Raw genomic sequence first — 72,089 nt, 5'->3', positions numbered from 1 at the left:
CACGACGCATAAGACGCGAGAGGAGATTGAAATTTTTCTTCGGTTTCCCGGCTTCCCCCTCTAGGGACAGGACAGCCAGGCAGGCAGGCAAGCATGAACATTACCCCCAGCAGGCTAGGCAGGCAGCAACAGAGCAGGCCATGATGGGGCCAGCCAACTAGTCGACATCCATTGCGACAGAGACTGCGGAAAATGTCGCGAAACGTGACACATGACGATGTCGCAACACTACCACTGCTGGCTGGCTGTTGGCTTGACTCACATCGCCGCGCCGCCGGTTGGCCACTCGGCATTCGCTCGTTTTTCATTGCATTTTCCATGACCCTCCGCGTCCGGCGCAGCGTCCCTCTTCTGGCGTCTTGCAGGTTAGGTACGCCGTAGGAAACATCCTATAGCCGTGTTCCTCCTTCGTCCGTGCTTCAGACACGTGATTACTTGAAGTTTTCCCTCGTTAGGCAGATATGTATGTAGGTTCGTCCTCGTTGCTTCCCCATCGATGTTCTGCGATGGCGTCCTCCAGACGACGAGCAGAACGGAAAATTCAGGTATAACACCACACCGGAAGTGCACTAATAATGCAAAACCGATGATGACGATGATGGGAGTGTGCCGTTCGCCTCGTAGCAAATAGTAGGCTGTGTATAATTTTGCCAGAAGAAGTTCTTGAACAATCGCAATCGTCGCGACAGTCACGAATTCAATAGCCTACTACGATGGTGGCTGCAACGAAAAAGAGGAAGCCTTTCGCTTTTCATCATTACCGGTTCGGATTGTTCTTCCTGTTTTCTTGGAACACGAAATAAGAGGCAGGAAAACAATGGCGAGTATCTACAATAAATAAATCTTGTTAGTTAGCGGAGCGCAAATTTGCATAAATCCAGGATGCTTGATTTGCGCTGGAAACCGGGTTTTTGGACGACGGGTCTGCGCAATTGGTTTGTAATTGTTGCGCTATTGTCGCCAATCAGAGCCCTTGTCTACACCATACCGGGGCCCTTGGAACAAGAACAAGTTTACGCGCTGTAATCCCCCAAATGTAGAACTAGGGATTTGTGCGGCAGGGGGTCGAAGAAACCTGCTTGCGACGACGACGATGACACCTTTTGTTTGGGATCATCTTCTAGACGACACACAGGAAGCGCGCAAGCTAGATATATGCTTTATTGTCTGCGTTTTCCCTCTTCTTTGGCGATTCGCGCCGTAAATCTTTGGAAATTGGAAAACGAAAAACGGAGATCCTGTTAGATCCAGTCCATTCCAGTTGCCGGATTGAATCGGATTGCAATTGCCAGGCCAGGATTGAAAGAAAGAGGAATATCTACTCGGGATCGCAGACCCTATCCAAGGTCAAGCGAGTTTTTTTTGTTCTTTCGATTAGTGGAAATTTTTGGAGGACCTATCACAATTAGGCACCGATGCCCACAATGAATTCATGCAAATGAATGTCTTTTGAATCAGGGGATCTTAATATTGTTTTCCGGGAATTACTTAAGCACTCTGGACATAAACTTAAGGTATGTTCCGAAGAATAAGATTTTCTTTGAATCATTTGATAGACTAATAATCGGGTTAGTTATATTTTTGTGTAGCAGTATTGATTTCATAATAAAACCATTAGGTGGGTACATCGCTTACCAATCCCTCAGTTTTTCCCTCGATGCTGTTGAAACTTTCATTCCAACGGGGAAACTTTTCCAATTGAACACACCAGAATATAGATTGAGTTACGGTAGATTATAACATAGATGCATTCTGTTTGAATAAATCCACTACTCTGAGTATTGAAATAATGTCCAAGGAAATTTCACATTTTTGCCTCTAAAAACACTGCTCTCCCATACCAAACCACTACATTTGTTTGCTCTCAATACGCGCCCCATCCTCAAGGGAGTCGTATTCCGAAAAAAAGGGTGCGGATCCTAATATCCAGTTTATTACACCAGTGTGCCGTCATTCGTCATATCCCCCCGCAGCCCGCAACTTGTTTCGACTGTTGCGTGCAGCTTGGTAACTGGTCCTGCTATAGCCATGTACGAATCTCTCCAAGTATTAAAATCCAATAACACACATTCGACTTGCAACAGGACCAGTGTTTTTCCAGTTCCGCATTTTTTGGTCGCACCACACATATTTAGTACGCTTTTCAAGCAGAAACATAAGAATTAAACATCGGCAGTAGCAACAGCGAAAAAAAACGAGTGACACACGCATAAATAAGGCCATTTATTGAAAAGTAATAAATAAATATTTGAAATTTCGCAGGGAGGCGAAATTTCGATAAATGCGTACGACGTGACAGGACTCTGAACGGGGCCTGTTTGTCGTCTTGCGCCGTGGTAGTCTTATCGAAAAATATCGGTTCTTAACGTTAGGATCATCTCGATATAACTCTTGTTTGCAGATTTTGTTTTCGTCCCTAGGAAGAGTGCGTCCGACCCACCAGCACTTTTGTTCCCGAATTTTTTTTTGCTAGGTAGATGGGAAAAACAAAAATATTATAGGTTTTGTAATGTAGTTACAATGATTTTTGTAACATCGTTTGTTATTAAACATGCACTGTAAGTAGTTAATTAAAACAACAAAAATTCTAACAAAATGTTTCCTGTTGAAACAAATTGAGATATAATTATAACAAGATTATATCAAACTTTGTTAGATTATAACACGTTCTTTTTTTCTTTCACAGCATAAATGTGTTAAAGGTTTTATCATAAACCCCTAGGGTCGAGTATCCGAGCAATTGTGTACCAAATGTTGTTATTTACTCTCGTTTGTCCGGTGATGATCACTGCGTCCAGATTTTAAAACCATTGTGATATACCGTTTTGCTGTGAGGTACGCAAGTTATATCAGTAACATTTTTGTCACTGAGATACCTTGATATCGACTGAACTCAAGACAACCTACAGGGGATACTCAAAATAACTGGGACAGGTAAAATATTCATTTAAAAAAAAAATGTTCAACTAGCTGTAACTTTTTGAGAAGGGCATCAAATATTCTCAAATTTTCACTGTGAGTTCATCAACTAGTTGTGTATCAGTGGTCCAATTTTGGGAAAGATCGGGCTTTTCTACATGAAGTTAGAAAGATTCTAGAAAAAGGTATAATTTTTCGATAGCCAACTTTGAGCTGTTATATCTCCAGAATCAATGAACCGAATGCAATGAAATTTTGATCACTTATGACTAATAAGGGCCCATATAGCCGAGGCGGTAAACGCACGGGTATTCAGCATGACCATGCTGAGGGTGACGGGTTCGATTCCCGGTCGGTCCAGGATCTTTTCGTAAAGGAAATTTCCTTGACTTCCTTGGGCATAGAGTATCTTCGTGCCTGCCACACGATATACACATGCAAAATGGTCATTGGCAGAGGAAGCTCTCAGTTAAAAACTGTGGAAGTGCTCATTGAACACTAAGCTGAGAAGCAGGCTTTGTCCCAGTGAGGACGTTACGCCAAGAAGAAGAAGAAGAAGATTCAGTATTTACAGTTTAGATCATCTAGAACATTCCAAGATATAGAAAACTTAATCGTATACAAAAAGAAGGTTTATCAAATACGTATGAATGTAAGCGCCATCAGCATTTAACGCCAGTGGTTACTGATACACCACTGGCGTTAAATGCTGATGGCGGATTTTGTTTTTTTTTTACTTTTTGCAATAGCTTTGCCGACAACAGAATTTATCTAGTGGGTGATTTAATACATCCATTTTTTATTTGGAGTCATGACCGCTCAACATGAGAAAATGCTTCCTCTCTCTTGAAGAGCCTCCAGGGATTCCTTCAGGAATGCTTACTGGAATTTCTCCAGGAAGAGATTTATGCTGTAGTTTTTTTTTTCGTTTCTAATTTCGTGTATTTGACTAATCCTAATTCTATACTTTGCTGTAGATGTCTTGCTCAAATTGCTTCAGAAATAGCTACCGGGATTCTTACAGTGATTTTCTTCTGGATATTTCTCCAGGAGTTTGTTACGGATTTAATTTTGTTTGTTTCAGTTTTGTTGTGATGTAAAGAAATGTACAAAAATATCTTCGTTTTATAGGTTGTAGTAAATTGTCCCTGTTCGTCATTTGAACATTTGTAGTGCTCCGAAATTAAATAGGTCTTGAGAAGTAGCCAATTTTGGGTTGCTATTCTGGGCAATGGTCATCTAAAAGTCAAGCAATCCATTCCCTAACAGAGACACCAAAATGTAGACGGCTTAAAGAAGATCTCAAATCAGGGGCCCGAATTTCCTAGACAAAAACAAACTATGAAAGCAGCAAACAATGGAGCGAACTAAAAGGCGAACTGCTGTGCAAATCACAAACTCCACGATAACTGATGAACCGAAATCAATAAATGAAACCTCGTCATCCTGTGATCGGAAGATGTTATCTATCTGGATAACAGGGTACATTTATGTTGTATACTATGTGTTGTATGTTGTTAATTTGTGTCCTATTGTACATTTGAAGTGTTCTGTTTAATTTTTCGTGCCTGGCGCCAAGCGAAAAATACATAGAGCGTTCTTAGGGATTCATATTCATATAACAGTTTTTTTTCAGAAATTTCATCATAAATTCCTCTTGGAATTTCTCAAAGAATTCCTTTCGGGGTCGGTCATAAACCACGAAGACCAAACATTGATTTCATTACAGGCTTCCCTCGTAGACTTTCCTGTATTGGTAGAACCTTTTCTCTCCCTAAAAGTCTACATGGTTTCTGAACAGCCCCATTGGCAACCCTTTAGGAATTCATGATGGGATTGCTCCAGCATTTCTTGCTGCACTTGTTCCTTTAATATCTGCTTCGATTCTTCTAGGAAAATCAGCTGGAGGAAGAGTAAACTCTACGGGTGTGTCTTGGAATTACTGTGGGGATTTCTCCAATAATTCCTCCTAGAATTATTCCGTGGATTTATCCAGGAATTTATCTGGTTTTTTTTTCCTAAGGATGCTTTCAGGAATTTCTGCTGGAATTCTTCCAGAAATTCGTAATATTAGAACTTTTCCGACATTTTATTTTCTCGAGAACTTCTGTAACAATATCCGAGCAAAGTACAATAACTGACCAGTAACAAATTGATAACTAGTGTTTGCTCCTGTAGTGTAGGTTAAAATATACAAAAATAAAAACTTTGAAAAAAATGTTCGCTCCTGAGCTCAATTAACAATATTGCGTTTTCAACTGGATAATTTATGTTACCATATCTGTCAAACTGGGGGCATCATCATCGACAACAACAGCGGAAGTTGATTATCAATAATCACTGCAAATATCTTTCGGATGACAAAATTTCAATTGAATAAAATTGGTTGATTTACAGAAGTTGTTATGAGGGTGCTTTTGATGATAAAATAATGAGGTATTTTAATGTTTTGACGGGTATACTTGACTGTTGTCATGTTGGTATGTTGCCTGATTACTCAGCCAAAATGAGAAAAAGTATAGTTAATAATTTTTGATATCAGATAACACAATATGTTATCGGGTTGTTATGAAACTTTATTCGGGATTGCATCAGAAATTTTGCTAGGATTCATTCCAGATTTTCTTGCTAGTACTCCTACAGGATTTCATCCAATATTTGCCACAGAAGCTCCTCTAGGGATGTATCCAGAGGATTCTGTAGGGATTTATCCAGGATTTTTTCTAGGGATTTTCCAATGGATTTCTTTAGGAATTCCTTCTGGAATTCTTCCAGAAATCCTACTGGGGTCCAGAGATTTTTTCGAGTATTTCTCCAGGAATAACTCAAACAATGTATTTAGGAATTCTGCTGTGAATTTTAACTTAAGCTAATTCTTCACAGTTTTCTTTTGATATTTCTCCAGGAATATTTTTTATCTCTTAGCTCGACTGGAATTCATGCTTCAATTCTCAAGAATTTTTTACGAGGATATTTCTCCCAGAATCGCCCCAGATATTCCCAAGAACTTATTTCATGGATTTCTCCACGAATTTAATTTGAAATCCTAACAGGGATTTATTTCTTCAGAGGTTTCAATAGGAAATTCTCCAATGATTTTTCTAGGAATTACTTATGGAATTTATCAAGGAATTTGAGAGATTGGAATAGACATTCCTTCTGAAATTACTCCTCTAGAGGTATCTACAGATATAACATAAGGGACTCCTACAGGAATTACCATTACTGTATAATTTTGTCGTGTAATTCCTCGAGCGATTTCTCCAGGTATCCCTTCAGAAATTTTACCTGATTCCTCTTGAGATTTCAGGTGTTTCTAGGGAACACTTCCACAGATATTAGTTCGAAGAATTGTCCAGGCATTCCTCTATGGAAATCGGCTGGGTCTCCTTTAGGGAGTGTGTTTACGGAGTGTGTCACGGTAAATAAGCTAGGTGTTATGATTCAAGAAAAAAAAAACAAAAAAAATAAAATAAAATAAAAATAAAAAAAAGCCGCGCTAACCGATTCCGCTTCCACTGTCGTCCACTGTCTTCTAGAGATCAAAATTACTATAATAAGCTGTGAGAAAGCTGTGCTCCAGCAGGAATGACATAATAATAGCAAGTAAAAAAACAAATGAATAGTTTTGCTGTAAAATGAAAAGGAATCATTTCTTTCGATAAGAAATCTAGTATATGAGTATGTGTTTGAAGTCCCTTTGAGGCAACAAAACTCACGAACGGCTGAGCCAATTAGTATGACTCTTGCACGGTTCTATTAGTATTCATGATGGCTGTGTTTATAAGTAGAACAAGTTATGAAAATCAACTAGAAACGTAAGGCATTTGATAAAGTGCTGATTAGTTATGAGCTGGGAAGAAAATCAAAACGACCGGAATGAAACCAATCTAGTGCCGTGCAGCAATGAACTCAATAGGACAGATCGGTGAAGTACTAGATTTGTAGTAATGAGCTAAATTTTAGTATGGTGAGAAGGTTAATTCTCCGTTTCTGCCGTGAAATGGTGCAAAAAGCGTGGGTATTATGATTACTTGCCTAATTTGATGCTGTTTGAGCAAAACTTTGGGCAACAGTGTTGTTGTTTTCTCCATTTCTTGCAACATAAACAACTAAGTTATCCAAAGTTTTGCTCAAATAGCATCAAATTAGGTAAAGAATCATAATACCCACGCTTTTTGCACCATTTCATTGCAGAAACGGAGAATTGACCTTCTCACCATACAAAAATTCAGCTCATTACTACAAATCTAGTACCGAACGTGCCCCATAGTTGTCAAACCAGCACATCTTGGCAAGATAAAGTTTGCCAGGTCAGATAGTTTTAAATATTTACTAGAAAAATATGATTCCATTATTCCATTAGACACTCGGTAAATCGATTTCCTATAGTAGTTACATGTCATCTTCGTTATACCTTAATTGTGTGATTTTTCTCTTCGATGACTTCAATGCGCCGGTGTTACGCTGTTGTTGTTAATTTGAGCTATTCTGTTACGTGACGTCTGTTTGATTTGAATTATTAGCATTTGTGATAGTTTGTTTGAATTGCTGGGCCACTGTTCTGTAGAATCCTGAGAGATTGATGAGCTGCCTAACGCTTACAATAATTTACTCCACGATATAAAACCTGGCATACGATCAGAAAGAGATTTGTCAATCTCTGGGCATAGCCAACCTGGGCATAGTGTATCATTGTACTTGCCTCACAATTTAGAAATTCATGCAATGGCAGGCAAAGAAAGCCCTTCAATTAATAACTGTGGAAGTGCTCAAAGAACACTAAGTTGAAGCGAGGCAGGCCAAGTCCCAGTGGGGACGTCGTGCCATAAAGAAGAAGAAGGTACATAGCTGCCGCGTGCAACATAGTTGTCCCATATTAATAGGGATTCCCATAGAGCATGGGACAGCTATGCTGCACACGGCAGATAGGTATATGCAACTTTCTTGCCCTCCACCGCAACACGATACGCACAGCGGAGAACCTTGTCACTCTCGCTCGGTATGACACTTCAAACGCATTCATTGATTTGTGTATCAAAAAATTTTCTTCGTCCGACTCCTTGCTCTCAAACTGCTCACTCCGGGGGGAATTGTGTCTTCCGTGAGTGCCATTATTGCAGGGGACAAGCTGCTGCTGCAGTCGGATACTTTTTGTCAGCCACCACTTGGACGACTGTCATCAAAGCAAGCCTGCCTGTCTGCCTGGTAGGTATCCGTCAATCCAGCTGCGTCGAGAAAATCGCAATCGAAGTATGCTGAAATGACTCATCAGATTGCGTTTTTCCATGGGCTACTTTGTTGAGCAGTTGCACAACTTGGCATGACAGCAGGATGTCTTACTTATTGAAAGGAGTCCCATATGCCACCTTGAGGTGGCGTGCATTCTGTGCGTGCGGTTGTGTTGACTTGGATGGCGTAGATATTCGAAAATGATGACTGTATATCGTACTTTATATGACAGAAATAAGTTGAAAGCACGACCGCTTCTATGGCGACCCGAAACGGATTCCCTTCGGAAAAATTGAGACCTTTGCGCCGAGCATATTCTCCCTCGAAGTAGGCTTTGTATGCACCGACAATGCAAGACAGCCAACTCATTAAAATTTCATTAATCTTTCCCTGGGAACCCAACCTGAACAAACATTCTCGAAGAAGTAGCAACTCGAGGAAGAAAGAAAAAAAAACAGCGATCTGAGAAGAAACACTTCGATTTACTTGAAGTAAGATTCAATTAACCATAATCTGGCCAAGCTGAGAAAGCTGCCGGAAAGGTGCCATGCCAGCGTTCGTTCGTCAAAGGAGAAACCTTTCTCCTCGAGTGGAACCTTTTCGGACTGATTATGTTTGTGCTCTGTCATAGAAGAAGAAAAAAACCCGAAATGTATAAATAGAAACTTCAGCTGTTGGGTTTGATTTTGCTTCGCAAATCTTTTCGCAACATGAAGGAAAAAATGGAAAAAAATATCCTTTCCATAGAAGGTTTGCATTTTGCCCATGCAAAGAAAACATCTGTTCTCTGAGGGAATTACGCATGTAACGTATTCTGCAATTACTCCATGCAGTGACTACCTGTACACTGCTGCAAAGGCCTGCTTTGATCCCTTGGTATGTGTACTTTTTTTGTTGGAATAGTAGGCCTTGGTACGTTCCTCAAATGCGACCGCTTCCTGAAGAAATGATGCCAACCACCAAACGAACTGTTTTAGATTGAGTGTTAGGGAAAGTCCCTACTGGTTGGATGAAAAATTAATTAACAGCGACAGCAATAAACGTCATCGTAAAAGTAGTCGTATTTCATCCTTAGCATGCCAGTTGTTGTTGTTCATGATGATGATGCGTGACACTGAGTTTTTAAATACGCATCGTCATCGCAGTAGTCTGGTCGACTTCTACAGTTACCATTTGTCATCAATGAACTCTTGAACTGAGTGCGACAAACTATAACTTTCTATTGTAATATCACAGCTTGCTGCGTTTAGGTTTTTAACTTGGAAGTATATCTTATACTACACTAAGCTGCAATTAAAGCTTAAAACCTAACCAAAATAATCAGATTCCACTTAATTTGCAATTCCTAACCAAGCTAATCAAACAATTGCCCGTCACCTGAACAAACGACGTCCTTCGAGTCCTTCCACAAAAAAAATAAACTGCACAAAACCAGAACCAGACATTCGGAGAAGATGTTAACGATCCGGTAACATCTCTTCTCTCGCTATTTCTTCGGTTCGGTTCTCAGTGTGGTCGTGCTGGGTTATATGGAGATTCACCCCAAGCGGTTCCTTCTTTTTTCCATCAACCAACCCTTGTGTTCCTGGAGGGAATCTTCCCATACCCCATCCGAAGAACAGCAAGCAACCCATCAGCAACAGACGGCGCAAAGGGCGAGGACGATTCTCCGCTTGTGCCATTGTCATAATGACGTTTGCATTGTTTGGCCATCTCATCCAAGGAACGAACGCTGGCTGCACTGCACTTTCTTCCTTACCATCCTTGCCTACTGCGCCTCTCTCTCTGCGATGACTGACGAAGGAAATGTACACACAGGAATAGACAGACAGGAAGCCCTGTTGTTGCGATTCACCGGAATTCGAGATCCGACCAAGCCGATATGGAAATATAATTATCATTATGCATAATCTTGATTTCCATAGGCCCCCAACCCAACTAGTCGTTTTCAAGTCAATCCTAGTAGGCTCTGAGGCAAGAAAACGAAAAAAGAAAAGGAGACGGTCGCGACCTTAGCGCGCGCACCCATGGCAACCCAACACACAATCGACGCAGAGCCATCTTCGATCACCGTCAACTGCTGCTTTGTTGGGCAGGATGATTGCTAATTTGTAATCTTATTCATATAAATGTGGGCAAATGAAACCGACTGACGGAAGGGGTGACTGATTGGCTGTCTATAAGTATAACGATGGGAAACACGGATCAGTCAGAGGAGAAGATATTGCAGATATTTGCGACGGTGATTTTGGCTTCGAAGGCATATGTATCTCTGTGACTGTCATCTTGGATCTTGGAAGGGTGGTGGATGAAGAAAGGAAAAGCTATAAATTTCTTTCCTTGACGAAAACTGGGATGTTTCTAATTTAGTGCTAAGTGGAAAGGTGTGTAATTAGTTTTTATGTGCTTTCTCTGGCTTTCTTTTTGGACTGTCTTTTACAAGAGCAAGATGTGTACTTCCCTGCTGTCTGCTGCATTAGATAGGGATGGAACAATTTGACACAAAACAAGGGGTTGGTACACCCCTGCTGTGCTGAACAGCGGCGTATTGAAGTCAACGAAGAAAAAAAATCACACAATTAAGGTATAACGAAGATGGCATGTAACTACTATTGGAAATCGATTTACTGAGCCTTTGCAGCGATTGCTTTGATCGTTCTGACTTGATGAAAGGATAGCTATAAAGCGTCATCAGGCATACGACAATCACTTCTAGTATACCTTAAGTATTTGAAGTTTCTCATCGAAATTTATCATGAAATCGTCATTTTTTCAAAAACGCAGATTTAAGCGCTATCGAACCGAAAAAGATAGTGTAGAATAGGATATTCTTTATTACTCCACCAAACCTAACCTTAAAATTCTAGACAATTATCAGGTCGTTTTGACAGATCACACACATTCACAAAAAATACAAATAATATCTTCTACTTTACCGACCTTGTTGCCATCCTTTACTTGCTCTTATTACGTCTGTCAAAATGACCTGAGAATTGTTAAACATTTTCAATGCTAAGTTGATTGGTGTAATGAAGAATAATGCCAAGAGTAAAAAAAACCTGAACGCAGTAAACTGGGATACAGTGAGGTCCAGATTTTGTCAGCTCTTGGTAGCATTTTTGACTGACAGAATCAGAACATTTCTCTCTCTCTTCTCTTCTTGGCGTAACGTCCTCACTGGGACAAAGCCTGCTTCTCAGCTTAGTGTTCAATGAGCACTTCCACAGTTTTTAACTGAGAGCTTCCTCTGCCAATGACCATTTTGCATGTGTATATCGTGTGGCAGGCACGAAGATACTCTATGCCCAAGGAAGTCAAGGAAATTTCCTTTACGAAAAGATCCTGGACCGACCGGGAATCGAACCCGTCACCCTCAGCATGGTCATGCTGAATACCCGTGCGTTTACCGCCTCGGCTATATGGGCCCTTCTAAAATTTTACTAAATCAGAACATTTAGTAAAATCAATTCTTTACTCAAAGAAATAGTTCTGTGCTCGTCAAACACAACAGTGCTCACAGCTTATAGTAATTGTGGTATACAGGAGACAGTAGACGGCAGCGGAATCGGTTTAATCAACAAATGAAAATGAACCACTATCGGATGGAAAAGTATGTCATAACTCATACTGACAAAGTTCTGTGGAAGTATCCCTAGAAACACCTAAAATTCTCAAGAGGAATCAGGTGAAATTTCTGGCGGAATCCCTGGAGAAATTGATCGAGGAATTACACGACGAAATCCTACAGGAATTCTCGAAGGAATCCCGTATGCAGGGCTGGTAGCAGGAACTGATGGTCAAAATAGTTATTTTAGTGACCAAAATCTCTGAAATAGTGACCAAATAGTGACTTTCAGATGGCAAAAAAGTGGCTAAATAGTGACTTTTGGCACAACAATTTGCTTAGTGAGGAAACATTGTAGAACGAATTTGATTCAGAAAACCCTGGAGTACCGCATAATGAAAATGTTCAAGAAAAACCTTCATCTTCCATTCCTAAAATTGTACAAAGCTGCATGTATTTACAATTTTATAGAATACATTGTGCAGAACTAGATGAGCATGGCATGAAAATTCTGTCAAGAAAAAATAAATAAATTATGAAACTCTTGGAAAACTTGTTGGATGTTTTCTGTCATGAATTTCACCTTGATGGAAACTTAGATAGACAAATGCTTAAAAATGTGCGACTGAATTTGAATAAGAATTTTTCAAATATGATTTCTTGAATATTTTTGCAAAAATTCTCTCAAAATGAAATAAAATGAAAACAGAAAGTAATTAAGTAATTTTGATGTAATACATACTTGAAATATTTCTCTACGTACCCCCTTGGAAATTTTCAGAAGAATTACAAGAAAAAAACAACGGTTTTTTTGAATAGCCTATGAAAATGTAATAGAACTTTTAATTTCTTCAAAATGTCCCATATTTACTAATTTATTTGAATTGTCTCATAGTTTCTGGTTGAATTTTCATAATATGTAGTTATGTACAAGCATTCTGGGAGAAGTTGTTAATTTTATTTGGGGACTTGAAATAATGACCAAGCCACTAAATAGCGACTTGCTATTAGGCCTGCACTCTCACCGACGCATCATGGGGCCGCCCCATACAAAATATGTTTGCGTTAGTTTATAAAACTCTCCAAACTTTATGGAACTCAGTCTTCCAATATATCGACACCAACATTTCAAAAGGGCGTAACTGCTTTTCGAGTCATCACCTTCTTTTAAAGCTGTGGATCATGTATTATGCTTTCCATGTATTTCACAACAAGTACCAGATGGGAAAAACTCTCCTCTTTCCGACAACCACGGTGGTTTGAGTGTAAGGGAGGCAGTACGACCTACAGCTTTGAAAGAAGGTATTACTTTCAAATGCAGTTACGCCCTTTTGAAATGTAGGTGCCGATATATATAAAAGTTATTTCGATACACACGTACAGTGATTCCATTGATGTTGTTTTTTAAGGCATATGTTTTGAAGATTTCTATAACAGTTTTACTACTTTTAGTTCTACAAATGATCTAGGTCGTCCCAAAACTCCATGAAATGTACGTGCAGGATCTACAAGCAAAACTAGTATTATACGAAAGACTATTCTATACGCTCCAGACCAATGACCCTTCTAACAAGTAAATGGAGTATTATATTGAACTGTATACATGGTATAGATCTTACAAGATCTCCATGGAATATAAGCCTTTGTGTCCAGTCCACAAAACAACCAGTGCTTGTGCAGGTCTGTGAAGGTCCGTAATGTAATAATGTCCGCGAAGGAATTTAGAGGTCCGCAAAGCGCTGTAATGCTCTTTAAAGATTATTCAAGGCCGTGCATGGTTCACTCTCATTATTTGAGGTGTTGTAAACATTTAACCCTCTAATACCCAACCCCGCCTTTAGACGGGGTATAGTTTGAACATTTTTGTAATTTTTGTTTCGTGGACAATCCAAATTTTTATATTTTTTGCTGATATTCAAGACTGTTTTGTATATCTTTAAGTGGTTTATGGTGTCTTTTAACGCGTTTTTACATTTTTTGAAAATCATTGAAAAATTGATGTTTTACTCACCTTTCAGAAGTAATCTCTTAATTTGTATTGAATCGCCACAATTACCGTATTTTAATTTTTTTCCAGATCATCCTATCATAGTACAATAGTTTAAGGGAGTCGAATACACTCTTAAATGATTTTCCTTAAAATTACACGGAAAATAAAATTTTCCATGAAAAAAAAAAATAAAAAATATTTATTTCAACAATTATTATAAAATCTCAAAATGTTTTCGTCTCAAAAAATCTGTATCCCGAATATGCTTCCAGGAAAAATATAAAAGTGTGGGGATGTTCAAAAATAAAAATTAGAAAAATAAAAAACCGAAATTCACAAAATCGAGAATTAAGAAGAATCATCTTCCAAAACATGCTTAAATCGATTTTAGATGACGAAAATTGATATTTAGATCAAAATCAAAAATTTGGGTATTAGAGGGTTAAATAAACAATTTTAACACAACAGTTTCAACACTATGAAATTACAAGGGCATTGCTTACTTTTGGGCGTTTATCTGTGCATGAAGATGGCTGTTCCAGTTTACAAAATAGATTCCAATTCGTAGAAACACGCTTCACTGAGAAATCTAATACCAGATTTCGATTCTGCAATGATTGATCTACCGAGAAAAGCGGTCATGACGACCAAATGTTTCCTCAGAGGTATTTAATGGCTAATATGGTAATTTTATGTTGGAATATTTCAATCATCGCCGACAACTTGATTGAAATTGCAGGATAGGAGCAAGTTGTTTCAGGGGCTCGCTCGGGGTCACACCGACAGGATGGGCTCACCTGGGAAACGGGAATCGATCCTCGCTGGGAACACTGGATCGTCCTTTGCCGGGAACACGGAATCAATCCTCGCGATTCTTCACTCACTACTTTCTCTATTACTACTCACTACTTTCTCTACTACTGCTACTTCTCGGAATAATACTTCGCAAAACTGTTTTTCACACAACTGTTTTATTGATCTCGCTATAACAATGGTTGTTAGGGGAATGAAAATTTCTTACGTGGGCCTGTGCCATGGCTTACTTGTCGGCAACACAAGTAGTAGCCAATTTTCTTTCAATGTCTCCCATAGATCCTAAAGAAGGACATAAAAGTAGTTGCTAAGCGATTTTTTTTTGTATGGAACGGTTTGTATAGGGAAAATTTGACTTTTTTAATGTGACATCATTTGATGGTTTAACATTTTTGAATATTTTTCAATCCGTATTTTATCAATTTCCCAAAAAAGTTGAAAAAAGTGACTTTTTACGTGAAAATAGTGACTTTAGTGACCTGACTTTGAAAAAAGAGACTTTTTAGTGACCCAAGGGGAAAGACAACTTTGCTCAGAGCAAGTTTTTCTTGATCGAGCAGCTGTGAGTTGCTCCCGTTGCTCCCATTTGCTCAAACATTTTCCTCTGATCCAAGTAGTCAGCTTTTGCGGGGCCCGGTTTGTCCCAGGCATAAAAACCCCAGCCAGTTGCAGGCTGGGTTCCGCATAAGCTTCGCTATTAGCATAAGCATACTGGAGACACTTTTTATCCCACACCACACAATATCCCACCAGTGGAAAGAAAACTTTCTTGTTGGTGAGCATGGGAAGAAAAATACTTTCTGAGAAAAAAAGTGCACCGGAATTCACGCACAGGTTTATCTTCCACAACATTTCAAATAACAAGAAAAAAAAAGGACGGATAGGGTATCCTGCAGGCGGTACATAAATGTTTCATTGCGTAAACAAATCAATCATATGGTTGCTATGTACGGCTAACGCTGTGCTGAGCAAAGCGAGTTGCTCCGAGTTACTCAAATTTTACTCAAGATCAGCACAGAGAGCAAAAGCTGTCCACCCCCTTGTAGTGACCAACCCAAAAAAGTGACTAAGTCACTAAAAAGTGACTTGCTACCAGCCCTGCGTATGTGATTATGTGGAAACCTGTAGAGGGGTTCTCTCTGATAAATCGCTTGAGCAATTTCTGAAGGAAGCTTTATTTCAATCTTCGAAGAAATCCCTAAAGGCATGCCTAGAAGAATGCCGATATTCCTGTAGAAATTGCGAGCGGAAATCCTAGAGAAATATCAAGAGGAAACCGCGGGAAATTCATGTAAGAAGCCTTGTAGGAAAATCTAAACATGAATCCTGGAGAAATTCCCAGCAGCATTTCTGAATAAATTGTTTGAGTAATTTCTAGACAAATACCTGAAGGTAAACATACAGATTTATTTAAGAAATCTCTAGCTAGATCCCCGTAAAAATCCCCGGATGAATCCCTGATCAATGCCAGTAAGAATTTGTGAAAAAATCATAGAAAAACTCCTAGAAAAATTCCTAGATCAATCCTTGGAGTGATTCTAGGAGAAATTTTTGAAGAAATCCCTTAAAACGCATCCCAAAAGAGAGCCGGAACATTCTAAATCATAACCAGGTTATCTTAATTCCTCATTGCATGTGTTTTTTTTTAATAATCTGTGATTGAATGGAAATTAGTCAACTCTAATCTGTACATACACAGCCTTTCATTGAAAGAACCCTGGAAAATGATAGAGTCGACTACTTTTATATTTTCTTTTCTTGTTTCGTGTCATTGCAGCATCGAAGATGTATTACAAGCATGAAAGCGGCCAGGCCTACTGTGCAGCGTTGTCATATACTCTGAAGACATCGATGCCCAATTTGATTCTACAAAGAAAATGGGGACCAACGTACTAACTGTTCTGGTTACGCAGTAAAAATAAGTAATACTAACGGTGGGAGTGACGTTGCTAAGAAGTTTAATGTCACTCCTTGGTCCTCAGTTTTCAGGCATGTGTTCAGGTCCTTATGCCTAGGCTAAAACGCCTTTACTCGCTCTCTGAAACGATGTAATATACGTATCGCTACATAAATATGTAAGGATGCCGTTATAGTTACGCGTGAGAGTGAGAAGGTGCGTGTGCGAAGCCGCAAAAAAGAATATCAACAACAGCAAATCAACGAAAATCCTTTGGACGCGCACTCCCACTCTCACTTTGAAGCGGCACTATATCGGCGCCGTAAATGTTAGCAAATTATGCAGCATATCTTGATTAACAGAATCCTCTATTGACGAAAAATGGGAAAATTTGAATTTAAGATTTTATCAAAAACCTAGAACATCCTGAACACCATGAAGTTTGAAGAAACGAAATAATTGACATACCAGTTGTTCTAACAGCTGAATTTGGATATGGGTTACGTTCATATGTATTCATTTAACCTTCGTCAAGAATATCAACAGGTGTTTTATATTCTGTGATGTTCTAGGTGTTCCCAACTGTCCTGTAGTGAAGTCTTTCAAATCTACAAGAATAATTTCATGTGTTTTCATCATAAATAACAGCATTGCATAATCAACTGGGATTTATGAAGCTCTTGAAGTCTATAATACCCGTTATTAGACACTATAGGGATATTCCAGGTCAGCCAAACCACCTTGGAGTTCAGAACTTCAGGTCCATACTAGTAACAGCAGCCATATCTGTTATACTGAGAAACCTTACATAATCAACCGAGGTTACTGGACCAATCTGAAGTACAGTCGATATTATTATAAACCTTTGGGACAATCAGAGTCGTCCAAACTGTTCTATAATGAAATTCTTCAAATTTTCAAGAATAATTTAATGTGTTTTCGCCATAAATAATAGCATTGCATTTTTTTTTTATTGGAGAGTTCTAACTACTGCGTCCAATAAATAGAACTTTGGCATTGCATAATTTGTGTTCTGGAGCTGTCAGTTCTATGGCTTTTAAGGTTTTTTTCAAGCACGGGCACGAGACCTGAACTCGAGAAGGACATGCAAGCACTCAAAGCATTCGAGCGTGGGATGCTTAGGACCAGGGCGCAAAATTTTCATAGTCATTGACTGAAAACAGCACGAATTTGAATGATTATGCACTGAATATTCAAAACAATCAAATTCATTTTCGCTCTCCCTCTTCACACAGTCAGTCAATTCGTAGTCATTGAATATGAAGCCGATCGAGAAACATCTTCACAATTACCTACGTTTATGGCTACGATTCCTTCCAAAAACACTCCACAACAATCAAATGGTAAAAGATCTGTGTAAAGCACCGTTCAATGTAATCGAAACGTTAATATTTTATCAGCAATTTAACACTTTGTAAGATGTTTACAAATATTCATTGACCTTCATTCAGTTGACAAACGAGTATCGAGCAGCTGAATATGAATATGCATGCAAGTGAATGAAAATTGCTGCACGGTGAACTTCAACTCGTCTGCTCGAAAATTTTGCGCCCTGCTTAGGACCATCTTTGGCTGTGTGTGGCGGCGAAGAATGAATCACGAGCTCGCTGTACTCTACGACGAACCTAGCATCCGGAAGATGTCAAAAGCTGAAAGGATGCTATGGGCAGCGCATGTTGTGACAATGCCGGACAACATCCTCGCCAAGCTGGCGCTTGCAAGAAATCCGAACAATACAAGAAGACCTCTGGAAGGCAGCGCATAACGTGGGCGGACCAGGTGTAGAACGATCTGGCAAATCTAGTATAACATGTGATAAGGGCCTAAGTCGAAAATGTTAACAAACGAGATTTTCAGTTATTCCAATCAAATGTCACGTAATCTATCGTTACACTTCCTCCCCAGCGCTAAAAGTCCATCGTAACACGCCTTTTAAGATGATTTTTTTAAAGCGTTTAAGGAATTTCATAGTTCCTTTTGGGTCTAAGTCGATGTTAAAGGGTCCCAAGTTGAACTTAAACTCAAATTTACTTAGGCCCTCTGACATGTTTTCAGAATTTTCCATGGTTTTGATTTTAATCTGATTCATTCTTGTAGAATGTATGAAACCCTAAGCAAACTTACTTCTTTTTAATCAGAATTAGCATATTTTAAAGGGGCCTAAGTCGATCCGTAGTTTCTCATAGGGCCAATGTACTAGGGCCTAAGTGATTTGCTTATCGTCAAAGGGCCAAAGGATTGGAACCGAAGTCATTTTTGACTCTAGGCAGCATGTAGGGAGCAGTCATGCGCGTCATTTGTTAAGCGAAACTAATAGAGTGTTTGATTTCTAAATAGGGTTTATGAATATACATGGGAACCTTCTCAAGCAGATTTCCCAATGCTTACATTTTGGAAACATCAATTTCTGTAGATGGAAGATCATACTAGTTTGGATGACCCCAGCTGATCTGAAGATGTTCATTGAACATACAGAAGTTTTCCTGGACATGACAGATTATCGTAGCTTTATATAATAAAAGAAGAAGTCACCATTACACCCGTAGGCTTTGGGATCTAAGCTCAAGGATAGTTTGGATGACCTAGGATATCCCGACTGCTTTAATAGTGTCTATTAAACTTTCAGAAGACTTGCTGGACATGATTACAAATCATAGCTTTGTGTAATGAAAGATACCGTTACATCCGTAGACTTTAGGATCTGAACTCAAGAACAGTTGGGATGACCTAGGATATCCAGAAAAAATATTCTGCATCATATTCTACCCGTTTTATGCTGTTAAAAACCAAAACAACAAAAAAAAACGTAGAAAAAACTTTATAACGCTTGGAAAAATTCCGGCTTTAAAGAGTTTACTTACAGAATAAAACGGAACGAACTCACCCAAATACCAACATATGGGAAACGCCACATCAGAAGATATGGTCTTGCTTTCATTGTGAACACATACATTTCTTATTTCTAATCAACGAAGGCACGAAGTTTCGTCTTCGTTTAAAAATTTGTAAACATTCCCGAGCAAAGTCTGATAGCAAATTGAAAACTAATTTTGATGTTGTGATATTGCAAATTTTGATAGCTCAGGTTGTTGTCGTTTTGGTCGTTTTAACGGTTAAAACATCGAAAATGAGAGCAGAAAAATGGTCCTGTGAAAGCAAATTGAAAACAATTCCTGCTATCGATGATAGCAAATTGATAACTGTTTTTGTTATCAGCGTAAGAAAAATGAAAAATCGTTAAATGTAGAGTTTTTCGATCGATATCAAATCATAAATTGCAATTATATAATCGCACTAATGTTACATCCCTAGAATTACTTTACATAATTTACTAAAAGATTGAAAAACTATTGAAACACTAAATATTTACATTAATTTAAAATGACAGCAAACCGAAAGCAAAATTTGAAATCAAATCAAGCAAAGATAAAATGATATCAAAATGTGATATCAATTTGTTGCTGAATACAAATCATGTTTTCGATTTGCTGTAATTTTGTAGTTGGACTTTGCTCGGGTTAGTTGTTACAAACAGATTTTTTTTACAAATTGATCATTTGGCACTTGAGTATCGTGTAGCAGGCCTAAATACGCTCTAGACTTTGTCTCAGATATGTGGTCAAGAAAATTTCCGAAACTATTCTGGACAGAACAGATATCGGACTCGGACAGCTTTTAGATTTCTAATGGTTTTAACTGAACATTATAAAAGAAAGTTCACAGCTGTATTTATTGAATCTCCAGATATGAGATTGATAAATCAGTATGCGCGCTTCCCTAAACGTTAATCCATCTATTGATGACAGCTCAAGCGAAGAGATAGCTATCACTTTCCACCACTAGCGGTGCTAGATAGGTACCATCTTCAAACAGACCCCGAAACCCAAAGATCTTCTCCTCCAATAATATGTACAGCAGCCCGGCTGTCAACTAGCCCTACGGAGAGTGATGACTGTGAGGAGGCAGATGTTTTTCCTTTCTTTCGGGAATCATCCGACTCACGTGTCTTCCCATAACTCATCCGGGAGCGGAGTAGTAGGTATAGGCATCGATCGATTCCGTTCTCCGGTACATACTCCGTATCACAACAAATGCAGCTCTAATTTCTTACGCAAACAAAGCGCAACTAGGATCGACGACAGTGATCGATTTTTTTCCTGCTTTTCCTCATTCAGTCGCGCAAATCTGGGACAAAGGGACGGCAAATACCTAATCCCTCCCCGGTGGTGCAGAATCTGATTCGAACCAAACCGAACCAAGGAGAAGACGATCGTTTCTCTTTTGGGTTCATTTTTTTTCGTCGCTTTGAATAACAATGAACCGAAGGATAGGAAACAATCGGGCCGAGGAAGGTACAGGGAATTGCCGAGGAAAGGTGTTTCGAAGAAAGGCAATCAAATGGAAGATTCCTACCTGGTGTCCCTGGCTCCTATAGGATTCGCTTGAAGAAATTAGATAATGGCACGAGACTCAAGCCGAAGGGGTCTGCTTCTCTTCGGGACATCAATGATCAACGTTCGGCCGAAAATCTCATTTCCCCTAAGCAAGGATCTTCTTCGTTTGGATTTTGCTCACTTTTAAGCTACAATTCTGTCAAGGCCAAGAACTTATCCCATCCCAGCACAAGGCGAGAAAGAATGAAATCAGAACAACAGCTACCCTGCGGATGGATGGACCCCATAAATTACGGCTGGTCGAATTTGTGCCATTCAAGGCAACGAACGCAGCAACCCCTAGGAGGGGAAATGTTTCCCGCATCTTGGAACGAATTGCAAAAGCGGAACATTTTCCTGGTATTTCTTGCTTATTAGAAACCGAGGGCTGTAGCAAAAATAGGAAACACCTTGAGGTCACTACTCACTGCCAGAAAAGGGAAGAAAGCTCTGGAAAGCAGAAATAGTTGGCCATGAAATGAAAGAACCGCGCGATTTATGATCCCTGCCCAGCAGCAGCGGCTTACTGCGATGCGATTGGGTTCGATCCTTAATGATATCACTACATATTTTAGCACAAGAAACTACGCTGCACAATAATGGGTCCGACCCGAAGAAAAGAAGGAAGTGGTAGTTAGCCATGATTTAGGAAGCTTGGCTTTGCCAACAAAGGACCTCCCGAGCTAGTGACGCCAATTAACGGAACATTGTTCAAACGGAACACCTTTCACTTCGACATGAGAAGAACAGGATCTAACGTTCGAAATTCGAGAAAAATTGCCCATTATGTAATTAAGAACCGTGTGCATTCACACATACGCATCGATTTCGGTGGTGCATTTGGACTGATTTTGACGAGGATCGGATCGGGCAGTTGGGACAGGAAGGAGCACGTGCATCGTCCTTCGTCTTCGTACCCTGGGTACCCTGGGATTGGTGTCTTTGTTTCGTTCTGTGCGTTGCGGCTGCGGAAGTGAATGTACCTTTGTTTCATTTGTAAGATTTGTTCCTTGGGCGTCATATTTTCTTGACGGGCTGTCAAATTTTTGATTAACCGATTGTTAAATGTTACCTTTGCCGCCACACAACCAGCCTGAAAGGTGAGTGTGTTTCCGCTGTGTTTAGGAGAGGTTTCCGAAAACTAATTTCACTAAAGCTGATGTTTGTAGTTGGCATTATGAACATTAGCCGTTGGGATTGAAAACATCACAGATGTATTACTAATTATTGTATTTTATAGTATTTCTGTATCCTTGACATATGTAATTTTGTACGATAATGCATAGTTCTTTTTGATCCTAACATGTTACAAAATACAACATGGAACCCTACAAATGCAAGGGCCCCACGTCGGGCGCCATGTTACAAAAATAAAAGAAATTAATTATTTAAAAGGATTAACATATCACGAACAGTTTGAACCTTATAAATGTACAAACAAGAAACATTACAAATTGACACAACACAACATATAACATAAATGTGCCCTGTTATCCAGATGAATAACATCTTCCGATCACAGGATGACTAGGTTTCATTTATTGGTTTGGGTCCATCAGTCATTCTGGAATTGTATTTTAGTTGGCAGTTTGCCTTTTAGTTCTCAGCATTTGTTGCTGTGTTCATAGCTTGGTTTTGTCTAGGAAAACTAATCCTAATTGGGCATCCCGTTTCGGGTTTCGATACTAGAGATCTATAACTTGAAGTCTGTGTCAGGGAAAGGTTTACGTCTCTAGTACTTAATCGCGGCCCGAAATGGCCTGAATGTTGGCAATCGAAATAGGATTGCACTTCATTGGCCTCTATCCTGCCAGAACCCTATAAATGTTAATTAATACTAGGGTAATATTTGCAAGTTAAAATTCAACATGAGCACAAAGAACGTACGAATATTAAACTTTGAACACATCAAACAATTATTCTGTCTTATAATTGTAACAAATAGTTATACCCGTAACACTTTTTCTGAAAGGAGTAGACAAAAACAAGGATTTGACAAATCCGTGATAGAATGAAAAACATCTGACCAGGTGTACGTGTAGTAACTTACAAGAATTGCTTTATTTCAATGCTTACTATGTTAACACCCCCCCCCTTAACCTCAAGCGATCGAGTTGTTGTATTTTGTAAAACGCGTTGAAAATATATCGTTTTTGTACTCAGCATTAGGTGCCGGCCAGAGTGGACGCGTCACGCGACGCGACTAGATGCGATGCGGACAAATAATCAAAAATATGCAGCACAGATTGGGCTGCACAGTAGTAAAATTCTCTCTCATAAACATATTAAAAGTTTTAAACTGATTCATAAAAATTAACATAGTTCTAAATTGAAAAAAAAAAGTTTGATCGACTTTTAGAAAATACTTATAAGGGAATAGGAATCTATTTTGTACATCTATATATTTAATTTTATATTTCTATATAAATAGCCTTAGCAGCCACTTGTAAATTTACACATACTCCAGAGAAGCAAATCTAACGAGCGAAGAAGTTACAACGTGCATATTCAGTGATCATTTGGAAGTAACTTATTCTTCTGAATTTCAAACAAGAAAGTCGTTGAAAATAATTATTATTTTTGCTCACAATCAGAAAATTTACAACAATCAAAATGTTTGTACTCTGTGATGTTACTCCTCAACACTATTTTAATGTGTTATTCAGTAATTCTCAAAGATGCCATATTCATTAAAAGAAAATGAGACGTTTGAGCTTGAAAGAAGTGCTCAAGCTCTAATACCGTCTACCCCCGTTGGTTTGAACGACACATCATGCAAACCAACGGGGCTCATTTTTAGTTTAAACTTCTAGCAACCCTATGGGCGACGAAAAAACACCCTGCTGGCAGCCTTATTTGATGTTTTGTTTTGATTCTGCGTTCGTTTCGCCCCGTTCCATAAGCAGAATAACGTTTGAACCATTATTAATTTGAACGTTGTGCAAATTTGTAACCGTGTGTTACAAGTTTTTAAGATTTTTAATATGTGCTATATTTATTTGGATACTGTCACGTCCCTTTGGTTAGTAGGGATAATTAAAATAAAATTGTATGTTTGTTAGTAGAGTTAGTGATTTTTAAATTCAAATTTGTGAAACCTTACAATGGTACAGAGTGGGTACAAGAGACATGTTGAGTAACTGGGTACAACAACACATATCCTAGCGGGCGTAGAGAGATACAAAAGGGGTGGTGACAATACGCGTCTCAATAAAGAGGAATTGTAAGGATTGAGGCGCTAAGAAAATCCGCCATCCCTCAGAAAGTATCTGGCGTTCGTGTGCTTCGGATCGATAATTGAAAGTTAAAAAGTGTCCTAGTGCAGTATAAGTAAGTGGTAAAAACGATTTGGGAGAAGACACGAAGTTCAATCAGGTATGCTTCTACTAATGTAGTGGTCTTAGAACTAACTTAAGCCTACGTCAAAGCTAGTGACTAGATTTTGTAGTACGGTTTGTAAAAATTACTCCCAATTGCCCTCACAGGACCTTTTGTGTTACCTTACGGTACACTACCGCCATTTTGAACGCCAAATTGAGCACACGACTCGGCCTAGTGGCCCCTTGTTGGTCACTACGCCTAATACGTAAAGGAATCTTCTGAGCTCTGGTTTTGCGAGCTACAGATCCACAATAGAGCTGTTCCTCGGGCCCTAAGGTGCCCTAACCGTTAAGGAGGACCCCTTTCGGCAGAGTCTCACCGGTCTTGTCCTGAGCTCTGTCGATGTTCGTCAAAGAGGGAAGACGCCAGCGAGACGCGTAGATCGCATTCCGACAAGCCGATCTACCACCGATCCACAAAGCCATTTTCCGACCACTACTACACCACCCCAAGTCGTAAATCCGTTGGCGGACAGGCCGTCCAGCCGCAGCAGCATCGGCGAGCGCTCGTCCAGCAGTACCGGTACGTCCCCAAAACCCCATATTCAATAAAATTACCCACTCTACCTCATAAAGTACAATAGTCCTTTAATAAATTACACCCACACCATTCATGGTAATAGAATTTTCAATAAACACCAATAGCTTTCAAGGTGACAGTATCTGCACGCTGGTCGCGGAGCCCCTCCGATTGCCCAGTAGTAAGCCGACCTTGAGACACAGCTCTAAGGGTCACTTGCTGCTGTAGTATTACCGCGAGTTTTGCCCGGGTAACATTTTTTTTTTCTTCTTATTGGGTAACAAATTAGAGGGGATCAAATTTAAAAAAATGTTCAGATTAGATGCGGTCAAACCAACTGGGGTAGACGGTAGGACTTCTGTCAAATAATACCTTCAGAGATTTCAAATAATATCGCCAGTGAATGGTCGAAATTTCCATCGCGCAACAATAATGGTAATGTCGCAATTTTCATTTGTTTTTTTTTTTGCTGATAGAAAAGAGTACGTAATCTTTCAGAAGCAGTTTGCCAGCCGTACGCGGAAAACGGATAATGGATATTAAGACACTGTTCCAAACTGACTCAAAAAGTTACGGTAGAAGATTGGAATGTTTTCAATTGGTCAGTCAGTGTTTGTCTTCTTGTTTGATTTTGTGGTATGGTTTAATATGTTTTTCTCCTCGTTAAGTCAGTTGTCGTATGTTTGTTTTTTTTTTTCATCGAATCAATCGAACCCCGTTTGTTAAAATATAGTCGATCCTGTTTAAAATTGTTTTCTTGATTTTACTAATCGTTTTCTACTTCTCTGTGTTTATTGTGTGCTTAAATTGTCATCGGTTCAAAACCCACAGAAACATGTAACTGAACTTCTGATATTTTTCTGTTGGTGTCATAATACCATCTAAGAAATAAACAAAAATACGCCAAGTTGGTAAGTTGATCGCAATAAAATTTTAAAATAATAAAGATTGCTTGTCACTTATTATGTATTGTCCTATCGGTCCTACCTAGATAAACCATGTAATTTTCTCAAGTGTAGCCTAGAAATGTCAACCTAGTCATACACAAGCAACGTTGTTCAGTTAATAAAAGCAGTCAATTTTTGTCCAAAATGTCACGTCTAACGCATTGACGTCAACAATGCGTTTAAGTGTTCGCACGTTAGCTTCGAATCTATCAGCACAATTAAGTGCTGCAAATCTCCTTTCCACTATTAACTCTTCGGTCGATTTTAATTGCTTTATTCGAAGAAAATATGATCAACTAACATTGTAAAAATTCGAAAAAGCGACTATGACATCAATAAATTACTAATCAAAATCAACCGAGAAACGTGGGAAATAGAGCCCTAACAACATTTTGAAATCAGCTGGCTGTTAAAGGTTCCAAAACCTGCCACAAATCCTATAATGCTTTTATTAGAATTTGTAACGATCATCAAAGCCTTCTCAAATCCAACCGACTTGGAATTATTGCTTGGGAATAGACTCTAATGAGCCCCGGCGGTTTCTCCGTGTTTATCGAGCATGTCTGATGCATATGATCAGCCATACTCCATCTGCAGCAGCCGGTTCGTGATGAACCGTTGGAGGCGCATTAAAGTGTTAAAAAGGTGATATGTTTCACTAAAGAACACTACATTACAATAATCAAAATGAAACTCCTTCACTTCAATATCGTCAACCCCTGCGAACTTGGCCAGGGAATGTCGCAATTTTCATTTGTTGCGACAATACACTCAATGAGTCATAGGTTTGTCTCAATATAAACAGAACAGGATAAAGATCGTACATCACACGTTTAGAGATTTTAAGCCTTGCATTGCAATTTTTGATAAGGAACTTCGAGTCGCGATGCTGTTGAAAACTTACCATCAAAGAGTTTCGATTTATAATTAATAATTCACGAGTTGAAAAGTACACAACAAATTTAGCTTCTGTTTGACTCCCACAAAAAAAATCGGGATCATGTCATTATCTGTTACCAGTTGGGATAAAGAGTAATCGCCGCGCCTTCTTTATTGTCTGACAATTCCCTTCTCTGTTCCTGACAGAAGCCGAAAGGAAGTTCTCGAAAGAATCTTGGAAGTAGTTTCTGGAGAAATCCCAGGATTAGTATGCGGTAGAATTAGCATAGGAATTCCAGATGAAACTCTAGAACTAATCCCAGAGACAGTGCCGGAAAAAAAAAATCCGAAAGGAATTCCTGGAGACATGCCAGAGAAGTTTTTGAAAGAATACTGAAAGAAGTTCTTGTCAGTGTTCTTGTAGGATTGCTGGAAGGTTCTCAGAAAGAATCCCTGAAGAAATTCCGAAAGGTACTCCGGGAGTGTAGTATGAAGAAGTGTACAATGTTGTTGAATGAATTTTAATATTAATGAAGAAGATTATAACAACAGATCCGTTTCCAGAAAACTGCTAAACTGCAATTCGTCCTGATGACAATTCGACCTAATGATCCAGCATCATAGGATAGAGTTTCTTTTTTTAGAAACCCTCACTAAGTTGTTTGGAGACCAACTATTTCTTCGGAGATTTTTCCTTCTTATCAACAAAGGCTGTTCTTTCGAGTTGCATTGCTGCATATTTTATTGGAATTCGAACTAATAACTGTATATGAGTTATGTCATTCTTTCAATCATAGGATGTTTTTTTAAATTAAACTTTTACAGGATTAGCTGATGAATTCCAAGTCTACATCTAATATTTTTTCTTTCTTTTAATACAGGATGTCCTGTTTCGTGAACAAACTGCAAAATTTTCTATCAAAGTTTTTTTTTAATGATTAGTTTGATTTGCCAAGGGCTGTTCTGTAACCGATTTGGGCTAATGATCATTCGGTCTACAAACAGAGATTATCCCTTCGTTAAATCATACACTGTTATTTGATTATCCAAAGAACAGCTTATGAATCAATGAAGGGTGAATCTCTAGAGAGAATGCTAACAGCGTTAACACAAAAAATAGTAAGCTGCAGTCACAGACAAACAGACGTAACACTTGCGAAATTTCCATCGACCACGCTTTTAACGATCATTTTAAATTTGCATAGTTGTGGCTTTCACAACCAGAGGCGCGCGCATCGTTTTTCTATGTGTTTGACGTTTCACACTAGCGCCTTCTGTTGACGATATTGCACAACACAGTGGTTCGTGCAACTTTTCCACCAGGTGATGGTAGAGTGAACTGGGCGATGGATTTTAATGAAAATCGTTCAAGGTGTTACGTCTGTTTGTCTGTGCTGCAGTGGTTAGTTTTATTCAGATATTTTCCCTGTGAATTCCTATCGCGGATCATTTCAGAGAAAATTCAATAAAATGTGTTCTTGAGGAACTTGACATTCAAAATTCTTGTCTGAGCCGCAATAGAAAATAATACTACTCTTTTTACATTGAACAAAATAAATGAACTATATTCACAAAATCATAATTTGTGCAGAGTAATAAACTGTTCGGGTAAATGTCGCATTCGGGTATATGTTACATTCGGGTAAATTTTTTTTTTATTATCTGTATTAACGAGATTTTTAGCCCTAGGCTAGTTCATCTCGCTTTTTCGGGTAAACGTTTTTCGGGCAAATGTCTTTCAGGTAAATGGTTTTTGGGTAAATGTTATAGAATCCGGGATTCACTTAACAGCGTAAACCAAGCGCAGGGCAGTTTTGAATATTATTTTATTCACAATTTCATGAAACATTTCAATAATCAGATAAACATGGCTTACGCAGTCATTTAATCTGTTCAATGAATCATCTCTAGATTGAGTTAAATAAGGGCGAAAGTAACATGAGAGAGTTCTCTTCATCGACTCTCTCTCTTCTGCAAATTAAAGTGACAAGATGCAAGTATGGTTGAACTTTTTTATCATAAATCGCTAGGTTGCGATGCAATCTAGCGTCTAAGTGTAAAAAAGTTCGATTGAATTTGCATCTTGTCACTTTAATTTGCAGAAGAGAGAGTTGATGAAGAGAACTCTCTCATGTTACTTTCGCCCTTATTTAAACTCAATCTGTTAATATTAGCTCTTCGGGACAAGACATACAATACCCTGCATGTCCAAATTATATTTTTCACCCTATCCACATTCAAAAGACAATATACCCAATACACTCAGTGAGGTGAGTTTCTGTTCACCACAAAAAAAAACGAATATTTTGAACATTTTACATTGAGAGTGTAATTCATTACCCTGAAGGTATGCGTTCGTTCTCACAGGTGGCGCATTGCAATGAAGCCAAATCGCAACACCTTTCGCCATCTGCCTCGAATCGCGAGAAACATGTTATTCACCACAGAGCACTCTGATAAATTACCACTCGTTGCTGAAGTGCACTCACATCCAAAAATACGTCTACTCAGTCACTGAGTTGGTCTAACTCACAAATCGAGTTGAAAATTTTCTACTCGGTAACTGAGTTGGTCTTACTCATGAATCGATAAGTCCTTGGTTTTCTTACTGAGTTTCCGCAGACCTTTAAGGGGTCTGAACTCAGTTTATGCTCTATATCAATTATAATTAGGATATAAAACAGTTAGCAAATGAGAAGTTCAATTTTTTGTAACAGTGAACGTAAATGCGTACAACTTAACTAGCGTGCATAAGAGTTCATTCTCTTGCTCTCAGTTTTTGTCTACATATCACGCTAAAATATTTCCAGAACTTTTTAATTCTATTTTAATTTTTCGATATTCTCTGAACCACACCGAGCTCATTATATCTAGAAAATATTTAAATTCTTTGATCAAAAATATATTCCACATTTCACTTTTTGATTTCGATAGGCTGCGACGCCCTGGTCATGGTCCATAATTTAAAATAACGGTCTACAGGGTCTAACATTACAATTAGCAACTAATCGTGCATCAAATATTTTTAACGTGCACCAAACAGCTGTTTTCACCCAAGCTCATCATCAGCTGTTTCTCACATAAGTATTGGTGCACATGCGCACCGTCTCCCGTTCCCGAAATAAAGAGAGAAAAAAAACAACAAACCTTCTTTTCCGCCACGCTGCATCCGCCGTTCACTGCCGATCGCCATCAGCTCCTCCGTTCACCACGGGACCCATCAACAGCGGATGGTTGGCGAAATCGCGCCACAGCCGTTGGAACTCCAGCTGGAAGGGTGTCGCCAGCTCCGGTAGCGACGTCATCACCATGTTATCCCAGTTGCCGGACATGGCCTGCATGGTCCAGTTGGTGGACCCCGTAATGAGCAACCCCCCGATCGGCAACGGCTCGGTGGCCTTCACTTCCAACTTGCGCTTCTCGACTTCTTTCTTCTGCTGCGGATCGCAGCGCACACACCGCGACCCATCATCAACGCACTGCACTTTGCGAGATGGACTACCGGCACTTCCATTGGCTCGCTCCCCACCGGCACCACCACCCCCAGCACTGATTTGACCCGCGGCCATTTGACCACTAGTGGCACCACGCTTATCGAACACCGCATCACAGCAGAAGCCCTTTCTGCGCACTTTTTCTTCATGATAGCACCGCGGACAGAACCAATCGGTGTCGATAAGGCAGAACTTGTGGTGCATCAAGTAGGCGCTTTCTTTTCGATCGAAGCGCACTGGGATTCCTGGAAAATGAGAAGGAAATAGGCAACAAATTAGTTAGGATTTATCGAAGACAGTGCTAAGGATTTTTCATAGTCAAAAAGTTATAATTTTTTTATGACTTCATTTTTAATGTAAGAACATTTACACGCTTTTGTGTTACGTTCGCCCTCAAGCTATCGTTACACCATCGATAATTCCAATGAAACCAAGATCATCTCTCTCTGCGTCTCGACGGCTGATATGGGAAGTTTTGGTTAGGACAAAGGGATACCATGGACACTTGGACAGCCAGCTTATTGATCCCTTTGACCCGATTTTGTCTCCCCATACATCTTTGGGGTGTAAATCAGTCTTGAAATCAGTTCAGTGGAGAAACGCAAAATTGCTACATTTTTTTTCAAGAAAGATGCCTCCAGGAATTCCTGCTTGGATTGCTCAAGGAATTTTTACTTGGATTCACCCAGCGATTTCTCCAAGTACAAGTATTCCCCCAGGAATTTCACAAGTTACTTTGATTTCTCATGGAACTTCAGCTGCAATTCCTCCAGTAATTGTAACTGGAATTTTTCTAGGAATCAATGCTGGGTTTTGTGGAGTGTGAACTAGGGTGTGAATATAGTTTAGTGTAATTCCCCTTGCGTGTCCTTCCCGTAGTAAGCATCAGTGACAGCCAGCACCGTGACGACGTCATCAGTGTGAAGCTGCCTCATTGAGGAGAGGCGCTTTTGCTGAGCAAATCGCCTTCATCGTGTGGTTCCGTGTTATGCCAAGTGACTCTACGGTAGTTCGCTAAGATGGCGAAGAACGGATTGATTCAGTGAGTTACGCAATATTCACAGGTTTCGTCCAGAAATTCTGTTAGGGTTGCTCCTGATGTTCTTGCTTCGCCTAGGAATATCCCATAAGATTCCTCCCACCTGTGATTTTTGGCAAATATTTAATTCACAACAAATCCTCATGTGATTTGTTCAGGGATTCCTCCTAAGAGTTTCTCCAGGAATTTTATTAGAATTTTATCAAGGAATTCTTCTAGGAATGTTTCCGAGGATTCTTTATGTGATTTGTCGAAGTATTTTCACCAGTTTTTTTCTCCAGATTCTCCGGGAAATCGCCCAAATAATTTATCCCGGGCTTTATCCAGTTATTCCGCTATGGAAATCTGCAAGGATTCCTCCAGGCATTTGTCTAGAGAATTTTTCAATTCCTCCTGCAAAAATTCATCTTGTGGTTCCCGTAGAAACTCATCCAGATATTTCACTATTAAATTTCAGAGCAATCCGTTCAGGGCGTTCCTTTAGAAATTTCACCTGAGATTTATCCAGAAATAAACTCTAGAGATTTTTCAACGATTTCTCTGCATACTTTATTTTGCCATAGAAAAATGTCAGGTGATTACTTTCCACCGCACAATGCAGCCGATATCATATTGAAGGCAATATCCTCAACAGAGTGGCTTGACGAATGTGACAAGATGACTTTAAGTTCCGGAACTCAATCTAGCAATTTTACTGAAAGTTTATACGGGGAATCAAGGCTCATCAATACTGATCGGAATGAAGGGAAGTTCACAGCGAAGACATATCTGCAGCTGGAAGGACTTTGGGACGTAATGAAACCAAAAACGAAGGAGAACGGAACATTCGAGACTGTGGAAGAACAGGAGGATCGTCGTCGGAAACTTACCATTACCCAAGTAACATTTGGATGGCTAATTCGTCTTGTTGTCGTTTTCAGAACCATCATAAAACCTAATACCTTTTGTTGTAGTTGTATGATGGTTCCAAGAACCTCTTTTAGTCTTTCCGCCTAAAAAATGTTACTTGGGTATCTTGCTGCTGGATCCATCAATCTACGTTATTATCGAGGATGCGGAATCGGCCAGATATTGGTACACAAGAGTTACGTCTGTTTCTCTGTGTCTAATCCTATAGTCTGCTTGGGATCGTTTGGAGCAAGTATTCGAGGACAGGGGATTGTGGTCAGGCAAATAACCCAACAAACATTTTTGCTGTATAAGAGTGGAACAAACCACTCTTAAGCAAACTTTAGCTTAAGAAACTGCTATTCAGCTAGTTCTGTTACTTTGGAAGACTATTAGACAAATTGCTTCGTTTGACTCTGGAAAGCATGGCAGAATACGTCAACGAGGTTGTGGCTACTTCCTCCAACCAGCTGAATTCGTTGGATTTCAAAATTTTGTCGTGGCGGGTCGGAATGACGCTACACGGTGTCAAAATTTCGATTATTATCAAACATTCATGTACCTCGGAATTTTCTTTGAAAATGATTAGTAATTGGGCTTTTCATAATCGGAAAACTAGAAAATATTTCATCGGCGAAAATTTTTCCATACATTTTGTATGGGACGTTTTTGGGGCTAAAATAGTAATTATTGATTTTTAGTATGGAAAACAGCCAAAAACTCAGGTAACTCAAATTTTCCCCGATAGAATATTTTCAAATTTTGCATTTTTCGATAATAATCAAAATTTTGGCACCGTGCGCTACTTGCCGGTCTCTCACGAGGTAGTTCAAGCCCATGATTATGGCGCTGGAAAATTCCGGCCTGGGAATCGCCGGAGACTACGTGAAAACCGAGTTGCTGCAAGAAAAAGCCTTTGTAACCCATAACTTATTTTGGACCCCTTTAGGAATTTGGTGAACATTTTAGCGAAAAAAGAAGTGTTTTACTATAAAACCTGGACAATTTCAGTAGGCATTTCGTAGACCAACATGTTTTCTGTCGAGAGGGGTCAAACAGAACTCAAATTTGTTGTAGTAAATACAAGACATATCAAAACTCCTGAAGGATGTCGGGCTTCTATTTTGGACCACCAAGTGAACATCTTTTGGCCCACCTCATTAAATTTCAATTAGATGATGAAATGTAGGTGCCTTATCCAAATTTCACACACAGTTAAATTACGTGAATATTACAAATTATTTGTTTAAGGTTCACTGAAAGACGGTTTGCGGTTGAAACTTGGGTTGAAATTACTATTCTGAGGGTCATTGATTTTCGTTTCGTTTTAACAGATTAATGTTTTAAAGTTTACCATGGACCCGATTTACAATTAAAAAACGTTTTTGTTGGCAACCGGATTCAAAACAAGAACCTTGAGATCACCAGGCTCGCACGCTACTACTCGGCTATCGAACTGGTTGATATGGGTGAAAACAAAATGTATAGAAGAAGCGTTTGTTGCCATGATAAATTTGAAAACATTTTTATGCTGGTCATTACCGCAAGCTGTTTTTCAGTGTTTTTAAGAAAGGGAACGTTCAAAACTAACGTAACGTTCCAAAGAGGAAAAAGTAATGATGTAATCACCAGTTTTTACACATTTTAGTGTGATGGTTCATGAAAAATGTTACGTATAACGTGAACTCATTAACTATTGCATGGCGTAAAGTATCCGGCATAAATTACGTAACGCTATATAAGGGAAGTGTGAGAGGCTAGTGTGAAAAACATAACAAAACGTAACAAAACATAACATACATATTGTAATGAGTAGGAAGGCAATCAACAATATAGTATTTTTCATCGCACGTAATTTATAAAACATAGAATTGCCGAGCTTGATAGCTGTTCTCAACTAGATGACCCCTGAAACATTAAACTCGATGAAAAGTTGTTAGGGCGTCAATCGAACCCATAATTGCCAATGACACTCTCATTATAAAATGAATGTATAAAACCTACGTCACAGGAGGCTTCAACGTACTCTATTTTATATCTGTTTTCGGAGAGACGAACCAGCCAAGGGCTAAAAGTCTCTCAAATAAAGATAAATCAATCAATCAATATCTGTTTTTAGCATACATTATGTTGTCATGGATGTTGTAGTATATATAGCGAAGTAGAAAATAATTATTAACTCTTTGTTTGAAAATTGAAGTAACGACTACGAAGGTAAAAGAGATTTCAACTCTTTGTCGCTCTAATGAAAAACCTCGTAAGGAACTGTCAGAATGTGCGTGAAAAAAAAGCAAAAAATATTTCCCTCTCGTTTTTTCTCACGTAAACCTTCACGCACATTCGACAACTTCGTAGTCGCGAATCGGATTCACGACAGATGTTTTCACCCTTCAGAAGGAACTGGAGAGATGAATTCGACAGGTGGGCCAAAATATGTTTCAAATAACTCAACGTACATATGTACAGATGGGTGAATTATTGGTTAAATTGGGAAAAAATCCACAGCTCAGGTGAGATTTGAACTCACGACCCCATCTGTACATATGTACGTTGAGTTATTTGAAATTCATAATTGACAACACGGATTGGTATTACCGAAAATTTGCACTTTGAGTGAGTCAAAATATGTTTCCATTCGATTATGCTGAACATATTTTGGCCATGGCTCAAATCATTGTTATAAACACATATTACCGCGTAATCGAGCTTGAGAACAATTGATTTTGAGTTTTAAGAAGTCTCAAACTACATTCACATGAAATGTTCATTTGTGAAAAATAATACCTCTTCGAAAATGACAACAAATTTGCCACCTTCCTTGATTTTGATGCTTTTCCGTTCTTTTCATTGGAATTGAAAACATTTTTTCTATTTATTGATACTAAACAGCATATCTAACTGAAAACCAAAATAAAGGTCACTACATAGTTGAATACTTTTCTTGTTCCAACAAAAAAAAAAACATTATTTGGTAGAGATTATACGATAATTTTTTTTTTTTTTTTTTTTTGCTAGGTTTCTAGCTGCACTCTGAATAGAGTTGAAACCTCTACACTAGACCCGAAGATAGAAAAGAGTACGTAATCTTTCAGAAGCAGTTTGCCAGCCGTACGCGGAAAATGATATCCATTAAGACACTGTTGCAACTGACTCAGAAAGTTACGGTAGAAGATTGGAAAGTTTTCAATAGGAGGCAATCAGTGAAGTACTAGATTGAAAGTAGTGAGCTGGATTTTTGTATGGTGAGATGATCAATTCTCCATTTCTGCAATGAAATGGTGCAAACAGCGTGGGTTATATGATTTCTTGCCTAATGGGGCACGTTCGGTGAAGTACTAGATTTGTAGTAATGAGCTGAATTTTAGTATGGTGAGAAGGTCAATTCTCCGTTTCTGCAAAGAGATGGTGCAAAAAGCGTGGGTATTATGATTCCTTGCCTAATTTGATGCTGTTTGAGCAAAACTTTGGATAACTATGTTGTTTATGTTGCAAGAAATGGAGAAAACAACAACACTGTTGCCCAAAGTTTTGCTCAAACAGCATCAAATTAGGCAAGGAATCATAATACCCACGCTTTTTGCACCATTTCATTGCAGAAACGGAGAATTGACCTTCTCACCATACACAAATTCAGCTCATTACTACAAATCTAGTACTTCACCGATCTGTCCTATTTGATGCTGTTTGAGCAAAAGTTTGGGTTACTGTGTTGTTGAAGTTGCAAGAAATAAATAATACAACAACACAGTTACCCAAACTTTTGCTCAAACAGCATCAAATTAGACAAGAAATCATATAACCCAAGCTGTTTGCATCATTTCATTGCAGAAATGGAGAATCGATTATCTCACCATACAAAAATTCAGCTCACTACTTTCAATCTAGTACTTCACTGATTGCCTCCTATTGGTCAGTCAGTCAGGATTTGCCTATGTAGTGTTATGGTCACACGGTTTGTGTTTGTCTACTTGTTTGATTTTGTAGTATGGTTCAATATGTTTTACTTCTCGTTAAATCAGTTGTCGTAAGTTTGTTTTTTTCTCATCGAATCCATCGAACCCTGTATGTTAAAATATAGTCGATCCTGTGTCAAATTGTTTTCTTGATTTCGCTAATCGTTTTCTACTGTGTTCATCTCTTGTGTCCTTAAATTGTCATCGGTCCAAAATCCACAGAAACATGTAACTAAACTTGTGATATTTTTCTGTTGTCGTCATAATATCATCTAGGAGATAATCAAAAATACGCCAAGTTGGTCAGTTGATTGTAATAAAATTTTAAAATAATAAAGATTTCATGTCAACTTTCATCCCGCTACAAATACTATGAAAAACATCCAAAGTCGTTCAATTGTCCTATCGGTCCTACCTAGATAAACTATGTCATTTTCTCAAGCGTAGCCTAGAAATGTCAACCTAGTCATACATAAGTAACGTTGTTCAGTTAATAAAAAGCAGTCAGTTTTGTCCAAAATGTCACGTCGAACGCATTGACGTCAACAATGCGTTTAAGTGTTCGCACGTTAGCTTCGAATCTATCAGCACAATTAAGTGCTGCAAATCTCCTTCCCACTATTAAGTCTTCGGTCGATTTTTATTGCTTTATTTAAAGAAAATATGACCAACTAACATTGCAAAAATTCGAAAAAGCGACTATGACATTAATAAATTACTAATCAAAATCAACCGAGAAACGTGGGAAATAGAGCCCAAACAACATTTTGAAGTCAGCTGGCTGTAAAAGGTTCCAAAATCTGTCACAAATCCTACAATACTTTTATTAGGATTTGTAACGATCATCAAAACCTTCTTAAATCCAACCGACTTGGAATTATTGCTTGGGAATAGACTCTAATGAGCCCTGGCGGATCCTCCATGTTTATCGAGCATGTCTGATGCATATGATCAGCCATACTCCATCTGCAGCAGCCGGTTCGTGATGAACCGTTGGAGGCGCATTAAAGTGTTAAAAAGGTGATATGTTTCACTAAAGAACACTACATTACAATAATCAAAATGAAACTCCTTCACTTTAATACCGTCAACCCCTGCGAACTTGGCCAGGGATTATTTGGTAGAGATTATACGATAAATGTAATAAAACACCCTAGGTGGGCCAAAATACCTCCACTACCCTACTTAGCTTCTATTGAAGGCTGAATGAAAATGTATCAACCAAGCTAGTTTATTCCTGGACGAACGGCTTTCTTTCATTTGGGTAAATATAAAAATTATCTTGTGGAAAAAATGGGTTCGTGGAATTGTAATTTGGTGTAAGGGATAATTCGGGGTAATGGAATTCGGGGAAATGTCATAGTATTTATTCGGCAAACTTTTAGATAAAACTAAACTCCCGAACAAAAAACAGCGACATTAGACATCACTTCATCAGAAAAGCCGTCGATCGAGGAGTTGTCAACCGGGCCTGCGTGAGTGCGGATGACGAATGCACTAAAGGACTAACGAAGCCATAGCAGAAACCGAAGTTCGAGTATTTGCGGACAGGGTTCTGCACTGAAAATGTGCACAGTGCAGCTCATTTATATATTAAAATCGCGCGCAATCACACTGAGGAGCATGCCAGCCCTGTTTGAGGAATTGTATGGGAGTGCTCTCTTTCCACGTCGTGTGCCATAGCACACAAATCGACCAGATTTTGTCGTATTACACCTTCCAGAGCAATGTTGAATAGAAGGCATGAGAGTCCATCACCTTATCGCAGTCCCCGGCGAGATTCGAATGGGCTGTATACCCGAGCAGGGAATGAGAACTAATTGAAAACAAATTGAGTTATTTAGATATCACGAATTTTGATAACAAAGTGAGTTTTCATTTTGTATGACTTAAGTGTTAACATAACAAAAATGATAACAAAATAATGTACTGAAATATCTAATTGAAAACAGAATGAGTTCTCATTGATAACAAATTGATATCTCATTTTGTTATCCACATTTTACGACTTGATATCATACGTAGTTCTCAGGGAATTTTCAAATCTATAGGGTAATAACTAAAAATTAATAACAAATTTAGTATTCATTTTGATATTTTATTAGGCATTAATTTCCATGAATAAGTAAAAAATTAAATGAGATTTTATTTTAAATTCAGGAGAATCTCGTGATTGAAAACTTGTTTTGTTTGATACGATATTATCAGAATAATACCCCTATTACCCCTTATAAGGCAGTGGCAACTATATTGCCACATACTGTTTTTATTTATTTTTTGTTTTATAACAATTTATTTCGAACTTTTGGTTTACGCAAAATTGAGATTACTAACAACGCCTGGTATTTTTTTTGGTACTAAACAAAGCTTAAACAACAATTTGGGAGCTCAAAAATGGCTAAATATGACCGCGTGAAGAAATTTAGCTCAAACTTATTGTAAAACTGTCGATTTAGTAAATATTTAAATTATGGGTTGACATGAGCTGAACTACACAGTTTATATTATGGGGTAAGCCCTAATCCACCCTAAAATCTCTTTTTCAGCTTTTTGATGAAGTCAAAAGAAGAAAAGTACCCTAAACGGGCAGTGGCAAGAATATTGCCACCAAGATTTTTGAGAGTTTCTTTCAAACGAAAATTGTTTTGTACATGTAATCATGTATATAATAATTTCCATAATAGTATGCGTTGACAACTCTTCTAGTTTTCTCGGCCTTATAAAGGATTAATGGCGTAGTAGGGTAACCAATATAATTTGGACCCCTTGGGTCGTATTATCACAACTTACACAGGTTTAATGATGAGATGACGGAAATTTCCTTATTTGCCTTGAAATTAATTTTTGCCAATCTCGTCATCCGTGCAAATGTCGCATCATGTTTACAAAAAGAAATTGCGGTGCTGAGGAAACTTGCAGATGTAAACAAAAACGTTTATAATTCTAGCGCATTAAATTCCCAAAGTTCGTCTAATCAGCCTTTGTCAATCAAGTAATTAGGATGTGATACAGCATATTCAAGCGGCAAATTCTTCCAAAATAGTTTCAAACGAGTTTAAACACCGGGTGTCCAAAATATATACTGAAGAGGGTCCAAAATATATTGGGGTGTCCAAAACAGTGAAAACTGATGATTCAAAAATCAGTTATTTTCATCAAATATTCAGCCAGAAATGACCTTTTGGGTATTTTTACCGGACAGTGGAGGCTTTTACGAACATACTAACATCATCATTATGTGTAAATACCTTCTGAATCTGTTCGATTTTAACTAAAATTCAAACTAATGACCTCTAGGGGTCCAAAATTCAACCGTTACTCTATTATCGATTGTAACATAAACATTTCATCAACAGTCATTTCTAACTTGGAGGCTACACGAAGAAAAGTTGTATGGAAATCGGATATGATATCCTCATAGATATGCAGCATAACTATACCATGATTCAATTAAAAGATTATGGATGATGTACATTGAAGTGACAAAGAAAAGTGAATTTTAAGTCAAAGGACAACTGCACGTAATATTTTTGTATGATTATATTTCATCTTTTCCTTCTGATTATATTATGCACTGCAGTAAAACAAATGTGGGAGATGTTCACGACATCCCAGAGGACTCAAATTAAATGACATCGAGCAACGAATTGAGTCGCATTCGACTTCTCAGCTCTTTCTCTCGTTACTCGGGGAAAAATGATGGCATTGAAAACTAAGGCATCCGATTGGAAAACATATTTTACTACATTAATTCTATCGGGTTTGGCATAGTCATAGTCTTTTGGCATAATGGCAAAATGGCGAAATCTGGCATAATAGTCGTTTGGCAAAATGGCCGTTTGGCATAACAATAAGTGAAATGACATTTATCATGTTCAAGTATGATAAATATCTGTGTTATTTTCAAAACTGTATCAAACATCACGAGATTCGTCATTTTGATGCGGAGCTACAATGAATCCTTTTTCACGCGAGAAAACTCCAACTTATTTGTCTTCAATTCAGAATTATGCCAAACGACCTAAAGTGTGAGAAATTTTGAGTACTGTGGAACTCTCGTTATTTCCTTACAAAGTGCGAATGGTGCAGTTTTAAAATATAGAACTGGATAAATAATCACCCTGTAGTTCAAATTTCAAAATATTTGGCAATATGTTTAGATTGAAATAACTGATATACACACCAAATTTTGTTTACTGGTATTCAGCAAACTTTGCTGATTTTTTTTGTGCTGATTTCATTCAGCAATGCGAATTTACTGAATATCAGCAATTATTTTTCAACTTGCTGAACCATCCAGCAATTTTGACAGTTAATCAGCAACGTTGTGCTAAAATTCAGCAAAAAAATGGCTGAAATTCAGCAATTTATTTTGCTGATTTTTTTTGTGCTGGAAGCGTTTCAAAAATTTTGGTGTGTAGGGGAACACTTGTATTCTTGGCAGTTTTGTTTTTTTTTACAATAGGTAGATTTAACAAATATTTTGTGAATATAATAAATGTTAATAAAGTATATTAAACCTATTTTGGATTTTTGAAATCTAATCTTGTTATTTGAAATGATAACAAAATGATATCTCAATTTGATATTAAATAAAAACAATTTGGACCGAAAACTTGGTTTGATTTCATTTTGTTATCAAGAACAAAATGAGTTATCAATTTGTTATAGGTTTGTTCTCATTCCCTGCTCGGGTAGTTCACCGGAAACCCTTACGCAGTTTTGCACACCGTCTATCGTTACTTTAATCAGTCTAGTCAGCTTCCCAGGAAAGTCGTTTTCGTCCATGATTCTCCACAGCTCTGCACGGTCGATACTGTGCCTTGAAGTCGATGAACAGGTGAAACGGTGGGACCTGGTATTCACGGCATTTCTGGAGGATTTGCCGTACGGTGAATATCTGATCCGTTGTCGACCGGATGACTCGATGAAGCCTGCTTGATAACTTCACACGAATTCATTCGTTTTAGGTGGTGTAGTGTCCGGAGGGACACTTCCGAACACACCAGCCGAATCCTGCAGCCAAACGCACGCTAACGAGGAGGAGCGATACCTTCTCGCACAAAATGCTTTACAAGACTCACGTTTCATTTCATGTTGATCGTTTGCTTTGTTTTTCCGGTGGTGCATCACCGCAACTGACGCTATATGCCCTATTAATCTTTTTCTTTCTATCTCTCTCAACCCCTACAGGTGGCAGACGACGGAAGATGATCTAGGATAGCACTTCGTAGACAGCATTCAAAATAGTGATCGCTCGGAAGTTCTCACATTCCAAATGGTCGCCTTTCTTGTGAATGGGGCAGATAACCCCTTCCTCCCACTCATCCGGTTGTTGATCGGTTTTCCAGACTATCAACCGGTTCAGACAGGCAGCCAACTTTTCTTGACGAGTTCAGCTGCAACGATACCAACCTTACCAGCTGCTATGTTGGTTTTCAGCTGGTGAGTTACATTTTAACACGGACACGCTCTCCACGCCATTGGGATGCTTATCGAAGTGTCGCTTCCACCTTTCGATCATCTTAAATCCGTTTATTAACCTTCCGTAACTCGCGCGGTTGACTACCTGCGTCAGCACCACACTAATGCTGAGTACAAAAAGCGAGATTTTTTCAACGTGCTGTACAAAATACAACAGCGCTATCGCTCGAGGGTTAAGAGGCTATTCCCTGCATAAGTCTCTCAAAATCAATGAACTTCGGTAAATATCCGCCGTTCAACTAATGTAGGCATACTTATACACATGAAAATTAGTGCATTGAGCTGAAAAAATAGAATATTGTCCAATTTTGGAGAGCTCACTAATTCCCGGGACTCCAACCGAGACAACCACGCAGTAGCGGATATCTCGTCGATACTTTTGTAGCGCTATCTTGGCCATTTTGGTCACTGACCTGATAGCATCCACCATCGATCGTCCCTTCCGGAAACCAAAACGGTTGTTCGAAAGTCAGGGGTCATCTGACCTCTCGATATAGACCGTCAGCCTCGATAGAATAACCCGCTCCAGAAGTTTTCCAGCAGTGTCCAACAGACAAATTGGTCTGCATGCTGATGGGTGGCCGTGTTTGCCTTTTCCACCTCTCCGGAAATTCGTTTTCGTCCAGTCCAGACACTTCTGCATAGTCATTTTGAACACGTTAGGGCGAGCCGCAATCTTGGCCTCAATGACAGGGATACTATCTGGGCCCGGTGTCTTGTTCAGCCTCAGAGACCTGGCTTTGGTCACGTCCCGTAACATGGGAACAGCGTTTCCTCGATCCTCTGCAGCATCTCTGAGGAACGCAGGGATTCGTATTGACTGACTGATGTAGATATTTGAAGAATCCGGTTATGTACCTTAAATTCCTTGTATAACGTTAGTTTAGTCGCTATGTAGGTCTCATTTCGCTCTACTGTGGGCTCTTCCCTTTAATCGCGTATCACTATGGCACAAATTTCCCAAATGGAGAAGAACGTGCCTCTGGAGCCGACCTACTGATGTGTATCGCAAGTGTATTTCATATTTAAATTTAAAACATACAGCCTGATAAAGTGTCATCTACAATGCAACACCTTATTTCCTAAAATTAGAATAAAAATATTAATCTGTTTCTAAAATTAGATAGAATTGCATGGAAATTATATAGTTAAACTTACAACAACGCATCCTCTCTACAATAAACACATGAAAAAAACAGCATTGACGACCTCGACCGAGCACACCACTAGCCTACTGTCTCTGTATGCTAGTGGTGACGATTGAAGACAAGCCTTCTTCTTCTTCTTCTTTCTTCTGTTTGCTCTTTGCAGGAGCAAAAGAGCGAAAAATGGCGCAGCGATCTAGCGCTATATTGCCAGTTAATTTTCGTTTATACTCCGGTGGAGTTTACTTTCTGTGAGCACGCCGCGAAACACGACCGCACGTGTCGTGCGTTGCAGTCGTACTGACAAGCCTTCTTCGTCAGCCGACGCCGAGTGATTGGCACAATAGGAAGTAATCAGCTACGTTTTTGCTAGAGTGCCGGTAGAGGCGCTTTTCTGGTAAATGCGGTAAACGTGATAACAGTGTAAACAAGCAGAAAAGTTTGCGCTACGGAATCATAGATGGCGCTCGTGTTCCACGTGTTTTTCACATATACAGCGGCGCCGCCTGCACCTATCCACTCGGAAACATCATGCGCAGCACGGGTGGAAAATGCCAGTCAGAAAAAAAGAAGTAAACAGCTTGCAATTTGTATGGTGGCGTAATAAATTCTCTATTACTGTAATGAATCCGGAAGAAACGCATAGGCATAATGATTTTGTTTCTAATTTGCAACTTTTTGCCCCAGGGTACAAATCGCTGCGATGCGGAACAAGTGCAAGCCAGCGATTTGTCCATACAAGAAAAATGATTTTACTTTTAATGTGGTGGCGCCATCTCTGAGAAAAACAACCTTTGATTTCTTACTATTGCTCCACCGATCGATGAGCAGATGTCAGCTGATAAGGGGCCGTTCATAAACTACGTAGACTTTTTGGGGGGAGGGGGTTGGCTGACAAAAGTCTACGCTCCATACAAATTTCAAAATTGTTGTTTGGACGAAAGTCTATGAGGGGGGAGGGGGGGTCTGAGATGGTCAAAATTTGGTCTACGTGGTTTATGAACAGCCCCTAAGAGCCTACTAGGTTCGGTTGTTGATGTACTCTTTCTTGGGTTAATTCCTCTAGCAGGTATCAGCTAATCGTCGTCTTTCGTTCATTCGTATAGGTACCTACGTCCAACAACGACGCAGAGGTTGTTTGCCTGCATTCGAGACGAGCTCACCTTATTGATTTGATAACAACACCACGAGCTCCTCGACCGAGGAGGCAAAAGAAGAAAATCGTCTTTTGTGTTTTTTTTTTGTGTCTTATCGAGCCATTTATCAGCGCTCGCGAGTTCGCGACTCGCGCGAGAAAAACACAACGCGAAAATGCAGCAGCAACAACAGTGAACAGTGCATTGTCGTCGTCGTTTTGCTCTGGTCCGTCGTCCGTCCTTCGTCGCGTCGCATCGCATCGTTGTTCGCTGCTCTTTCGACTATCGACTCGACTCGCGAGTTGTATCTTTTTCTTTGCTCGCTTGTTGTTGCTTGCAGTTTTGCTCTGCTCGCGTCAGGGTGGCCAGATGGCTTTCTATCCAAGTGATCATAACAGCGAATATAGATGGACTTCTCCTACAATCTCGACTGAACGCCTACTATGGTTTATCTTTTCCTGACCCAGCGTGCTTTACAATTCACATCTCTACTCCTTAATTTATTTGCTCATGTAGTTCAGGCATCAGTAGGTCGGCTCCAGAGGCACGTTCTCCTCCATTTGGGAAATTGTGGAATCTTAAAACTTGCTTCTTTGTGCCCACCGATCATATTATTCCAGTTTTCATACGATTCTGCTTTTATATCTTCATCCATGCGACACCCCGCATTCTCTATCTTCTCGAAAAGCTGTTCCAAATCTGCAGATACTCCAGAAAGTCAAACTATCTTGTTCAGTGATTCAAAACGGAATAAATGTCTTTTTCTCTCTACCTGTCAAACAGTGTAATTCAATGCTAACTTGATCTTGAACAACATGATGTATCTCCCAACATCTTGCATGTGAATCGACAACCGAAAGGACTGGCATCTCTGCTTTCTTCGCTGTCGTCGCCGCTCGTCGCATTCGCATGGCCTCGGACAAGTTGTTGTTGTTGTTGCTGTTGCTACACACTGACTGACTGCATTTAAAATTTTTATTCGACGTCGAGAATCGAGTGCAGCAGCAAATTATTTTTATTATGGCCCGAAAAATATGTCACCTGACTTTTGCAGGCTGCTGCTGCTCTCGGAAACAAAGGAAATTCGCTAATCTGTCAAACTGAGGGATTTTTTTTTCTTGTCTCTTGAAGATGTCGTCAAAGCAGGCCTCGAGCGAGCAAAATGACATTTTGCAAATCGCTGCACTGCAGAGCTCGCTTATAACACGTGCATTCCTTTTGTTGCACTACGCTGCTGCCATGGCTGGATATAAAAATAAGAAAATGATGCAACTCGTCGTTCGATCTCTTTTTCTTCTTGGCTTTTCGATAAGGTTAGAAAGATCTCGTGGCTTTTTGCTTGAGTTCAATTTTTTAAATGTTGCACATAATCGCCTTAATGCAAAATTGATTCTGTTTTTCTAACAAAGCAACCCAAGATTTGGTGGACGTGAGAAAAACAATTTTTGACATTTGGATTGAAAATTTGTTGTTTTGCTTCAAATGTCAGCACAAAGACTTCAAAATCTTCCAAAAGATTGGCTTTTTCTTCCTTGGGCTCCAGAATGGAACACCAAAATGGATAAAAATGAAATGAAAAGGTTATCTCTCTTCTCCAAGGACACCGTGAATGTCAATGTCGAGGTCAACGGAAGTGCATTCCAGCAAACAAAGAAAACCCTTTCCAAACGAACAATTCACTCCGACACTAGACTGCCTTCTCGGTCTTACCTGCATTGGCCAAACGGGTCATCTGCGATCCGGTACTGTAAGCCATCGACGAACATCCGACGACCCGCACCCGCACGCCCCGATTCGCGGCCTGAAGCAGCGCGTCCCCGATGCTGGACACCGTAATGATGTACATCCCCAGATTGATGGACACTCGCGCCCGGTCCAGCAGCGCCACGATTCGGCTGACGTGCTCCGTCGTGAAGCTGGCCATCGTCAACCCGGGTGCATTGGCCGGGGTGTTGCGTTCGTTCGTAAAGTACACCTCATTGATATGGGTGGTCGCGCGTTGCCGAGCCCGACGTTGCTCGCAGTACGACCTCCAGCCCAGATACACCTCGTACAGCACTTCCTGACCGATTACGACCCCGACAATCACGGCCGACACTCGGGCCCATCGTGGCACAGATTCGAACATTTTTTCTCTTCCTTCGCACCCCCGAACGACGCTCGCGATTCGACCAAACACCAAAACTCCCGACGAGATCAACGAAAAACTCCCGGAATTCCGACCAGGCTGGCACATCCACCGAATCTCCGATGGGCCCCGAAATACAAAATCCAGAAAAATGCAGTCCACCAAGAAGCACACGGCCGACCGACCGACCGACGACGAGGAAAACTTTAGTGGCTGCTGCTGATGGCCATATCTCGCGCTTAGTATCATACAGGCGTATCTACAATAATCGATTTCTCTTCATCGATTTTCTCTTTGGTTAATAACTTGGCCAGCAAATCATTTTCGGTTGTTTTTGTTGTTTTAGATGCTAGTCCTAGTCGTCCTTTATCGAAACACACCGAGATATCATCCGAATATTGGTCGTATTGCCCGGAATAATCCAAAGAGAAAATCTCGCGCTTAGTATCATACAGGCGTATCTACAATAATCGATTTCTCTTCATCGATTTTCTCTTTGGTTAATAACTTGGCCAGCAAATCATTTTCGGTTGTTTTTGTTGTTTTAGATGCTAGTCCTAGTCGTCCTTTATCGAAACACACCGAGATATCATCCGAATATTGGTCGTATTGCCCGGAATAATCCAAAGAGAAAATCAATGAAGAGAAATCGATCATTGTAGATACGCCCGTATGATACTAAACGCGAGAAATCAATGAAGAGAAATCGATCATTGTAGATACGCCCGTATGATACTAAACGCGAGATATGCACTTTTGACTTCGCATGCACGCGACGACAAGTGAGGAAAAAGAAAACAAACTGTCGTCAGACGGACGGGCGGACGACGGGATCAGTCAGCCAGCTGTCAGTGTCAGTCGGAGCCGGAGCGAAGCGCCAGCCTGAAACTCCAAAGGGCGTCACGGCGAAGGTTTGATATCCGCTTGTGCCATAACAAGGTACGTAGAAAAAGATGGGAATATTGATTCACATCTCCCTTACACTCGAATTTTCACTGCGGCAGGGAAGGCCTGGGACACACTGGTGGTGTTCGTACCATGGTACATGTTACGAACGCGACGCGTGAAGTTCATTAATTTCTAACAACTAGAGCACACTAATTCCAATCATTTCCTACATCTAGCATTAAGCAAATCGCTTGTAATAACCTAACGCAAAAGCTTGTATAATAATCGTAGAGGTAACGTTTTGTGAATCGTGTTGGTCACATATTCATGAAAACCAGTGTAAATTGCAATATGCAAAATCAATTAGATCGAATTGAAAACGAGCGACCTTTCACACAACGTTGTATACGATATGCTACGATAGCGCAGCATCGAGGATGACTGATCAAGAACGGAACAAACTGCGCGTGCGTAGTAATCGATTAGCCCGGAGCGCATACTCATAGCATACATGGGGATGAATCATTCTAATTCATATTAGAAACGATATCATATTCAAGTATGTTCACGGTTTCACAGCGTAAATGCGCAAGCGCGGTATGGAATTTCACCATCGGATTTAATGTTGCGCAATCGGATAGCACTTACACATAAGCATGATATATAATTACGCAATATTGTGAAATTCATTAAACTAGAATACAAGCTACGCCATTTGTAATTGTTAGTTCCAGACATGCACCGATAGCATATAAAATTGTAATCAATTATCTATGCTCACAACTAACGTAAAGTCAAGAACACAACCCCAATGTATTGTAATGGTCAAAGTACCAGAAAAGGTTTTGATCAGGGATTAATTATTTGTTAGCAAAACTTGTTGGAAAGATTCATTGCAGGATTGTATGTATACAAGTTAGAATTTTGATGAATCATGAGTTAATTAATGATGTAAAGAGGGTGAGCATAGTTTCTGGACGATACACATATAATTAATATGTTTTACGTAGGAATCAGGAAAAAACATGTAAAAAGAGGGTGCGAATAATGTCTGGACGATAGTATAAAAAGCGATGGAACAATAAAGACAGTAGCAGTTTTGCCTTGTACGTCACAAGCTACAGAACGCTCATTCACTTGCTACTCGAAATCCTTCTTACCAAGCACTTTGAGAAGCTTAATCTTTTCTAATCCCTCCTATTACCCAAGCCTTCGAATGCGAAAGGAGTTGGCTGGAGCTTGATTGGAAAACTTAAGTCTTTGAAAAGAGTTACTTGGTACTTAGAATCGAGGAGTCTAAATCATACTGAATCGATCAAACTTTTTCCACTCTGGCACGCTACGGTTCCGAATGCGAGTAACTTTGGCAAGAGTCTGAAAAGGCCAGTTTGACACTGATTCAAGTGTGGGCAAGCATTTATTTTCTCACTCTGGTACGCCACGGTTCCGAATGCGAGTAACTTTGGCATGAGTCTAGAAAAAATATAAATGCATTGCGATCAACTTTTCCTCATCCGACTAAGTCACGTCTTCGAAAAGTTGATTGCTCCCATATTCGATTTGGACCAATCGATTTTAATTATCTACCACTCAATCCTCCGAGTATCAGTAAGTAGTTTCGGTCGTCGACAGTTCAGTTCAGTGCGTTTCTCTTGCCTGTTGATCGGCACACGCGGAATCGAATACCGTCTCCCTTCGCAACGGTACCGTGCATCTGATGTGGTGTGATTACCATAATCGTCGTCGTCGTCGTCGCCAAGTGATCGTCGCGGCAGCTGACAGAAACACCACACGGAGTGTAAGAGCACCTTTAACGGTGCGCTTCTATACCCCGTTTGGCAGCCCTCCGTCATTGCAGCAAACTTTACCGGTCGCTGCTGGATGCGCTCGCAAAATAGTAGCGCTATGGGTGGGTGACCAAATATAGTAGCGGGACAGTTGCGCTGCTAAAAATTCTATGGGAATATGGCAGCCCTCCCGATACGAATCAGGGTGACTAATTTGATTGCTACCGGTGTGGAAAAGGGTGGTTAAGTCAAAATGGTAGCGCTGCGCGGGTTGCTCGAATAGTAGCCGCCGTTAATGTTGCTCTAAGTGCCCCGTCGTCAACATTTGGTGGCTCCAGAGAGGACGAGCTGCTGCCACCTTCCAGCACGCTTATCTGAAACTACCCATCGGCTGGGTCGATTCTACCCGGATTTTCATGATATTAGCAGTTGTCAAAATCCGGGTAACTGATCTCACATGAAAAGAGTAACCTTTACCCTGATTCTGGGTAAACGAATCTTCGAGAAAATTTCGAAACCCAAATTTTCCTGTTGTATGGTGTTGTCAAAATCTGGGTAATCATTTGGGTAAATGGGACTTGGAAAAAATTTTCACATTGTCCGTGCGTCTAATCCAAAGAAACACACTCTGGAGGAACTTCTGGAAGTTTAAGATGAAAAAACCGACTAACTAATGGCTGGTAAGTTTTTTTTTTATAGTTTTAATGTAATCATTCACATTCATTAATCAACTTAAATTTGTTTAGACATTCATCGATGATAGCCTGGCTGCAAGTACTTTGACCCAGTAACCCGATGCAGACGGATCAAATACTCGTTGCTTTCTTGGCTCTCTTGGTTTCTTCCCTTCTGCAATAGCGGCAGGTATGTTTTTCTGTGTTTATCAGTATCAATTTAGAAAGTTTCTAATATCTATATATATAAAAATGAATTTCCGTCTGTCTGTCTGTCTGTCTGTCTGTCTGTCTGTCTGTCTGTCTGACCGCTATGGATTCGAAAACTACTGGACCGATCGGTGTGAAATTTTGTACGTGGGTATTTTTGGGGCCGGGGAAGGTTTTTAGCTTGGTGCGGGACCTCTCCGGTCTCTGGAACGGGGGGGTCCCATACAGATGACTTCGCCGGGGACGTCCCTTTGGAGCTGCATGTCAAAAAACACAGTAGGCAGGCAGTACGACGTTTGCCGGGACAGCTAGTCTATCTAGATCTATATATATAAAAATGCAGTGGCATACGTGGGACCGCGCATAACTTTCGAACGGATGGTCCGATTTGAGTCGTCTAAGTTTTGTTCTCTTAGTTTTCACCCAAGGAAGGTTTATGAGGCAAAAAACATGGGCAAATTGAGTTTTTGAAAATCCTGGTTTTCATACATTTTGAACGGGGACTTTGGGCTTGGCTAGGGACTTGAAAAGTCAAAAACGCAGTAGGCAAGACAAAGTTTGCCGGGGACAGCTAGTATTTTTATAATATAGAATGCGACCCAGATTTGACAAAAATCCATACGAAGATCAATACTTTGTACGTGAAGCAGCCACTTAAAATCAAAAGCATCGGAAGCATCTTCATCATCCAAGAAGCCATTTTTGCACGGAATTTTGATTTTATTTTTATGTAAAACTTGAGACAAATAAATGTTTTATGTGCTTTATCGAGGTTTTTTTTTTGACAAAACAAAAATGTTGGGAAGGCTTCGTAGTGTCCGCTAACTCATTTACATAAATATGGGTAAAGGCTACCCTGATGATCACCCTGATTAGAAACGTCAAAATCAGGGTAACCTTTACCCAGGTTTTGCGACTAACATCGGTTACCCAGATTTGAGTAAAGGTACCTTTACCCACTTTAGAGTAACTGCAGTTTTGCTCGATCTGGGTCACTTTGGCACCAATCTGGGTAGCTGGGGGTTAGCGTGAGCGACAGTGCTTATCTCCAACATCACGTGCCTGATTTCAACAGTACAAGTTGTCAAGAAAATTATTCCAAGGCTATCTTGAATGAAGACAATTATCAGTATGAAACTCATTTCAAGATAATTGTACCATGGTACGAACTGGTACGAATACCACCAGTCTGTCCAAGGTTGAAGATTCGTATTTTCAATAGAGCTAATAAGCTATATGTCGCCGCCGCAACATCTCTTGCTGGCGGAGATATTGTCGCGCTTATCTTTTATTAGAGTCCTGCGGCGGTCGTACGCTCGCAAGGCATACCGCCGCATGACAGTCGCAAGGCAAAACAAAAGAAAAAGTGATCCCGCCAAAAACAAAAGCACGTGGGTTTCGCGAAGTGACAGATGTTTTTGAATGTATTTGTGACGAACGGCAAGAGTAGCTCAGTGGAATGAGTGTTCTTGCTCTCAAACCCCATATAGTGGAATTATATACTTTTAAATCTGGTGACGCTGTTATGATTAGTGACTGTCGCGCTAATATCAGAAGCCAGAGGCAGATAATCGCCATATTCTGATTTTTCTTGAGAGGCATAATAGGCAGGGATATAAGTGTCAAAGCGAAAAAGTATGCAGTTTGACAGGTAGATACCCGACATGTTCCCGAGCGAGAACAAAGGGAACATCAGCGACATTCGTCCTCTATAGTTTATTAACTCTATTGTATTTTCTGGCTGTTCGATTCAGGGTTCCTGATTTCCACTTTTCATCTTCTTCCACATTCGAAGACAGTCAGCAGCGAACGGTCGTCACTTTAGTTTGTGTGTTTGCTTGTCAGCGACGACAACAAACTCCGGCGAACGGTGGGAAGCCACACTTGGAAATTACTCATTCGCCCTGATAAGAAATATCATAAAAATACGATAAATTTTATTGTTACAACGCCATTTTTTCGAAAAATATTTACCATTAAACGTATTGTAATTTACACGGCACACTCACCATCACCACTATTGTTCTATACCATTCGGCGAATGGTAAATGGCACTTTTACAATAAACAATATATCTTAATGTTTTTTCATTGTTCTTACAATACAAATACAATTAATTGAATGGCGTCAAATAAATCGTTGTTACAATAAAAATACAATAATATTTGTTGTTATTTTTAAGCATTTTTCGCTTTTGAAAATCCATAGAATTTATATTTCCAAAGGTTTTTCAAAAGCGAAATCTGTTAACATAACAACAAATATTATTGCATGTTTATTTTAACATCACATCACATCGGTTCAATTGACCCCACTAAACAAATTGTATTTGTATTGGTATTAATGGTAGTTTACTATTTACTAGATTCCTTTAATTTATTGGAAAACATTAGAAAAACCATTGTTCATCTTTTTCTTGTCGTAACGTCCTCACTGGGCTAAAACCTGCTTACTATTAGGTAGTTTTCTATAAGTACTTCCTCAGTTATTCATTGAGAGCTTCCTCTGCCAACACGGCTTGACGTCTGTCAGTCGTTGAAGTTTTATTGAATAACATTCGATAACCGAAACATCTACTGTACTCAAATTTAAAACGAAAACTATAAAAAAATATGTCAAGTGATTTTGTATTTGATTATACAAACATGATCCAAGCAACAATAATATTAATTTATTGTTATTTATTTGTTACGAATTGTTTTCAAGTGTAATTGAGAAATAAACTCTTTTCTAATAAAAAAGTCCATGAGAACTTTTCAGGCACTTTTGCAACTATATAAAAACAACTTAAATTAATTTTTACTGATAGTAACTTTAACTTATTATAGAACTATTGAAAAACAATCGAATAAATTATTGTCGCGCTTATCTTTAATTAGATTCCTGCGGCGGTCGTACGCTCGCAAGGCATACCACCGCATGGCAGTCGCAAGGCAAAACAAAATAAAAAGTGTTCCCGCCAAAAACAAAAGCACGTGGGTTTCGCGAAGTGACAGATGTTTTTGAATGTATTTGTGACGAACGGCAAGAGTAGCTCAGTGGAATGAGTGTTCTTGCTGTCAAACCCCATATAGTGGAATTATATACTTTTAAATCTGGTGACGCTGTTATGATTAGTGACTGTCGCGCTAATATCAGAAGCCAGAGGCAGATAATCGCCATATTCTGATTTTTCTTGAGAGGCATAATAGGCACTAATAAAGCTTATTGTACGAACTATATGGGCTTGATTTCTATTGTAAAAAGTATATTGTTACTATGTGTTTTATTGTGAACAATAAAACCAGTCATATGCTAATAATATTTACCATGTAAAGAATGGTAATTTTTTATCCGGGCGTCCACATTCGCATCGCAAGCGATCGAGCGGTGATGCGATTCGTGAGCGATACGAGTGATATTTTGCATACGAATTTTTGATGTTTCCAAAAAATGTTTATTATTTTCTTTGCTAATCAAGCATTTCAACAACAATACACTAAAATTGTATGCATTACACGCAAAAATTCTCTTCTAGGTATGATAATAGCCGCTTCGATCGCTCACCAGCATTCTTCACCATTCGCCAATCATTCATTCGCGTGCGATTCAAACTGCGAAGAACGGCTACGAATATCCATGTCAAACAATTTGCGCATCGCTTTCCACTGGTGATGGGGTTGCATGTTTGATCATGACTATCCGTTTGCTGCATCTTTCTCGATTCGCTTCAGCAAAGAGGAGTGAATATGAATGGAGTGAGGCGAATATACCGATCCTTGGTTCGATTTGAACAGGTCGTAAAGTCACCGACGAACCGACGTGACAGCTAGAACAAATAAATTCAAATTTGTTGTCCGCGACGCCATGATGAAAAATAGCCAACCTCTATAACGGCTCGCGATGTTCATATAGGAAACGGTTCGCGTCTGCGCTGATTTGACAGAAGCGATCGCTCGCTTCGCTGGTCGACCGTTAAATTTGGGGGGACACTTTTGAATCACCACTGTCACGTCGGTTCGTCGGTGCCTATAGGTCACTGCATGAAGTTCTCTCCTTCTCTTTCACTCTTAAAGAAATTTTGAAAACAACAAGGCCAAGAAACGTCAAAACCCCATACAAAATCAAAACAGTGCAGTGCCCTATTCAAATCGAGTGCCAGATTAACATACATATACATTTATTTGCTCAACATCACATTTGGTCGGCGTTCAGTTTTTGTGGACTACGCGATTTTTTAAATTTTAAAGCTTAGTTTCTTGTTGCCAAGTAGAGCGCTCAAGTAAAATTTTAACGCAAGTAATTTTGACAACTGATCCAGTATGGCGAGAAAAGCTTGGTGTTGCACTATCTTGAGCGATGCAGAAAAAGTGCTACACCGGCGCAGCACGAAAATAAAAAACGAACACTTTCGGTGCAAAAGTGCTACCGCGGCGTCATGGTCGCGATTTTTTCCGCAGCACCACCGCAAAAACGAAAACGACATAAAATTCTTTTAAGAGTTACAGAGGTTCTTCTGAGGATTTTTCAAGAAATCCCTCCGAGGATTCTTCCTAGTATTTCTTGGACTACCCGCATAAGCTGCATTCACGGTTGATCAGCAGGCGTAAAATAAATCAATTTTGAATGACGAAAGGCATCTTAACTCGAATTTTTCGTAATTAAAACGCAGTTTCGCCCGAGGAGCGGATCACTACCAAAACAACTGAATCGAAAATGCGTTAGAAAACTCGTGATTTGGGCTAATGCGTTGAAAAATGCATTGAAAATGCGCCATAAAATTCAATGCGTTGAAAAATGCGCGAAATACTCACGTATTTTTAAGCCCTAAAGGGTAGTACGCACCTGACTGTGGAAAAAGATAGGCCAAGGAACGGTCAAGAAATGATTTCGCTGTTAAAATTTCTTGAGCGGTCCGCAGCTGGAAAGAAATGAAAATTGGTGTAACGCTCGTAACGCCTGCCGGGCAAATCAAATGGAGCTGTCACTTTTCCTTGCGGAAAAATATTCCGTTCAATTATTCCTCAAGGAAAAGTGACATTTCTTCCCATACTAATCAGATGTCAAAATTCCTTTGGTAATTAGAGGGATTTTTTTCCGGAGTGCTTTTCTTACCAGGTGCGTACTAGACTTAATATTGACGAATTGCACCAATGCGTTATGTCAATACGCAAGGCTGAATCGAAAATGCGCTAGTGATCCGCCCCTCAGTTTCGCCATACGATTTCCTAACCTTGACCCCCCTCCCCCCTCTGTCACGCTATTTTCCTATACCTAATACTTGTACTGTCACACTTTCTTAGAAACCCACCCCCACTCCCTCCTTTCCCCTAAATGTTGGATGTAATGGGGATGTAATTTATGAACGTTTCCTGAATGTTTTTCTTATTTTATTGATCCCGCCGCAATATAAAGATCTTGTCAGAAATTCAACAAAAAAGTGCTATAAAATTGTGTCAATAATTCTTAGCGTGTTGACGGACGGGATGTGAGCCGAGCTTTTATTTTGATCAATCGATTTGACCGATTTTACCTCCTGTTTGTTTAACTTTGTTTTCGGGGTTTTCGGGCCGCGATCGCCGCAAATAAAACAAACTATTTTTTTGTTCTAGAAAATAGTTGTAATTTGAGCTCAAAAAATTACTGAATTCGACAAACGCAACTTTAGATAGGTAAGTGAATATTCCGAAGAAGTTACACTAATAGAATTCGACATTTTTTTTTGTTTATTATGTAGAGTTGCGTAACTTTCATATTTTGTTCCAGCGCAGAATTCGCCTCGCCCAAATCGACCGGAGAAACGAGGTAAATAAATCAAAATGCAACGAGTTATTTCGCGAAGTCTGCACCTCAGCGCCTGCAGCAGGAGCTCGCAGCGGTACTCCGAAACGATTGACCGCATCATCCGGGTTGACCATGCCGGCGAGCTGGGCGCCAATCAGATCTACAAGGGTCAGCTGGCCGTCCTGGGTAAGTCACATCAGCTTTGTTTACATTATGGTAAAAGGGTCGTATGCAGCTGGAAGGATAATAATTGAACTGCTGCTACCGAACTTCATTTGATTTGAAGATAAAAATTTTATCCCATTTAATGGGAATGATTTTTTTTATCTGTATTAACTAGATTTTTAGCCCTGCTAATTCATTTCGGAACCCACACGCTTTACTTCCCTTCCGAAGGAGGATTTCACATTTTGTGAGCTTGTCAGGAGTGGGATTTGATTCCAGGTCTTCGGCGTGATGTGCTTAAACCATCAAACCAGGTACACTCCACAAAATTATATCTGCTTTTTTATTGAATTATTGATTCAATATATTGTGAACGAAAAAATAGGAACATTAATGTTCATGAAAAATGAAATTTTCATGAATTTGATATGATTATACTTATTCAGTTAACAAAGTTTTAAAATATCCTTTCTTGTGTTGAAAAACAGTGCATACTAAGAAAGCCGAGATAATACAGTATAGATTGACATTTGTATTATAAAATAAGTGAAAAGAATCATTGTGAGGCTCTCCAGAAATTATTCGTACTAAACTTTCAGTGATTTCTTCATGAATTGCGTTTTTATTCCTCTCAATATCTAACGTGGATTTGTAGCATGATAGTTGATTAATTTACAACAAAGCTTACTACAGGGGATGACCAAAATGTTTGGGATAGGCAACTTTTTTTCTCACAAAAAAGTTCAACAAGTTATAACTTTTCATAGAGCGCATAAAAAAATCTCAAATTCTGACTGTTTATCAACCTATTATGTGTGCATCAAATGTACATGTGTGGTACAAATGTAGGCTCGATTGATTAATATTTCGCAAAGTTAGAACTGTTCGGGCAAAACACTATTTTTCAGACAACTCATTTTTGAACTGTCATATCTCGGAAACCAGTGAACCGAATTGAATGAAATTTTGAACGTACACTATCAATTTCTATCAATTTGTAAATGCTTCACAAACTATTAAAACAAAAGTACTTTTCAAACTTTGAAAAAAGTTATCATGGATTGACACTTTTTGGATTTTTCTCGAAAAAAATGTATTTTTTTACATCGATGTCAATAAATTTTAGTGTTGATATCCAAAGATTTTCCACTTCTGTTCTCAAGTTATCTCCAATCAGATATATTAGAGCCTATTTAGATTGAAGGAAGAACACATTTAGTAATTTTTGTGTGGTATTGTAAATTTGACTTATTTTTCCCTATATGGGTAAAATTTTGAATCCGGTATAACTTAATTCGCCGTGAGAAAATATTACATTTTATAACGTCGTATTAAGAATCAATATATTGTTGATAAACGTTAAAAAATTCATTCAATTCGGTTCATTGGTTTCCGAGATATGACAGTTCAAAAATGAGTTGTCTTAATAATAGTGTTTTACCCGAACGGTTCTAACTTCGCGAAAAATTAACCAATCGAGCCCAAATTTATACCAATAATGCACATATAATAGGTTGACAAACAGTCCAAATTTGAGATTTTTTGATGCACTCTATGAAAAGTTACAGCATGTTGAATTTTTTTGTGGGAGAAAAAAAGTTGCCTATCCCAAACATTTTGGCCATCCCCTGTATATGCTAATTCCTACCAAAAATTTAATCGGGGATGTCGGAGAATATTAAACATACTTTAGAAAAGCTAAGCGCAATCCAAAAGATATTCCTACAAAAAAAACCTTCCACCTCAGGCAACACCAAGGCAGGAAAAACGATCGAGCACATGTGGGAACAGGAAAAAGTTCACAAGGCAGAGTTTGATCGGCTAATGAACAAATACCGTGCCCGACCGACGGCTTTGCTGCCCCTATGGAACATTGCCGGGTTTGCCCTGGGGGCCGGAAGTGCCCTGCTCGGCGAAAAAGCGGCCATGGCATGTACGGTGGCCGTCGAGTCGGTGATCGTCGAGCACTACAACGATCAGCTGCGTGAACTGATGGAAAATCCGGACTTCAAGGATCACGAACTGCTGGCTACGATCCGGCGTTTTCGGGACGAGGAACAGGAACACCACGACATTGGCATGAGCGAGGGGGCCGAACAGGCTCCGTTCTACAAGGCGTTGACCGATGTGATCAAGTTCGGATGTCGGACGGCGATAAAAATAGCCGAACGGGTGTGAACGGTTTGGTTTGGCTTACACTGAGAAACTATAAATTTTCGTTTATTTATCACAACAAAATACACATGTGGCGGCTTGTATCTCTCGAGAGATAGAGGGAAAGAAAACTCCAAAACGGGTAATATTGAGAGCACGGGCAAAGCTACACAGGTAGATTAGGCGTCGGTTTCGGCAATTCACAAAGAGAGTTTGGATTCAGCGTTTTCCCCGGGATTACCGTTTGGGTAGTTTCGAACCATTTCGTTTCTTCTTCTCCCCTAGAAATAAATAAGAAAAAGCTTCGTAAATGATCTTACTTGGCATCCGTCTTCCTAGTAGTGGCGCAACTCACGTCTGTTGCACAGCTTTCCGAACCATCCGTCGTCGCAGGTGCAGGTGTGATCGGGTTTGCAGGTCCCATGCTTGCAGGGTCTCTTGCAGGTGGACCGCTGGCGACGTCCAATCTGGCAGTGGTCTCCGCTCAATCCCGGCTTGCAGCGGCACTTGTTCACTCCTTTGCATTTGCCATCGTGCAGACAGGGGATGACGCACTTTGCTGGAATTGATAGCTTAGTCTTTTAAAAATATATCGATTTAATTTCATTCTCTGTTGGAAATTGATTATTATAAAATGACCACCGGAAACAATTTATCTTTTTCCTACCCTAAAGAAAATAAAAAAAAATTGATCGAAATATCATTTAATCATATTTTTCTGAGAGTTCCTGCATGAGCTCAATTTATGGATACCTCTAGAAATTCGCAAGGTTTCGTCCAGGAGCTCCTTTTGAAGTTTCTTCCAGAACCTTTTTGTAGGGATTCCTCATGAAATTCTATCTGAAGATTGCTTCAGGAAGTTCTACTAAGGAGGTGTCTAGGAACTTTCTGTGGGTTCATGTAGGAATGCCATCAGGAGATACGTTCACAATTTTCTACAGAAACTTTCTCTCATAAAGTTTCAGAACAAGCTGCTGGAGCTTTTTCTTCCTAGAAGACAGTCTTAGAAGATTCCCAGAAAAAGCTCTTGGCGGATTCCCAGGAGGAGTTCTTGGAGAAATCACAGTAAAAAACCAGGAGAAATACCTAAGACTAAGCCCAGCAGGCCCATGGGTAATTTCCAGATCGTAGAAGAAATTCTTGTAGGTATCTCACGAAGAAATTCTTCGACAAATTTCAGAAGGATTTCATGGTAGAATAACATAAAAAACTCTAGGCTTGACTCCGGGTGAACTCTTAAAAAAACTCCTGAAAGATTCTCTTAACCCTTTGGGGACGGATGGGTCATATGTGCCCAGCCGAGAAAATCGACCATCGCAAACGTGTTGCATAACAGCGATCAAAACGAACTCTTAAAAAAAAATCCAAAGGAATCTTCTGAAGTGTTCTTAGAAGGATATCCTGGAAGACTTTCGGAAGGAATTTCTAAACGAATCTCACAAGTAACTCCTAAAGGATTTCATAAATAATCCTGAAAGAATTCCTGTTAGAACTCCAGAAAGGCTTTCAGAAGGAATTTCTAGAAGTTTTTCTAATTTCTGGAGAATTTCAGTAAGGATTTTAGAAGATTCTTCTGAAGGATTTCCATAAGAAGTTCGTGTACGGAGGAATAACAGGTTAAAATCCGGGAGAAATTCCAAACAAGATTCTGAAGGGAATCCAGCTTCTCCATGAATAATTCCCAGTTAGAATACCAGAAGAAATTCCTGTTGGAATCGCAAAACAATCTTCGGGAGAAATTCTTAGACGAATCCCAGAAGGATTTCCAGGAAGAATACCAGAAAAAAAAACTTTCTAGATTAAAAAGATAGTTTTGGTGAAATCCCAGAAAGAAGGAGTTATTAGAGATTACATGAAATAATTCTATAAAATTACCTAAAGGAATCTTAGAAAAAACTTTTATAAGAAAAGAAACTGCTAACCACTCTTCAGCAACCTTTTTTCGATTGGTCGCTTCGCTACTATTGAAGTTATGTAATAGTGAAAAGTACGGCCGGTAGAAAATTCGGTGCGTAACTAATTACAACAGTTCTTTTCATCCAACTTGGTTTGAGCGCTTCTAATCTGAACACTTTTTAATTCGAATCCCGTTAGTCTGTATATTGTTCAAAGCTAGTGGGATTTTAAATAAGATTAGCGTCAATGACAAAGTTTAACCCTTTAGAGCCGGATAATTTCGCACTGCTCCCGCAACCTCGCTGGCCTCGAATACGTTTGTTATGCTAGGTTTCATCGCCAGGGTTATATAGGCCTTTTTAGTTGACAAGCCCGAGTATGCCACTGTTTACAACTGCCGAACAAAGGCTTTGCGCACTTTGCTGAAATTGATAGTTTATAGTCTTTTAAAAATATATCGATGAAATTTCATGATTTTGTTTTGGAAATACAGGTTTTGGATACTGTTAATGACCACCGGAATCAATTTATCTTCCGGCATTTCTTCACTTGTTCTATGTTTTTTTTCTAGCTCTGCACTATTTTTATAGTTTAACATTGATTGGGAGGTAGCCTATAGTGACATAAACAACGTATGCGCCACAGTAGCTGATAGCACACTTTTATTCAGCTCTCATGCATAACTTTACCAATCGATTTTTCAAGCGTAAAACAAGTAGCTTACCATAATAAATCAATAACAGGTGGGATATGCATATAAAACTATCAAAGCTCCGACTCGATTATCACTCCGAATAATCAAGCTGTTTTTTTTTTCATATCATGAGCTTATTGTGTTAGGGCGTCTTCATTGGCGTTCCTTCCGGGGATTCCTCCAGGATGTCCATGTGGGTATTCTTCCAACAACTTTCTTCTAAAAATTCTTACTGAACCTAGATTTCCATCCAGGATTTTCATCTTTCGATTACTACGAAAATTGCAACCTTGGATTCCTCCAGATTTCCTAATGGATTTTTTCTGAGAATTTCTTTAGAAAATACTTATTCCTTTAGGGAAGTCAGGAGTTGACTATATCATTAATTTTAACGGAAGAGTAGTTTAGTCTGGGATCCAAGAATTCGAAATAGGGATTTTTTCAAGAACTCCTACAGGAATTCCATCAACCCCGTTGGTTTTCCACAAGGAAATCTTAAAGAATTGCTTGAAAGAACCCCTGCAGCATTCCTAGATAGAAACTCTGAAGGATTTCCACAAGAAACTCCTGGAAGATTTTCAGAAAAACTTCTGGAGAATTCCCTGAAATAACTCCTGGAAGATTTCTATAAGGAACATCAGGATGGCTCCAAGAACGAACTTCTGGAGAATTTGCATAAAAAACTCCTTAAGAATTCCTAAAGGCATCTCATTGAGGACACCCAAAAGCAGCTCCTGGAGAATTCCTAGAATTATTTCTCGGAGGTTTTTCAGAAGGAACTCTTGGAGGAAACGCAGTAAGAAATCCTGGAGGATATCCCAAGACAAATAAAAACAGAATCTAGCAAAATCGCTTGGAAGTATTTAAAATCCAGAAGGAATTCAATTTCAGCTGCAAAATTTTGGAAGAGTGCCAAAAGGATTTCATGGAAAAATACAAGAAGTAACTCTTTGAAAAATCCCAGATAAAATCCTACAAAAAATTGAAGGAATCCCAGAAAGAAATTCTAAGGAACCTCAGCAGAAACAGCTGGAGGAATGTCAGAAAGGATTTCTGAAGGTACTCAGAAAATAATCTTGAATGAATTTCCTAAATTGCTAAGAACTTCTGTAGGAATTTTTTAAGGAAAATCTTAGTGAATCTAAAAAAATACTATGGTGAATTTTAAGAGGAGGTCTTGTTTAAAATGCCGAAAAATTATTCTAAAGAATTCCGATTCCTGGAGGATTTCCTGAAAGAAACCCCGAAGAAACTTCAGAAGGGATACAAAAATTGACGTGTGGGATAATCCGACAAGGAACTCCTAATGAAATTCTATTGCTACGTTTAGCTTTTTATATGATTAGTTTAGGTTAGCCCCGAGTTAGGGGATGTTAATAGTTATTTATGTAACGAGTTGCAAAATGTTGATTTTTTCAGCACGAGTCGTACATTTAACCAACGAGGCTTGCCGAATTGAATAAATACGAAGAGTGCTGAAAAAAATCGAGTTTTGCAACGAGTTCCATACAAAATTTTATGCAATGATTTTTTCATTATACAACTCATTTGAGTTGCATAATGTTCATAATGCAACCCAAATGAGTTGCATTATGAACATTATGCAACTATTTTTCATTATGCAACTCATTTCAGTTGCAGTTGGAATCTCAGAAGACACTCCTGGAGGAATGCCCTCCGGAAGGAAGGATACGTATCCTTCTTTGGAGATATCGAAATCGTGCTCCGGGAGATTGATTATTTCTGGAATCGTGTCATTCCTGAAAGCGTCGATCCCGGTACTGAAATTGTAATATGTCACTCACTTGCTTTAAACGAAAATAGACAGATATATAAATTTAAGTTTCTTAAATGTGGTCAGAATCGGTAGTGCTACTTTCCCCGAATGTCAGTTTCACGAATCTCAATTCCCCGAATTCCAGTTCTCCGATTCATATATTATGAACCCCGAGGCGGTTCTATTGAGTTCTATTACTCACCCAGACCTTCGGTAAAAACAGCTGAATAAAGAATGACATTATTGCTCCTTCCTTTTGTGGGGCTCGTTCTTTCTATAACTAGGGTTTGGGACCATTTGGGAAGGGGGCCAATTTTGGACACTTGCTGCTATAATTCAGTTAATCTCAAACCGATTGTATTGAATTTTTGATCATGGCTAGATACTGTACGTAACTGATCGTGTCCCAAAATCAAATCAATTCGTTTAAAATTGACTGAGTTATGGCAGCAAGTGTCCAAAATAGGTTCCCCTGCCCAAATGGTCCCAGACCCTATATTGCCAATAATGGCTTTAAGGCTTAAGGTCGAATAACTCTTTGAAATTTCTAGGATCATGAACATTTTATGGTTAAAGATTACTTCGAACAAGAATGTAATGTGTATTTTATTCGGGAAAACGGGACATTCGGAGAAACGGCTTTCGGAGAAATAGGTATGCTCGGAGAACTGGCATTCAGGGACACGAACATTCGGGAAAAGTAACACAGTGTTCAGATTAGATTAGGTCAAACCAACGGGGGTAGACGCGAGGGTAGACGGTAGTGTTTTTTTGACGAAAACCGAAATTGATGTTGCGGATATTGATTGATTAATCAATGATATGTGTTTATAATATCAGTTATATTTTTAAAGTAAACAAATTGAAAACCAATTTTAATCGAATCATTAGATGCTGTTATTTGAACCTTCTGAAAATCAACATTTTGGCAAAGTGTACATGAACACGAAAAAAAATATGAGCATTATCAAGAGCATTTAACATATCGGTTTTATCGTATTACTTTGAGAACTACTGTTTATCTGAAAAAAAAACTTAAATTTTATGGGAAAATCATCTGATGCAGTTCCAAGTGATTCTGTAAAAACGGTTTTGCGTGTTCATGTGGGAAAATCAAGTAAGAAAAGCACTGAGTACATTTTTTTATATGTTGATCATTTTACAATGACACATTTTATAATGATAGTCATTTCTAGTATGTAAATTTTAATATACAGGCGAAATCAGGCTATATTTGTAATAGATGAAACTCGTTCCATATTTTCAAATGTGGAAATCCTGGTCTGCGAAAACGTGCGAAAGTTAACAAATGGGTATGTCAAACATGAGCATTTTTTAAAGTAAAATTTCCAATAACATGATAAATATGAGAGATAGATATATACTTTCTTCGAGAAAGTTACGCGTTTTAATAAGGCAAAACATTTGCTAGAACATTAAACATCAAATTTTGGAAATTGTGAAAAATGCATAGAAAAAGTTACAATTAAAAAACTGATTTTAGGGGTGCTTCATAAAAAACGCCTCAAATGTACATACAAACAGTGCCGGATTTAGGCTCCGGGGGACCCGGGGCAAACCGTATAAAGTGGGCCCCCAAAAACAAACTTTTGAATATGTAAACCGTACATTAACTTTTTCTTTTCAATATTGTGTATTATTCGTTTTTTTTTGCTGATTTTTGCGGTTTAGAAAGAAACTGTGTCACTCAACTGTTTTGTTCATTCGAATGATGAATGTTTCATTTATTTTTAATGTTTTATGATGAAATATTAAAAACCTTCAATTACAATTCTCCAAAATATCGACCGATGATTTAAATAAATGAAAAAAAATGTTACGAACAAGCATTCTAACATTTATGCTAAAATGTCGGCAAATGTTTACAGCGTAAATATAATCTTAATCAGATCGTACATATGTATATTTTAAACCTTCATCCGGATTTAAAAGATTTATGAAAATTTTACAGTTCGAATTGCAAAATTTTGCGAGTGAACAAAGTCAGGATTGTAGGGGGTAACTGTAGCAATAACACTGCAAAAACATTGTTCTGAGATGTTTTTGAAAACTAGGTTTCCAAAACTTCCCCGAATTTCTCGAATATCTCAGGAATCGTTATCTACTCTTTCCCATGATAACATCTGTCCTCAACGAACTGATGCAGATGGGTATTAAGCAGTTATTTGATAGAGACGCTCTTTTGTTGTAATGTTAAGTCCTAAAACAGTTTTTCAATTCAATTCAACAAGAACTTCATGAGGTTTTATAGAAACTCGCGTAGAACAAAATTTAAAAAAAAAAAACAAAATACTTCATTTTACCTGATTATTGAATACTGTTATACCTATCTAGATATGAGTGCATGCAATGCAACCAAGCATTAAAACCGATCCCTCAAATAAGTCATTCTGGGAAATACATACTGGAAAAACTTGTAGTTAGAAGGCACGAAATGTTGCTAATTGGCAAATTGAGAGATGAAATTTGTGAAAAAAATCGCGTTCTGGTGGGATTCGAACCCACGACTCCGTATTCGCTAGACCGGCGCTTTAACCAACTAAGCCACAGAACAGGTAATGGTTCTGCGGAATAGAAAGCCAAACTGACTCCGAAGCCGCACCATGAACACTCCTATTTCACAAACTCATCTCTCTTTTCGGCTTAGATGCCAATCCACAACACACTCCTGTTTGTGCCCACTACCTACAAGTGCGAGCGAGTTATTTATATAAAGCCGAGACTTACTCTCGCACTCCGCATACCTAGCCACCAGGCAGTTTGTTTTGCTGCGTCACTTGGCGCAGTTCGGTCGTCAGAGCGTCCGACCGTGCCGAGCTCTCGACGCATACTAATTAGACACCAGCAAAACAAACTGCCTGGTGGCTAGGTATGCGGAGTGCGAGAGTAAGTCTCGGCTTTATATAAATAACTCGCTCGCACTTGTAGGTAGTGGGCACAAACAGGAGTGTGTTGTGGATTGGCATCTAAGCCGAAAAGAGAGATGAGTTTGTGAAATAGGAGTGTTCATGGTGCGGCTTCGGAGTCAGTTTGGCTTTCTATTCCGCAGAACCATTACCTGTTCTGTGGCTTAGTTGGTTAAAGCGCCGGTCTAGCGAATACGGAGTCGTGGGTTCGAATCCCACCAGAACGCGATTTTTTTCACAAATTTCATCTCTCAATTTGCCAATTAGCAACATTTCGTGCCTTCTAACTACAAGTTTTTCCAGTATGTTTCAGACATACCAGCTAACCTGGTAAAATGCCAGTAAAATGGGCAATATGTATCATTGTACTGGGAAATACACTTCAATTCTTGAATTGCTTAGCAAATAAAATATTTTTTTTTAACTTAATCGAAAGAGCAACATATTTTGGCACCAAAAAAATACGAAAGTAAGGATTTTGATGTGAAGATGTCAAAAATTATGAAACTTTGGATGTTCAAGTGAAAACTCAGATATGAAATAATCTCAGGGCTGTTACAACAGTCGCGGATTTCGCGGTTTTCGCGAAAATCGCGATTTTCGCGGATTTGTCGCGGATTTATGTGCCACGACGCGCATTTCGCGGATCCTTCAAATTTAGTCGCGATTTTCGCGGATTTGTCTGAATTCAGTCGCGCATTTCGTGAATGGTTTTGGCTGTATGGCTTTGAACAATTTAAAATCGCGTCGCAGTTGCGTTCCAGCAAATATACTGTTTTCTCAATCTTATTTTCTTTACAGCTTCTGTAAAACGTTTCCTTTTGCAGCTTCTATTTAGTTTCTGCTTGTAACAAATTTGATTGTCAAAACTAAATTGAAAATCACAACTTCTCCAAAAAGTCTAAAGTTTTTAATTTAAATGACAGCAGTATCACGATTTTTTGCGAAGTTTTATTGAAACGACCTTATGGCTTCGCAGGAAAAACAATATGAAGAGATAAGTGGTATCTCTACTATTTTTTTGAGATGGTATTGGGTTTCTTATTAATGTTTAGACTACTGTGATAATTTGAGAATCCATAATCATTTCCCAGCGATATTTCACACTAATCAAACTTATTTTGTTTACCTATTGTGCATCCGACGCCTCTGTCATGAACTCAACCGAACTTGTGTACGCTAACCACTGCGAAGTCGTGTGTGAAATTCGACTGTGATAATAATGAATTCGGATCGATTCTAAATGGGTGCAAATGTCGGAATATTTTCTAGAAAATATTTTCTTAATAAACTAGAGAGTTTCAATTGTAGATTTTTGTTCTGTATATATAGGCTCATTTCTAGGATATAGTGTAATATCCGGCATCAAGGCCCAAACTATTTTAAAAACATGGTTCTAAGATATTTTTATTTTCAATAAAATAAGTTATACCGATCATTTTGCAAAGTTGAACTCGTGTGATTTTGTTGAACTTCATAGATTTCGTAAAAATAGAGACGACCTAAGCTTTATTTTTCTATCTTTAGTCATTAAAAATGGAACTGAACAAATATATGGTCAGTCAATTCAAGTCAAACTAGAATGCACTTCTCCATAGGAAACAATCCAATAGGCTGTTCACGATAAAACCCAGGAAAACCCAACAACTATAAGGTCTCAACAAAATGGATTTCAATATCTACACCAGTCTAATAACTGGCCACTACTAACCCTGCAGATATCATGCTTCTGTGATGAGGAGAAATAAACATCAGAATACATTCTCTGCTATTACAGTTTACTTATTCATCGTTCAAAGTTCTCGGAAAACCTATCTTGGGCCTGCTGACATATGGTTCTTATCCCCCAAGAACGTGATTGACTTTATAAAGCTAATTTCACCAGAATGGGAGAATCACACATTGTAACTCAGGATTTCTATTTATCAATAATAGTTGGTCTTGAGATTAGGCATCAGTGATAAACATGCTACCGAGATGACTTGCATACTTCACAGCATTAGGGCATATCACAATAATCCTTAAATCTGGACGCAGTGATCTTAACCCGACAAACAAGAGAAATGCTTGTACCTCTCTTTGGAAATCTCAATACACGTTCTGTAATATCACAAACAGAGATTGACAAAAAATTAGGTCTTACCTATTGAAAAAAATCGTTGTTGAAACCCAGAGATCAAAATTTTCAGCACATAGTTTGAAATGTCGTATAAACTTTCCCACTTTACATTGCTGTCTTTGAGAACTTCAGAGGGACAATGAAACTATTATTAAAAACAAATTTGAATATTTATGTTCATGTCGCGGATTTGTTTTCCGAGTCGCGGATTTTATTTCAGAAGTCGCGAATTTCGCGGATGATATTTTGGAAATTTTGTAACAGCCCTAGGGAGAAGAACTCAATTATAACAACACTTGGACATGTATAAAATAAAGTCGTCTCTTGAAGGGCATTTTATGTTTTGATGAAGAAAATATATAGTGCTTCAGGATTCTTGGGGGGCCCACCTGATCAGGGGGCCCGGGGCACTTGCCCCCTTTGCCCCCCCCTTAAATCCGGGCCTGCATACAAATCAAAAGATAGACATTTTGTATGTTCGGTAAAGTTATTTCTAGTAAAATTGTCTACAACTTCTCTGAACAAACATATTTTTTTATGATGATTAACCTGGGCTTGTTAGGGGAATATCTGTAAATAAAAAGAAAATCGGGTTAAGTACGGTTCCTTTGAATTCCACTAAGAATTTGCATCCTTTGACAAATTCTTAGTGGAATTCAAAGGAACCGTACTTAACCCGATTTTCTTTTTATTTATATTTTTTTAGTTTACAAATAAAAAAGATAGAAATCATTTCTCACTTTTAGGAGGATTGATCACAAAACTGATGTTTCCATAAATTAGGGCTTATTTTATAGAAAAACTTTGTCGAAGACACCAAAGATCAAAAATCATTTTTTCATGGTCAAAACAATTTCGATCACGTTTTTGGGCCATCCGCAACAATGTGCACCGTGTCCAATAAGTGCTCATACAAAATACAAATTTAGAAAATATAATTTTATTTCGCATCTGTGATTCATATTTTTAAAATAAATGCATGTATTAAAGAGCCACATAATACTGATTAAATAAAGCATACGGTTAAGAACAACTTTATTTTCTATTAGTTTTTTATAAGCCTAGCAGTACACTTCCGTTTCCTGAAATCTGTTTGCTCCGGCACGCAAGAAAAATATTCGAAAAGTTTTTCATTCTAGGTAGCTAAATAGAGTCCATATGGTTAAATTTAGAGTTTTTAGCGCAAGTATTATACCAAATGGATATACTAAGGATAAAACAATACAATTTTAGTGTTGATATGGTAAGAAATTTTGAAGTATACTCAATTTGGGCTGATTTCCTTGAAAGTTACCGTTATATTAAAGATAAACATCATAAATCGTAAATTTTGGACAAAATTTACCACAATAGAGATTTAACACAACAAATCTCATTAAAACAGGTAAATGGACATTTTTGTTTAATATACGTTTAGTTTTGTACAGTTTTGTATAAAACGGCTTCGTACTTCACCAATATAAAGTCTCATATTTTTTTCTCTTCTGGTCATAGTTGCTACTGGCTATGGTGAGGACAGGAACCTAATTTGTTTCAACTTAAAACCATTACTCGTTAAAATGAGGCGAAATGCCAATGAAATGACGTGCGTGCCAGCTGAAATGGACTTACGACACATAAGCGATCAGCAGAGACGGATAAAGGACAGTTTATCTTAAAACATATGCTGAATTTGTTCAGTGTTAGTTGGCCTTTCAATAAATAAATTTACTTTCAATATCCCAATTACAGATGTGAAATGAATTCAATTTGATTTTGTATGAGAATTTATTGGACACGGTGTATAACTTGAAGTCCGTGTCAGGGAAAGGTTTGTATCTCTAGTATTTATCCACTGAACAAAATGGCCCGAAAGTTGGCAATCGAAATAGGATTGCACTTCATGGGCCACTATTCTGACAGAACCTAACAAGTCAAATGTCAACGAATGTTACATTTACATTTATTTATTTATACCCGTAACAAATCTTTGCAGGCAATCCAAGATAAATTACTGGAGAACTTTCTAAAATTCAGTGACGAGTTTTAAACTAACTTGCTGAAGAAAATCTTAAAGTGGCTTAACCCTTTCAGGACGGTTGGGTCATTTGCACCTCGCTGACGCGTTCTACAGCGGCAAGGTGCGTGAAAAAAGGCCTTCCCGAAGGGGTTAAGCAACTAAATCTTGAACAAATCGTCATTTTCCTTCGATTTTTTTCCCAGAAGTTGCGTATGTATTTTTTTTATCTGTATTAACGAGATTTTTAGCCCTAGGCTAGTTCATCTCGGGACCCACGCTTTACTTCCCTTCCGAAGGAAGAACTCACATTTTGTGAGTATGTCGGGAGTGGGATTCGATCCCAGGTCCTCGGCGTGATAGTCAAGTGTTGTAACCTTCACACCAGATCCGCTCCAAACTTTTTTTTTTTGTTATTTCTTTAGGTATTTTTCCTGAGATTCTTTCAAGCATGTCACACTGAAGGAAATGTTATGAAAATTCCTCTAGAGCACCCTACTCAAAGGGGTTCTACAAGAAGCTAGTTCCCCTTTCCTTCCAAAGGGTTTTTTCAGAGACACCACTATAGATTTGTTCAGGTCCCTTTAGGTGAAACATCAAGAAATCCCATTGCAATTTTGCATACTAACTTTAGAGGCACAAATCTGACGAACAAAGCATCGAGCCACTGACGAAAGTCAGTCTGGCGGATAGAGCCAATTTGATCGGAGCCAATTGAACTTGACAGTTCGAGAGAGCTTGAATATGAGAGGAGTATTGTACCGTAAAGATAATAAATTAATGTTTTGAAAACACAAAGTCTGTCGAAAGCTTCAACTTTTTCTAGTGTTGGCAGTATATACTACAGCTGTCAGTTCTTAGGATTTTCTATTCTTCAGTCCGGCGAATATAGTGACTATAGAACTGACAACATTTTTCTTGAATCCAACGATATGTGGAACTTTCCCATCTCTCCAAACCCTACGGACAAAATCCACGATACTCCGACGTTTCGGAAATCCGTTTGTCCATAGTTCAAGTTGATCATATCTAATTAAATTAGGGTTGGAATAACTTACAGAATTCGCAGCGCAGTCCGTAATACCCCTTTGTACATTCGCATTTGTCTTTCTGGATACACTTTCCACCGTTCAGACACTTCTCCGCACAGATTCCTGCAAGAATATGATGATCTCGTTTTCAAAATTATCACTATCAAGCAAGCCATGAATATCACCTACCACCCTCGCAGTGCCTTCCTTGGTAACCCGGTGGGCAGGAACAGTTGCCCGGAGCGGTACAGTTACCTCCGTTCATGCACTGCGGATAGCACAGGGCCGTCTGACAGTACTGGCCCATGTAACCCTCCGGACAGATGCAGATCTTATCCTCGTTGCAGACGCCCTTGTTGGCGCACTTTTTGTCACACTCGGGATCGGGTCCTTCAAGTTTTTTTTTTGTGTGGTTTCGGTTTGGGCGATTCGTGTCATTAAGGATGGTTCGATTCGAGCATGGCGTAAACCATATTTTGTGGATGTGTGTTGTGTGTGTGTGTGGTTGTGGATGGGTGTTGGTTGTGACGGATTCGGAATCCACGGCGATCAGATCACGTGGTCCCGGTTAAGGTTTGGAAGAAGATTGGGAAAGGGTGTGGATCGACGAGAGATTTTTGAGAATAATTTTCAACCCTTTGGTTTTGATTCATGATTATGTATCAGTCAAATTACCAATTACCATGCGCTTAGGATTGGTTTATTGGAGGAATTGCAGCATTTCTACACCGTGTACCGTATTGGTGCCAAAAGTGGAGCTCTGTTTGAGCAAAACGTAAGAGAATTTTAAAATTTTGAAGCTAAGAAATGCTGATCAACCGAGGTAAAAGCGTTTCATATTGTAAAAGTAGGCGGTGAAGCAATCTACTGGTAAGGAAGGGAAATTTTAAAAATCAACACTAAGCATCTGAGGGCTCGAAGCATTCAGCTAAACTAATAAGCAAAAGAGTTGCCGTGCAATATTCTGCATCGTAAACCATCGCTGAGTATCTTGACCGACCGCAGCTTGTTCCATCGTAAACAACCGAATCTAATCGATTGAAACACCACTCAATCGTTAATTGAAATGCGCACGCTCGTTCATATAATTTAGCCTCTCTGAGAGCGAAACGAGAGAGAGCACAGCCAACTGCGATGCACCGTGAGAATTCGGTTCTTTTGCGTGCATGCTTCACCTCTAAATATAGTTATTGCTGGATAAAAGGTGTATCAGCAGGAATCTGAGGGGCAATCCCAATTAATGCATGCATGGATTGTGGTAGAAGCAAACAGTCGCAGATCGAGAACCGTAACGGAGGAAACACTGAACTTACTGAGCGAGCGAGCGGCGTCGACTCATCGCCGGATGCGCAAAACCAAAAGAGGAGAAATTTACACTGCGAGAGGCGTACACAGAGAGAGAGAGAAATGAGGGAGAGCGAAAGATGCATGTGTCAGGACAGTTAGGAGAGGAATAGAGGAGGATCAGTGCAAGAGGAGAGTAAGTGATTAAAAAATAAAAAAGGCATACACTACCTTGCGAAGATGCTAGGGAAGAAGTTCTATCATACACACCTCTATGTGCACATTCCTTACGGAGTTTAGTGCGAAGTGGCGTGCCGGGCACCGGTTTGCCCTTGCGGCTTTGTATTAGGAGTCCAATGCTGAACACCGCAATGCCTGACACATTACCAGAGCAGGGCAGTGTCACACTGAACTCTGTAAATGGACATGCGGTTTTATACTCGTTAGTCTAGCAACAAGATTCACCAACTTACCCTTTGCATTCTTTGGAACACGACCGCTGGTTTTGATCGAGATGGTTGGGGGTTTCAGGATGGTTTCGTCTTCGGAGACAAGCCGATCGAAGTTGTAGTGATACTTTTTCGATCCAGATTTCCAGGTAAAGTTGACACAGCTCACTTCCGACGGAATGATCGGTAGATTCTGGCTGAACATAGGGTCCCGAATGTGTGGCAGCACTCGCCCATTGTCAATGGCGTAGATCTTCATCGCCACTCCGCTGAATATCTTGACTTGCTGCTCGTTGATCCAGAGCGATAGATCGTCATCGGGTTCCTGGTAGCTGTAGTAATGGTCCTGCCGTGGACACACATGGCTCACGATCGTCGCCATCAAAATCAAACTGTACTTGATCACATTCTG

General features: G+C 39.2%; 3 protein-coding genes and 1 long non-coding RNA gene across 5 annotated transcripts in view; 2 read left to right on the top strand and 2 right to left on the bottom strand.

Moving 5' to 3' along the window:
• Positions 1-29,759: 29,759 nt before the first annotated feature.
• Positions 29,760-46,117, bottom strand: LOC109397933 (mitochondrial cardiolipin hydrolase). The gene is made up of 2 exons (XM_062844091.1): positions 45,446-46,117; positions 29,760-30,335 (listed from the first exon to the last, which is right to left on the bottom strand). Exons 1-2 carry the CDS (start codon positions 46,110-46,112, stop codon positions 29,773-29,775), a joined length of 1,230 nt encoding a protein of 409 aa, XP_062700075.1. The 5' UTR covers positions 46,113-46,117; the 3' UTR covers positions 29,760-29,772.
• A 2,792-nt stretch (positions 46,118-48,909) lies between these two features.
• On the top strand, positions 48,910-50,452 carry LOC134284804 (uncharacterized). Its single transcript, XR_009995946.1, has 3 exons — positions 48,910-49,218; positions 49,285-49,402; positions 50,014-50,452. It is a non-coding gene; the product is annotated as an uncharacterized LOC134284804 (long non-coding RNA).
• Positions 50,453-55,167: 4,715 nt separating this feature from the next.
• LOC109431071 (5-demethoxyubiquinone hydroxylase, mitochondrial) lies at positions 55,168-57,592 on the top strand. Its single transcript, XM_019707212.3, has 2 exons — positions 55,168-55,371; positions 57,098-57,592. The coding sequence occupies exons 1-2, from the start codon at positions 55,221-55,223 to the stop codon at positions 57,526-57,528; spliced, it is 582 nt and encodes a 193-aa protein (XP_019562757.1). The 5' UTR covers positions 55,168-55,220; the 3' UTR covers positions 57,529-57,592.
• Positions 57,533-72,089, bottom strand: part of LOC109431070 (protein shifted) — a 14,857-nt gene continuing 300 nt past the window's right edge. The window contains exons 1-6 of one of the 2 annotated variants that reach the window (XM_062844090.1): positions 71,702-72,089; positions 71,499-71,642; positions 70,134-70,334; positions 69,972-70,067; positions 57,860-58,063; positions 57,533-57,785 (exon numbers count right to left, since the gene is read on the bottom strand). The exon at positions 71,702-72,089 is cut by the window's right edge and continues 300 nt beyond it. In XM_062844090.1, coding sequence (XP_062700074.1) covers positions 57,742-57,785; positions 57,860-58,063; positions 69,972-70,067; positions 70,134-70,334; positions 71,499-71,642; positions 71,702-72,089 — 1,077 coding nt within the window. In that variant the 3' untranslated portion in view covers positions 57,533-57,741. Of the gene's footprint in view, positions 57,786-57,859; positions 58,064-69,971; positions 70,068-70,133; positions 70,335-71,459; positions 71,643-71,701 lie in introns of both variants that reach the window. The other variant, XM_062844089.1, reaches the window with a different exon arrangement.

Source organism: Aedes albopictus, unplaced genomic scaffold (assembly GCF_035046485.1).
Source record: "Aedes albopictus strain Foshan unplaced genomic scaffold, AalbF5 HiC_scaffold_91, whole genome shotgun sequence".
NCBI classification, from domain to species: domain Eukaryota; kingdom Metazoa; phylum Arthropoda; class Insecta; order Diptera; family Culicidae; genus Aedes; species Aedes albopictus.
This window is presented reverse-complemented; position numbering and strand designations above follow the sequence as displayed.

Bases quoted from the DNA above. Each gene is read 5' to 3' on its own strand.
- LOC109397933 (XM_062844091.1), bottom strand. From the start codon at position 46,112: ATGATACTAAGCGCGAGATATGGCCATCAGCAGCAGCCACTAAAGTTT. The intron at 30,336-45,445 runs GTAAGACCGAGA...CTCATTTTCCAG, and splicing joins GACCCGTTTGGCCAATGCAG to GAATCCCAGTGCGCTTCGAT.
- LOC109431071 (XM_019707212.3), top strand. From the start codon at position 55,221: ATGCAACGAGTTATTTCGCGAAGTCTGCACCTCAGCGCCTGCAGCAGG. The intron at 55,372-57,097 runs GTAAGTCACATC...CTTCCACCTCAG, and splicing joins GGGTCAGCTGGCCGTCCTGG to GCAACACCAAGGCAGGAAAA.